The 72,089-nt window shown below is 39.3% G+C and overlaps 1 protein-coding gene across 3 annotated transcripts; it reads left to right on the top strand.

Moving 5' to 3' along the window:
- The first annotated feature begins 18,386 nt into the window (after window positions 1-18,386).
- Window positions 18,387-56,707, top strand: MDM1 (Mdm1 nuclear protein homolog (mouse)). 3 transcript variants are annotated; one of them, XM_011976589.1, is made up of 14 exons: window positions 18,387-18,542; window positions 19,547-19,661; window positions 24,092-24,459; window positions 27,866-28,033; window positions 29,470-29,573; window positions 29,652-29,751; window positions 34,477-34,506; window positions 34,837-35,012; window positions 35,832-36,158; window positions 37,042-37,154; window positions 37,249-37,358; window positions 48,108-48,360; window positions 54,069-54,128; window positions 55,907-56,707. In XM_011976589.1, exons 1-14 carry the CDS (start codon window positions 18,525-18,527, stop codon window positions 56,017-56,019), a joined length of 2,055 nt encoding a protein of 684 aa, XP_011831979.1. In that variant the 5' UTR covers window positions 18,387-18,524; the 3' UTR covers window positions 56,020-56,707. The 3 variants fall into 3 exon arrangements, with proteins under 3 accessions (XP_011831979.1, XP_011831978.1, XP_011831980.1); XM_011976588.1 differs by lacking the exon at window positions 34,477-34,506 and adding an exon at window positions 25,534-25,668; XM_011976590.1 differs by lacking the exons at window positions 27,866-28,033; window positions 29,470-29,573; window positions 29,652-29,751; ... (6 more) ...; window positions 54,069-54,128; window positions 55,907-56,707 and having other exon boundaries at window positions 23,605-26,102.
- Window positions 56,708-72,089: the final 15,382 nt, after the last annotated feature.

The raw sequence follows: 72,089 nt of genomic DNA, 5'->3' as shown, positions 1-72,089 counted from the left end.
AAAACCAAAAAACAACCAAACAAAAAGAAATAGGCACTATTATTTTCCCCATGTTGCAGATGAGGAAACTGAGGCACATGGAGATTAAGTAACTTGCATAAACTCACACAGTTAGTGTAGTAGAGCGAGGATTCAAACCCAGGCAGATTGTGCGTTCTTTAGCACTAAGGCCCATAGTTCGGAAAACGCTATTCTGGCCACAGACTAGGGTGGAGAATGCTGCAAATCTGACTCGTAGTTAAAAAAATGAATAAGTGGCACAACCACCACTGCTTCTTAAAATAGCAGGAATCTACAGGGAAATATAAAGATTTCCTTGCTCTTTGTTTATATTGCGAATGCATTATTACCTTTTGTATATGCCTTGTTCACTCCCTCCAGGTTGTGAACACTCTCAGTGCGACACTGAAGTAGTACAAGTTTAACCTGAAGAAAATACCAGAATAAGCCGGATAAATATCAGTGCCAATGTAGGCCAGATCTGAATGCCCTGAAACGATCCGTTACCTTACAGGTTGCTGCTGCAGTGAAAGGGAAGCTGTTGCTTTCCCCCCCCCCCCACAAAGTTGGTGGGGGGTGGGGGGGGACTTACAGAAACTAAACCACTTTGTGCCACTCTTCCCATCTTTCGACTTGCTACTCTTTGTGAGATAAATTTCAATGAACCAGATGGACTTGCTGAGAGAAGTACCAATCTTCTATTAGCTCAGTCCCTAGGGAAGAGGCAGGTGACAGAAGGAGTTAGGCAGAAAAATAAACCAGAGAACAAAAGATGGTGTCATTGCTTGGAGCTGTGGTGATGTTCAGGTGCCAGGGGCTCAAGTTTCTCAGGCAGCTGAGATGGGAGGATGATTTTGCTTACTCCATCTTAAGAGGTTTCAAACTCTGCAACATGGTTTCTCCACATGCGGGTTGCTTCTGATTTGTTTGGTCTCCCTGAGATATGTCTGGCCGTGTACAAGCTGCTCGTGAACACAACACTAGTACCTAATGGTAATTTAAGGAAATTATACTCTTCCGGAGACAAAATGCTGTTCAGTTGCTATGTATCTGTGCCAACTGGGTAAGAAAGGAAGATGATTCCCAGCCCTGTCAACTGGGACCGGTGAAAGGCTTCATTACACCTTAGTTCCAGGCTGTTTTTTTGGGGCAAATGCTTTGGCATTTGTGGATTCCAGAAGGATTGTAATGATTAGACATGGACCAAGGCTTAACTTGGATGTTAACTTTCTTTTTTTATTTAAATTTTAAAACCTGCACCAAGCTAAATTGGGTATTAACTTTTAGGAGAGAGAACACACAGGTGTTAGATCAGTTGTATAGGGTCTTTCATGTTCTTCAACCAAGGTGGATAAAAGATATGGATTTAACCTTAATACATGAATTGTAACCCCAAATGAATCGATGGCGATGGCTATCTTCATGGCAGCTGGCTAAATGGCAGCTATTGAAATAAAAACAAAAGCAAAATGACAATTCCAGGGCTGAGAGACAGTTAACAAATGGAAAATTCCAATGTGTTAAAATAAGTCATCCTTGTATACAATAGCCACTCCACACATATATTATGGTACAAGCCAAGTGGTAATACAATTCTGACAAGGTTCATTACACTCAGTTTATAAATTAAGCTTCTAGGCTTAAGCCTCAGAGACACTCTTTGTTCTGGGAAGCTGCAAACTATGAGGCACTTGATAAGAAACTGCTAGAAAGAATCCAGCTGTTAGCCATTATCATGTTTCTTTTGAGCCTACTGTACATGGTATGCAGAGGTACAGAGAGAGTATTCGAGGAGATTAAAAACCATGGTTACATTAACGCACACCTATCTCAGGGGAACTGCACTGACTTTTCTCTCACAATGTAAGGATGCTTCCTGCAGTTTCTCTGCTTAATCTGGCAGGCTGCCTTTGGAATCTGTAGTGCCTTGAGTCACTTTCAGCGGGGTTGGAGGATAGAAGCCACTAAAGCATAATAGATGCTAGGGCAAGACAGCTAATAATCCATTTAAATGTCAGTCAAGAATGTGTGCGACAGCTGAAACATCCTCTCACACAAATATTTTGCTGGAGGTAGAATGACATGTAGGTAACTACCATTTCAGAGTCCTGTTAATTATCTTTGATACAGTTAAATCTGAAGTCTTTCACCCATATGGAAATCATCTGAGCTTAGGAAAAATATATGTTTGAATACCAATGAGGTGGCATAAAACATTCGTTATATAACAAGGTTTCTTAATTCCTTTTCATTTTAAAAGTGCCTACTATTGTAGGCAAACATAACCATTTTAATAACTTTTTAGTCAGATTTGCAAAATCTCCATGTGGCAGTCAGAGCAGAAGAGCGGACCTCTCACCGGACAGAGTTTTCTGAGGTAACAGGCCACTGGTTTTCTCTTCTCAAACCAAAAGCCAAGAGGTACAACTTCCTAATTAGGTCACAGGAAAATGACTGATTAGTCCAACTCTGCGACTTGCCACCTCAGTCTGGAGATGGGCTGTAGTCTTTCCTTCACACATGGGAGGTGACGAGTGTTGGGGCAAGAACCCAGCGTTTGGGGCTGTCGCTTTTAGTGTTAGGGTGTTGGCTGCTCAGCCAGACATCAAGGGATCACCCAGTCCCTTCGCACTCCCTTCTGAGGAGGGACAGCACCTGAAGCTCAGGTAGGTAAAGACTAGCTGCTGTTTGGGGGGATATTTGACTGATCTTCAAACAGACGCAAGCTAATATAGCACTACATTATTTGTGAACAGCCAGAACTGTTCCTTTGTAACAAGGCAAAGAAAGTGTGGCTTTCAGAGCACACCACATAACACTTGACCCCTTTCGGGATAGGGCAGTTGGGTAGTTGCCAGTTTACGGGGATACTTATTTCATAACGGACTGATGGTTGGGCCTGAGTGAGCTCTCAAAGCAATCCTGTTGACCTCACCTAAAAATGGGGGACAGGGGGAACAGTATTTTTTAGATTTCTTCTGTGATTCATTTAGAATCAGGTAAATAAAAACTGACAAACTGCATCATAAAAAATGTGACTCCTGGCTGGGCATGGTGGCTTACCCCTGTAATCCCAGCACTTTGGGAGGCTGAGGTGGGCAGATGGCTTGAGGCCAGGAGTTCAAGACCAGCCTGGCCAACATAGAGAAATCCCATCTCTACTAAACACACAAAATTAGCTAGGCATGGTGGTGGGCACCTGTAATCCCAGCTGCTTGGGCATCTGAGGCATGAGAATCATGGACCCGGGAGGTGGAGGTTGCAGTGAACTGAGATCACGCCACTGCACTCCCGCCTGGGCAGCAGAGTGAGACTATCTCAAAAAGATTAAAAAAAAAACAGTGACTCCTACTTATTTGTTCCCTTCACAACTCAGAAGTACAGAAATTTTGTATTACTGAAGTGAGGGTGAGGTTTTGGATTTCGCTTCCTTGGGTCTTCAGTGTATTTTTTACAGTATAATCTTCTTAGATTGTATTTTTGCATTCCTTCATGTATCTCCACATGTGAAGATTACTCTGAGTCAGTGATCAATCATGATCAATCATGGGCAAGTTACTTAGCCTCTCTGTGCCTCAGTTTTCTCAGTTGTAAAATGAGGATAATAATATTTCTACTATTTCTAATATAGAATTATTGTAAGGATTAAACAAATATATGTAAAGCTCCTTGGCATATAGTATAGTGTGTATTATAGTAGTATTTTTATATTTTATCAATTTATGAGTCTTTTCTATGGATTCATGGCTTTTCCAGGTGTGGAGTAGGGAAGGGTGGGGCAGGGACACTGAACTTTAGAAAATGGATTTTGTAATCTAATACACACAAAAAATGACTTACATTTTGAAACCACATGGAATAATATGCCACAATGTGTCATCAGGGTCAAATGTTGGTTTCAGGTGCTGTAGTAATAGTAAGAATGAGGTCAAGTGGGTTTGTGTACCTCAGGGAGGAAGCTGAGATTGAGCCGGACTGAAGAACAAGTAGATTGAGATTGGTAGAGAAGAGCGAGGAGGGAAATTTAGGCGAGAACAAAATGCAAGAAGCAGAGACCAGAAAGAATGTGACGTGGTCTTGGTGCAGTAGGGAGACAGGGCAGGCAAAGTGGAAGGAAATAAGGTTGTACGGAGTGGAGCCATATTGTGGAAGTTCTAGAAAGTGCTCTCTAGCTAAAGGATTCTGCACTTGATGGGAATGGAAACTGGGAATACTGAACATTTCTGAGTGAAGAAAAGAACAATATTTGGGATCTAAAGAAGATTTCCACTATTGGGGCTGCGGAACTGAGTCCATGGAGACTTACGAAGAGGCTGTAGCCCTGGCTGCCTTGGCATGAGGAGCTGGGGCTGGACTGAGGCATAGTAGAGGGCAGAAGAGGAAAGCAAAAGGTTTAAGTGACATATCAAAGGAAAAATTTCTAAGAAAATTAGCAAGACCTGGCCGGGCACGGTGGCTCACGCCTGTAATCCCAGCACTTTGAGTGGCTGCGGCGGGTGGATCATGAAGTCAGGAGTTCGAAACCAGCCTGGCCAATGTGGTGAAACCCTGTCTCTACTAAAGATACAAAAAATTAGCCGGGTGTGGTGGTGTGCACCTGTAATCCCAGCTACTTGGGAGGCTGAAGCAGGAGAATCGTGCCATTGCAGCAGCCTGGGTGACAGGGTGAGACTCCATCTCAAAAAAAAAAAAAAAAAAAAGGAAAGAAAATTAGCAAGATCTGTCTGTCAACTGACTGAATAAAGAAATTGAAGTAAAAGGCAAGTCAGAGATTATTACAAATGTTCTATTATGTGGATCTGAGAAATAGAGACGCCATGGAAAAATAGGAGGACAGTTGATTAAAGGGGGAGAGAAACAAATGAGGAGGGTGGTGTTGTATAAATTGAGTTGGTTGGTGAAAGTGTGATGTTCAATATGATAACTAACCTTTATTATTTACTATGTGCCAGGCACTAGGTGTTTTACACATGTAAACTTATTTTATCCTTTATTTTATCCTCAAGGAAACTGTTTGAGACAGATATTCTTATTATCCCCATTTTATGAAGGATGAGAAGTTAAAGATGACCCCAAGTTTATACAGTTAAATTGGGATTTAAACCCAAGCCATCTGAATCCAGTGCTTATTCTAGACCACCACTTTGCTTAACTACCTCTCAGGAAGTCCAAGCTCTGACAGGAAGTCAAGACTGAACATTATGGTTGAGAGTCATCAGTGCAGAGGTGCTCACTGCAGTTATGGAGATGGATGAGCTTTCTGAGGGAGGAAGCATGCAGATAGGACAGCAGGTGACCAAGGATGAATCCCAGGGGAGGCCTACAATGAGAAGTCAACACAGGGAAGGGTGCAGAGCCGCACCGAGGGTGAAGGAGACTGGAGAACAGCCCAAAGGCTTGGCCTTTAAAGGACTGGTTTGGTGATGGGTTTGAAGATGGAAGTCAGGGTTAAGAAGTGAAAGCTCAGGCTGGGTGCAGTGGCTCATGCCTATAATCCCAGCACTTTGGGAGGCCGAGGGGGGCAGATCACTTGAGGTCAGGAGTTCAAGACCAGCCTGGCCACATAGAGAAACTCTATCTTCACTAAAAATAAAAAAAATTAGCCGGGTGTGGTGGCACGTGCCTGTAATCCCAGCTACCTGGGAGGTTGAGGTGGGAGAATTGCTTGACCCTAGGAGGCAGAGGTTGCCATGAGCTGAGATAGCACCACTGTACTCCAGCCTGTGCAACAGAGTGAGACTCTGTCTCAATATTTAAAAAAAAAAAAAAAAAAAAAAAAAGTGAAAACTCTATCCATGATTGGAGGGGAGAGTGACAAAGTTTAGTTAGGGAAATGAAGAAGAAAGAACAGAATGGCCAAATGAAGGGTTTGCTTGTTTTCCCTCTACCTCCCCTGCAACACACACAAAATAAGAGGAACCTATGCCCCAAGAATATAGAGGAAAGAGGGAGGATGTAATGTGGAAAAGGAAGGGTGAACATATGAAAGAAAAAATCCTGCAGGCACCGTAAAAGGAGAAAATCAACAGCTTTTACTCTAGCTGTGAGAAAAGGAATTCTGCATTGTCAAGATTGGAAATGAGCCTTAAAATCAGGTCACTCATGTGGCCCTTGAGATAGATACACTATATTGAGGAGGATAAACTTGAATATGCAATTTCTCTGCCAATTTATTTATTTAGCAAAGAAATCCATGTGGCATCTCCACTTGTCATTTTGGCATCTCAAAATTAATAAATCCAAAATAACCCTTAACTTCTCACCTTGCAACTGGTTCCTCTGTTTCCCTCTCCATCCTCCTAGTTGTTTAGGTTAAAAACTTTGGCTTCATCCTTAACTTTTCTCTTTCTCTCACACATAACGTTTAATTAATCAGCAAGCCATGTCTATTCTGCTTTAAGATCTATCAATAATAGGATCCCTTCTTCACTGATACTACCTTACTCTTAGCCACTGGTAATATTTGCCTGGACTGGGAGGGTCTTCCTGCTCCCATCCTTGTCTTGTTGCCATCTATTTTCTTCACAGATGCAAGGGTAAGTTTTATAACAATGTAAATTGTATCATGACACTATGATGTTCAGAACTCTGCAATGAATTTCCATGTCTCGTAATAAAATCGAAAGTTCTAGCCACTGCCTCCAAGGTCATCACCTACCATTACCCCCAGAGCTTCCTCTGCTACAGCCATATTAGCTTTCTTGTTTTTGTCTCAGGGTTTTTGCATATGCTTTTCCTTATGCAAGAGCATATGGAACAGATTCATTCATTCAACAAATGTTTGTTGAGTACCAACTAAGCTCCAGGTAGTTGGGATACATCAGTAAACAAGGTGGACAAAGAACCTTGCCCTTGCTGTGCTTACATTTCTAGCATATCTGCATCTCTCACCCCCTCTGCTCAAATGTCGCTTATCAGAGAGATCTTTAACCATACGATCTCAAACAGTGATCCCTCCCCCACACCCCCTCATCGCATATTCCTTTATGCAGGTTTATTTTACTTAATAATTCCTATCACCATCTGACACATGATATAATTCTTTCTTTCTTTCTTACTTGTCTCCCTCCAGTAGAATGCAAGCTCCATAGCAGAGACTTTCCTGTTTTAGTGTCTGCCGTAGTTCCAGAACTGCACGTAGCACATAAAAGGTGCATTCACATATTTACAGAATGAATTAATGCATGTGCAGGGTGAGCACTTTTAATTTGGAAACTTATGTCTTCAATTCTGGGAAGATTTCTTGCATTGTTTCTTTGGTAATTTCCTTCTCTACGTTTTTGGTTTTTTTTTTCTGGTTTTCTCTTTCTTCAAACAGAGGTGTTATGATGTCACATTTTGGGTCTTCCTGATAACTGTTGACTTTTATTGTCTTTTATTTGATGGTTTTCTTTTTGTGCTAGTTTCCAAGAGATTTCCTCAGCTTTATTTTCTAACTCTTATACGCCATTTAAAAATTCTCCTATAATGTTTTTAGTTTCTAAGAATCCTTTTATGTTCTCTCCTTGTTTCTATTACATTGGTATGATCATTTTATTTACAAGTTGGACTGAATAGGGGAAAGACTTTATTATTTCCCATTTCTCCCTGCTAAATCCCATTCCCGGATGCAATCTCGTCTAGGTTCCAAACTTCTTCAGTTACTCCTAGTTAGGAAATAAAAAATCTTTTGGTTACTTTTAGTCAGAAGAACAGCCTCCGTTTCATGATTTTTAAAGTTCTCATACAGCATAAAACTCTGATCTGGTTCCCCTTTCCCTTCTTCCTGTCTTTCTACCTTCCCAACCATGTGTCTGGTTAGGACTTGGATATCTGTGTTCAAAGAGATGCGTACTTGACATTTCTACTTCTCGGCTTCTCCTTCTACTACTCTCTGCTTTCTAGATGCTATTTCTGACATTTTCAGAGCTGGGCTCACAAGGAGAGAGGATTAATGAAAAAAGGCGTTTTGTGGCTTGTGCAGTTTGTAATCCAATGATTTCCTCTGAGGTGGCAGGTGCACAATTGCTGGCTCTTTCCCTTGAGGGATGTTTTCGGAGGCCTACCCAGTGAGGACCTCTGACTGCAGCTCCCTTTTTGTGGGCAGGGCTGCACTTCAGGGACCACACTGACCTCACTTTCAGCACCTGGACTTCTGGCAATCCACAGTTGGGTCACATTTCCCCTCCAGGGAATACTGTTAGGCGGGATTGAACATGACTCCAGGTTGGTCCTCTCCATCTGTCCAGCTTGGCCCATGAGAGCTCATACATTCTTGCCCCTTATGCATATTGTTCCTAATGCACCCTCCTTTCTTCATTCTGCTGTTAAACCAACTCCAGCTGCAAACTTTCCCCATTGCATTTCCCACAATTCGATAATAGCCACTCTATCTCACAAAGTGAGAGGAGCACATGGGAAGTTCTCCAAATGTTCCCCTTAAAGCTGTTTACATTCAATTTGAAGTTAAAGAACACATGCCCTTTCCTCCCTCCAAACGTACATTCAAGGAAGCATTGTGTAGGGCACAGTACTTGGAAAAGACTGGAGAATTGAGGACTGTAGATATTAATTTTTCTTCAACCAGAGGAGGAAAAAGGACTTTCTAATAATGCAGCTCTGTAAGCTGCCTAACAGTTCACCTGCTACTGAGGGCAGCAGAAATGTCCCAGCTTGGGCCCCAAAGTAGGAATGCATCCCTGACACGTTGCTGTAATCCCAAGATCTATATCTTTTATCCACAATGTTTTAGAATAGTCAAAATATATGCCTCTGGTAGTCACAGAGACAGGGACATAATATTAGAAGAAATATTGTGACAATTAATAGTACTCATGTAGATTTTGAAGGACTGTTAGAGAAGAGTTGTTAAGGTAGGATCATGAGCATCAGACCAACCTGGGTTTGACTTTTAGCTCTGTCACTGATTAGCATGTGACCTCAGGCAAGTTATTAAATATCTCATAATTTTATCTGCCAAAAAATATTAACCATGACACCTACATCCTACATAGTAGACTTGTCTGTATGCTGGACAGCCTGTTGGTCACTCCACACCATCAGCGCCATGCTTGTCTAAGGCTGGGAACTACCTTTCCCAGAATCTCCTTTCTCGTGTAATTCCAGGTTGGAGTTAGTGAATGAGACTTTGAGTTTGCAACTTGTGCAAGACTTGGTAGGTAGAAGTGAGGGGAGACCATTGTTCTCAGGGTAAATCTTGCTGAGGTTTATCAGACAGGGTCACAAGATGTGGGAGTCCACAGCCCTTTCTATGAACTCTCACTCTGTAGTGATGGCAGGATTCTCAGTCTTCACCCATCAGCTCCCTACCCATACTCCAGGCTTTAGGCTGAAGTCATCAGCAACTTTTTTTTCCAGTCTTTGGGCCGTCACTGTCTACACTTTCACTACTTTACCTTCTCTCACATCTGGGCAAGCTTGCATTTCTATATGAAGCCGCTTATTTCTGTACAACCTGTAGTGGCTCTGATTTCCTGACTGAAATGTTATGGTACAGCATGGACAATCTAAAGACATGTAGCAAGGACTTAACCAATTGTAGTCAATACTAATAATAATCAGAACAAGTATTGTTTAGAATAATTTGAGACTAAGAGATGATTGAAGTTAAACTATGTGAGTCCCATTGTTTAGGAACAGCAAAGATGAGGAAGGATACAAAAGGAGATATTCTTCATAGCCTAATGACAAGAACTGCTCCCATTTCTGTAACACTTTTCAATTCACAAAATGTTTGCACATTGTCTGTCCCTATAGTTGCAGCGTTTAGCTTTCCAATCAATGAATTGATCACCTACTTTATGACATGTATGGTTGTTACTGTGCTGCATGGTAATTAGGCATAAGTGGTAGTAGCCGGTTTATAAATGACTGCAATTGGAATTAATTTTAGGGAGCCAATTTTTTTTGTTTTGGTTCACAAATGTGGACAATTTTCCTTCATATCATGTTTTGTAGTTTCATAGATAAAAATACAAGTCTGCACAGCTCCTCAGATCCAGTTCCTTTTTTCTTGCTCTCTTCTAGGGCTGGGGTTTCTCTGCTCCTCTCTGTACCCAATTCCCATCCTTCCTTTGGCTATGGACGTCATAAGCAGAATGTCCTGTTTGCTCCTGGATCTGGCTTTCCTCATTGTTTGAATGGCACCAACGCTCCCAGAATGTCTAGAAAAACAAGGCTGTGGATGATCTGCCCCCGGAGCAAAACATAACCACTTTGCCACAAAGCAAGGAAGGGGCGACCAGCCTAGGGAAGGGAAAGGAGGAGATGCAGATCCAGTGTTTTGTCTCAGAGAGTTTTGAACCAGAAGTTGGCTGGAAATCTTATGAAAAAGATAAAGGATTCTTTTTAGGATCCTGGCAATAGGAAGAGTCAGTTCTTTGCTAAGGCAGGAATTGGACAGGATGAGGCAATGTTCCATCTGGGACTCTACACTGTGGCAAAAGGAACTCATGCTGACAGGGACTCTCCTTCACTCCTGAAGGTCTGAAGACTAAGGGTCTAACAGCTGCATTGAAACTAGCTCCCAATAGGACCAGAGTTTTTTTGTGTGTGTAAGCCTTCAAGTATGTACTGCTTGTTAGGAATACTGACTGATTAAACAGGAACATGCTTTCAGTGATGCACTGTCCATATTCCACTTCAAAGAAGGATGTGTTGCTGCTCTTACTCAGAGTGCTTTCTGCTGTCAGCTCCTTTGAGGTTACCTCCATGGCAGATAGCCACTTTTTCCAAGGTTACAGCTTCCTAAGGAGGCTCATTTTGGCCCAAGGCAGGACACCTCTGACAAACCATTTTAGTTCATGATTTCTCATGGGGCTGGCTGAGGCTGTCAGGCCTGCCTTGCAGCTTGACTTCTCCTTCTACCCAGTTCTACTCCGTTGACCTCCCTTCCACAGGTGTTGATCTCAGGAACCCTCATTAACAGACATTCAGCACGTTAAACTTCATCTCCGAGTCTGCTTTCCAGAGAACCCCGTCTGCAACAGACTGCTCTCCATAACTTCAATATTTGTTAATATTTCTATTTTACAGTTGTCCCCTCTGCCATTCTCTTTGACATCACTGGTTTATACCTGTTTTATTCATTTGCTGTCATTTCATGAAGTTTTAAGAGGAAATTGAGATGAATGCATGTCTGCCCTGGCATTCAGTTACTGTCATTTTATGGAGTTTTAAGAGGGAATGAAGATGCACATATGTGTCTGTGCATTGTATTGGTCAGAGTTAAATTGCAGATAATACAATTTATTCTAGCTATTCAAAACAGAAAGGGTATTTTCAGGGTATTCAGTAGTGAGGAAGACCTATTGCAATAGTAGTCTACCAATTCTTCATTCTTCCTTTACAACGTGACTTTGCCACTCCTTCCATGTAGGGGTTGAGTCTATTTCCCTGGCCCTTGAATCTGGGATGGCCTTTTAACCTGCTTTGGCTAACAGAATGTGGTAGAGGTGACGGTATGCTATTTCTAAGCCAAGTCCTCAAGAGGCCTCACATACTTTGAAATCCTTTGGAATCCTCTGTACTTTTGATCCCTTTTGGAATCTTTCCTTTGCCATGAGAACAATCCAGGCTAGCCTGCTAGAAGATGAGAGCCCATGTGGAACCATGAAGAGTTGTCCTAGCTGAAGCCAACTGAGACCAGTCAGTTTCTAGCTAACCCATCAGCTGGCCACAAATCCACAAGCAGGCTTAGTGGGATTAGCCAAGCTCAACCTACATGAGCAGAACTGGCCAACTGACCCAGAGATTCATAAGCAATAATAAATGGTTATTATTTTAAGTTGCTGCATTTGAGAGTGTTTGTTATACAGCATTACTGTGGCAACCGATGATTGATACAAGTGGCTTAAAGAATCATTACGAGAGCTGAAGAAGTAGACTCTAGGGCCACACCACAGAACAGACTCACTAAAGGAGCCTACAGTCAGGAAGTCGTGGAACCAAGAATCTGCCTGCTAAGTTGAGATGCCTTTGCTACAAGCTCCGACTTCACCTCTGCTATGACCAGGAAGCTGCTGTTAGAGCTGCCAATTCCAGAACCATGCTGCTGTTGCTGCTACTGTCAAAAGCAGAGCAAACCTGTGCTCTGCTTTTTTCCCATCTAACTCAGTTTATGCAAGTGCTTCTGATCAGCAGAATGTAAATTATACCCACACTTCAGTTGCAAAGAGGTCTAAGGTCAAAGGGATTTTTAGTTTTCCAGCTTCTGCAGTAGGAGAAGGAGTTTGGCATGAATTTGGAATGACTCAGTCTCAGCGTCACCACAGCATGATTAACTAAAATATGTATGATTCCTGAAACTGATTCCATAGATAGTTCTCAATGATACTAAAACAATATATTTATTTGTGCAGTATTTTACATTTGGACATATCATGCTACACTGTAAACCATCATTAATTCAATTAATAGAAGTTGAGAGGTTGAAGGATGAATTGAATAACGTGGTACTAAGATTTTATGAACTAATTGCTCCAGCAAAATACATCTTTTTTTGAGATGGAGTCTTACTCTGTTGCCCAGGCTGGAGTGCAGTGGTGCAATTTCAGCTCACTGCAATCTCCACCTTCCGGGTTTAAGGAATTCTCCTGCCTCAGCCTCCTGAATAGCTGGGATTACAGGTGTGCACCACTATGCCTGGATAATTTTTGTATTTTTAATAGAGACAGGGTTTCACCATGTTGGCCAGGCTGGTCTCAAACTCCTGACCTCGTGATCTGCCTGCTTTGGCCTCCCAAAGTGCTGGGATTACAGGCGTGAGCCACTGTGCCAGGCCATAAAAATCTTTTAAGGGAATCAACAATTAAAAGCCACAAAGGAGAGGAAACTGACTTTATGTTCTGAAAAATTTGTGGTCTCTTATTGATACTTCAGATACCATTATCAGTAGAAAGACCAGTGATTTCAGAAAGAATAATAAGCAATCTGGGCTTAATCTGCAGTTATTTAATTTATTTATTTATTTGAGATGGAGTCTCGCTCTGTTGCCCAGGCTGGAGTACAATGGCACAATCTTGGCTCATTGCAACCTCTGCATCCCGGGTTCAAGCAATTCTTTTGCCTCAGCCTTCCTGAAACTCATAGGCATGTGCCACCATGCCCGGCTAATTTTTGTATTTTTAGTACAGATGGGGTTTCACCATATTAGCCAGGCTGGTCTCGAACTCCTGACCTCGTGATCTGCCCACCTTGGCCTCCCAAAGTGCTGGGATTATAGGTGCATATACATTATCTGTGATAAAAGAAATATTTCAAAATTTATTTTTGCATAAAGGTAGAGATTTACAAAATTCTTAGAAAGGCTGATCTGACCTTAAGACACAGAATCCGATTTGATGAGATGAGAGAATTCATGCTTTCAAATCAGCAGTTAGCAGTTCTAGAAAATATCTGCATCCCTGTGAGGACTTTTCAAAGAGATGGTGATTTAGGACAATGAATAATCAGTGAAGAAAAGGAAAGGGATTTCCCAGAACAGAATCATACAGTGAAGATATTAAAATGAAAGAAGTTTGGTGCCCCAAATGTATTCCCTAGGCCTTGTTCAACTGCAGCACAACATTATTATTATGGTATGTGAGGCTTGCCAGTGGTTTATGCCTTACTGAGAATTACTTTACTCAGCTGCGGCCTTGTATGGTGAGGAGTCCTTTCGACTCACCAAAAAGAGAGAGAAAAAAAAGTCCTGTTGTCAAGAGAACCTGGAGTCCCTCCAAAAGGTGCCCCACTGATTCAAAAGCCAGACACTCCCTTGTCAACAAAGGCATCTCACGGCTAAAAGTCTGGAGGGCAAATTGCACTTGGCTCATTGCTAAGTCTTAATCATAGACCCTATTTATTCGATTCTTACTGACATTAATGTGAAGTATCAGCAATTTTGCTTCTCAGACAGAATCCATGGATTTAATTTTGTCATTTTTTTTTTAGTTGTGCAATCAGAAATTCATTCATAGGAGGAAAAATCAGTTAATACCTATGGAAAAATGCAAAAGAAAGCCGTTGTCAGCCTGATTGCTTTTTGGCAAAGGCTGAGTTCAAGATTTACCAATGAAAGCCCAATTAAGTGTCACCTGAGAGAATGTTAGCAGAGCTAAAGAGCATTACCAAGCCCAAAGACTGGCATTTCAGTTACCTTGTAAGGTATTTCAGAGAAAATTACATCTACGTAAACACAAGGCTGTGTATCACTACATTGGTAAAACAGTAGTTTCTAAAACAGCTTTACTCTGATTTCTGAAGCCACAAGAAAAAAGAAAAGACAACAGAAAGCAAGTAATTTACCTTTTTAGGAAGTGATCTCGAGCAAATGTTAGTTGAATCTTCTCAAGGAACATCTGGCTTGGATTCAGCTACCCAGGGCAGAACAAAATAAGTGAAAGGCCTTTAGATCAGGTGTTTCCCAGGATGGAATTTAAATTCAGCTTCTTTATCCTGCCTGCTCTTTAATCACCTATCTTAGATCAAACTTTCTGGCTCCAGGTTTAAAAGCATCTTTAGAATACCAAGGTGCTCACATTTAGCCCCTTTCTCACTTTCTCCTTTCTTTTTACTTCCTGTGTTCTTTGTGTATGTATCGGTCCCCCATTAGAAGATTATAATTACATTTGAAGACAGGGGCTATGTCTTATTCATCTTTGTATGTCCCTTCTTCAACCCTCGTCTGATGTGTTTGCTCATATACACTTTTCTTTTGTTAAAGAAAAATAAATATAGTTAGAGGCAAATACAAATTCTCCACTGTTTAACTGCTACTGAGAAAATGATAGGAGATTATTAATTTGTGAAGCAGTCAACTTCCTTTTTTAATAGAATGAGTAGTAGATGAGGATATTTATATTTCAAGTGCAAATAAAATTTGCCTCAAAGGATTTTGATATGTTTTTGTCTCTAAAAGGAGCAACAGCCTTTTTGTGATGTACATGTCAAGATAAATCTAGAAAGGGCCAATGGACTTATTTTATTTAAGGAGAATAGCCTCAGTGGTAACTATCAATACCTTGAAGTTTCTATATCTTACCAGTAAACTGAATAAAATGCTCTTTTCTTTATAGCTGCCGCTAATGGAGTTGGACTCATGAGTGAGGGAGAAAGTGCCTGTGAATGACATCATTATACATCATACGACAGTTTTTTTCTTTCTTTTATTCACTTGTCTTTCTTTTATCTCAACTGATGGTATACCATACACAGTCTTCTAAGCGTTGCTTTTTTTCTTTGACAGTCTTCTATGTTAGTTCATAAAGAGGTGCCTCTTGCTTGTTAGGGGTTATATGGAAATGTGCAAGTTAATAAGCTGTTGCATGTCAGTTCCAGTCTCACCCTTCAGACTCTGCAAATCACATGGCCAGCTCCCTGTTCTGTTTGCCAAGAAAGGAGGCTAGGGAAAGCCTGGGATGCTCTGTTTTGCTTGCTGTTCCTCCCCGCAGCACCTGAACAGTGATCTTCTATCCTACAGTGGCAGTCTCCAGCTTTTCTCTTTTCCATACGTTCCCAGAGGCAGTCTCATTTTGTCCCCTCAGAGGCACTCCATCCGTGGGACAGTGGCCCTGTCTCAGTGGTCTGACCAACTCCAGGAGGACTCTCCTACAAACCTCCTCATTCTAGTAACCTCAACATTTTCCTTTTGTTCTCTCAGTCTTACAGTATGAGCTGCTTCCTGGAGTTCCTCTTCTTTCGCCTTTTGGCTTTAAGTTCTCCAATAACTAATGAACCAATAGCTTATATTAAGTTCTCTTTGTTGAAATGCCTAATGTAGGATCTATTATCCTAGCTGGACCTAACATATCCATGCAGGATCAGAAGGCCCAAAGGAGCAGAACAGTCTGCGCTACTCTTTGGATTTGGATGAACCGTAACCTATTTGACTAGTTCTCTCTAAATTGTAACTTTTGTAACTAGAAACAGTACATTAAACAACCTTAAATGAATACTTTTTTCACATATATGTGAGACTATCTGTAAGAGAAATTTATAGAACAGGGACTCCTGGATCAAATTGCCAAAATGCCCTTCATAGAGGTTGTGCAAATTCAGTCTCTCACAAGCAATAGACAGAAATCTATTCATATGAGAAACAGAGAAATCAACGAAGGGAAGAGTGAGCCAGGTGTCATACCATTGTCCCAGTAAGAGGGCCTCAGCTAGTGGAAAGGAGAAGCACAGCATGAGATCTGTCACTTGAGGAATTACTTTTTGGCTTAGACTCCATGGACTTCATTTTGAGCCCTTTGGCGATGAGAAAGGCTAAAATACAAATGAAAAGAAGGTTCTCTAAGATATAGTGTTACTCACTTCAAAGAGGGTAACACAAAAAGGAGAGGTGCTTTGCCAGAGATTACCACCAATGCCAGGCAATTTGAGGAGTGGCTGCGCCCAGTTGCTATGCCCAGACTCAGTACCAAGCTAAAGTGACTGCGATAGCCAGCAGCAAGAGTGACACCTACAGATGCATGGTTATTGGAACAAGCGGCAGTGCTGCCCAGCATATGCTATGTGGTTGCTGCCAACACATGTGAAACACCTCCTAGGGACTCCCCAAAAAGTGGATGGAACTTTGTAGGGTACTGGGTACTGTTTCCTGTAGTAGCAGACAAGATAAGAGCTGGTAAAATACAGGCTACAAAAGTCATTTACTAAGGTTGTCACTTTTTTTTTTTTCCATTTCTATATGTTTGCCTCTTAAACTTGGGGAGGCTTTTGTTTAACAACACTAAAGTAAAATCTTCTTCCTTAAGTCTTTATGATACTTCTCCAGCAAGCCTGGGATGTGACTGAGTTATTTTTACCATCTGCTGTTTGGTTTTCTGTCATTTACTCCCTGTTCAGCAGAGCTCTTCTGCAGTGATCATTGCCCTTGTTTTGCAGACAGGCTACATTCTACACACTTGCTCTTGCTGATTTCACCTTAGCATTTTGTGGTAACAAAGCTGTGTGCACAACCAGAGTTGTGCCTTTCTTACTCTATAAGATGGGCTGCCTTCCTGCAGATGACTTTTGTTTTATGTTCCACTATGTCTTGTTTGTGCCATTCTTAATTTACACGACAGAGATGTTGTCATCACCAATTAACATTAATCAAGGGCCCCCTGGATGCATGGCTGCATTGGGACTAATTTAATATGCCCTTTGTTCCAGATATCAGGTGGCTTCTTCAAATGCATTTTAAAGTATCTCAGTGATGATGAAGAAGAACGGATACATCAATCAGGATTCAGGAAGACAGCTTTTGCAGAAAATGCTTAAAGGGAAGCATCAAGCATTGGTGTTGATATTTGAAAGTTTAAGAGAGGTATACTTTTATTCAGTCAACACATGACAAATGTAAAAGGCACTCATTTGTTGTTCCTGGAACAAGCTTGGCAGTATTGCATTTAGACATCTGCCCTTTCATCGTCCCACTTTTTACTTATTGCAGTCCTTTCAGTCTGAGTATTTCCTCCTGAGGCATTTTTCTGCCCTCAGAAATGACTCCCTGCTCCCAGTTCCTGTAGCCTTTATCATTCACACCTTTCACTTCGAAATTTAGCATAGGTCACATTACACCATTACTGAATAAATATATATCCTTCCCAAGTGTATCAGAGAACTATCTGGACAATTTGTTTCTTTCCCAATTCTCAGAATCAGCAGTGTTCTGTCAAGAAATATTTATCGACGATGATGGCAATAGTCGATTAAAATCAGATGAAGTTTCATTTTTAAAAAAAGGTTGAGAGGAGAGACAAGACTGAAGGTTTGGAAGTTGAGACTCACAAGCATCTTTAATAAACGTTTTCTCATCTAAGCGCTGTATGTACATCATTTAGGGGAGGGTAGAGACTGAGGGAGGAAGAACATCACTGGAGGAAGAGACAGCAGTTTGTCTTTCGAGTTTCAATAAAGCTTCAAAAATCCTGCCTAAGCTATATTTATTTTTTGGCCTTTCCCCTTTGATGTGACAATAAACTGTAATGCGGCTGTCAGTTGTACGAACCGGAATTCAGCAGAATAGATCCGAACACTTTCCTTTCAGAAAAAGAAGCGTTCGGTTCTGTCATAGATTTTAGAATGAAGAACACACTGGGCCAGCGAGGCTGGCGGCTGGCGAATTCCACCAGCAAGTAGACGCATTGGTGCGCTGGAGCCCGCGAACCAGGGACCGGTCCACCCAACCCAGGAAGGCATCCCCGGGGTCCCGCCCAGCCTGGTTCCGGGAGCCTTATTGGCCGGCCTTCCGCCCGCCATCTCTATCAGCCCCCGGGATTTGGCACAAGCGGTAGGCGGCTCCCTTTCGGTCACTCATTGGTCAAATCCTAATGGCGGTAAGGCACTCTACGAGTTTCTATTGGTCCCTAGGCTCCAAAATGGGCGGGGAAAAACAGAGCGACAGGGCTCTAGGAGGGAAGCGCGGAGTGCGCCGGCGCGTAGTCGGGGACGCCGTGCCGAGGGTTTGCTAGGGAACAGACTGTTATCGCCCCGCCCCCTCGGAGCTTTTTGTCCCGTTAACTGTCGGAGTGGCGGGGGCTCCGGCGCCGGGCGACATGCCGGTGCGCTTCAAGGTGAGGCTGGGGTCCCCGGGCCGGAAGGTGGCTGGGGGGAGCCACGGCGGGGGAGGTGCGGGGCGTCGAGGTCACGCTGTTTTTCAACTCTGCAACCCTCGGCCCGGCAGAAGCTGCCAGCCCCAGGGCCTGCCTGAGGGGCCCCAGAATCTGCCCGCCACCTCTTACCTAGTTCTCTCTCCGCTCACTCACATTTGCAAGTTGCCGTGTGCCGAAGAGTCAGATGATGCGAGACAGATTTACTTAAGGGGACTCGAGAGGAGTGTAGATGGGAGGAGGCCACTTTGCGAAGAGAACTAAAGGCGACTTACGTTTGGGACACCTGTGACCCATTTAGCTTAGCATTTAACCCCCATTACCTTTAAAACTTTAGTGTATGTGGCTTTTAAAGGCTTGAGAAATGGGTTCTTAGTAAAGATAGGGTATAAAGAAATACACATTTTTCATCGTTGTGCATTCTTAGGGTATGTTAAAAGTTCCAGGTAGCTGGTAGCTGTCAGGGACTAGCACCCTGCAACTTAACAGGTGGCCACAGCGTCCCACACCTCCTGACTCATTTATCTTAAAGGCGTGTATTCAGAATGGAAGGGGAGTTTGCCTTTTGTTGACTTTACCAAATAGCAAAAGGTCCTAGGCATAATACATAATATTGTGTACTCGGTGAAAACCTGGGATAAATCTAGTGGAGTGATCAGAATTTAGATTGTCACTAGTTGTCCGACAAGAACTCATGCTTTGGAATCAGATAATCAGTGAAAGGGTAACCTCTGAGCCTGGTATTCCTGGTAGCATCTGCCTCAAGTGGTGTTGAGACTTAAAGGATGTAACTCGTGTGAACTGCTTAGCACAGGGCTGGGTGAATATTAGCTCTTATTAAGGAGCTTGTCTGTGTTTAATTTTCAGTCTTAAGTCTCTTTGGAGGTTCAGAAATTATTTTTCACTGATGTCTGCTTTAAAACATCATTCATTAATTGCCCTGTACTCAAAGTGTACTTTCTTTACAGGGGCTGAGTGAATACCAGAGGAACTTCCTGTGGAAAAAGTCTTATTTGTCAGAGTCTTGTAATTCCTCCGTGGTGCGAAAGTACCCATGGGCTGGACTTAGATCAGATCAATTAGGTAAGTTGAGAAAGCTAATAGCCATTCTAACCTGGGCTAAATTTATAACTTGGGCTAAGCCATTATCACTTGGGCTAAGTAAACCTTGGGCTAAGTTTGCCAAATGATATATTAAAAGTTCAGTTGGCCTGGTTGATTTATTCATTTATTAATCAAATATTTATTGAAGGTTTACTATGAGCCAGGACTATTCCCAGCAGCTAGTGTGGCCGGCCAGGTTTCACTAATGGAGGCCTCCATCACAACTGTTTCAGTACTGACTGAGTGGTAAAGTTAAATATTAAAAGCTAAGAAAAGCCAGTGCCCCTTACACAGAGGCTAGGGTGTAACAAAAGCCCATCAAGAGTTTTGCCTAGGCCTTTCCTGGGCCGTAAAGCATGACAAAATAAGGAATTCTTAACAGGATCCATTTAGGATTAAACAAGTTTTAATGGGGATCTGTAGAAATTCCCCAGGCCTCCACAAACAAATTTATTGGCGGTCTGAAGGAACTCCTCAAACCTCCGTGATTCAGCAGGAGACAAGATAAGGGTAATCAGCCCAGCACCTAGACGCATTTAGATAAAGTAAGTTTACTGATGCTCCAGAAGAAGGTCTTCAGGACTCAGACCTTACTTATAGATTGAAAGAAGTTAATCACTTACATCCTTAGATGAATGCACACTTACACGTAGACTTATAGCTTAGAAGGTATATAAGCTCTGAAAAACTTTGTAATTTGGGGTTGGTCTGGTGATAATTTCCAGGCCTTCTCCCCGTAACTGGTTATAGAAATAAAAACTTTCTTTCTCCCTAGTTCATCTGCATCTCATTATTGGCGGAGAGAAATAGCAGGTCGACCCTCAGTTTGGTCTGGGAACACTAGGGATATAGCCCTGAACCAAAGTACCTTAACTGTGGAGAGAAACAGTGAGCAAGTCACTCAATAAATAAGGGAATTTCAGGTTTTTATGTAAAATTGTAGGGAAGTGTGATAGATAACATGCAGGAGGGGTAGACTGGAGGGAAAACGCTTTAGATTAGATGGTTGGGAAAGGCTCATTTTGAGGAGGTGATATTTGAGCTGAGACCTGAAAGCTGAGGGGAAAGTGCTGGGGAAGAGTGCTCCCAAGGTCTTGAGAAATGGAAGCTTAGGGAGATTAGGTCGCTGCCCCAGCTTTACAGCTAGTAAGTGGCAGAACCATGATTTGAAATCAAGTCTGTTTTGTGCAAAGCACGCGATTTCAGAGGTCATGTTCTTGTTATCACACATGCCTCCTCCCTGTGTCCCGGGGAAGTCAGGTTCCTGGGCCAGGGTTTCCCAGAGGGTGACAGAACAGAAAGGAGACAGACTGACTTCATTATACCTGCTTGTTTAATTCTTCCTTACTAGTATATTAGATCTCTGAGAGTAGGGCTCTGTCTTATCCACCACCTTGTTCCTACGCAGTACCTAATACAGGCCTTGGAACAATCTATTGCTTCTTGAAACTAATTTTTGAATGAATGAATAAGCCGAAATTTGAATCCACAATAGCTGTTGGGCAAATTGAGCTAGTTTCACCAAGTGAGATTTTAGGAAGCCTGTTACATAGGATTGCTGGGAGGGTTTAAATGAGATGTTGCCTATTAAGGGCCTGGTTCATGTACACAGATCAGTGCTTGGTGCTCCACATGTGATGTGTGCGAGCATGGCAGATAAGTCACATAAATGTTAGATGTTTGAAGCCAGGAAAAGACTTATGGGTAGGGTACCAAGCCTGGGAAGTTAGTAAGATGAGGAGGTATTTTCAGAATTAGGTTTGGAGTACAAAGGGAAGAGTGGGCAAGAGTGGGTGTCTCTTTTAGGGTTCCTCTGAAGCATCATGATCTGACCCAGTGCCAAACTTCAGAGACTGGGTGTCCCTGCTTCTCTGGCAGGGTGCTAGGAAAATCCCTCTGCTCATAATCCTCTTTTTACAAATGACTAGAAATTCCACATATTTGAGCCTCCATTAGATTAAGAATCCAAATAAATCTCTGTTTAAGCATAGATATCCCACCCTGCTGAGCGCCTACAAGGCTATTATGACACTGGAAAATTCATTAAACTGGGTAGTTGTCCAATAACATTTCAGCTTAGATCAGCTGCATTTGAGGGGAAGGTGATGAAATGAGACCATGAGAGCAAAGCCACCTTAGAGCATAGTATATAATGAAGGAAGGAGTGGACTAGGGGAGGAATGTTAGTGGGGAATTTTAGGTCATGGGGAGGGACTGAGCAAGAACTCCAGAATGCTCAGAACGGGAGGTGGGAGGTTAGCAAAAAACAACAGCAGTGTTACCCAGGATGGCTGTCCCTTCTTTTAGAGTAGTGTATTTTTATCCTGGGGATTTGCTGGTGCTGAGAGGCAACAGCAGACCACTTGAGAATTTTCTTTCATTTTGCTCTTCTACCAAAAACCTGCCTCTGTGTTAAAGCAGAGAGGAGTCTAATTGGTGATCTTCAAGCTTTTTAGCTTTTATACTTCTAGAAAAATTTAGAAAAACATTGTGCCTCATCACAATGTTGTGCTTCATCACAATGTTTTTCTAAATTGCTGTTTTTTATCATAAATTTTTATGAATAGTTTTGAATAATAGAATTTCTGGTATATTGCATAGTGCTTATATGTTTTACATATATTTTGTAAAAACTGTGGAACTGCCAGTTTAGCCCATTCAATTTATGGAAAATGTTTATCATGCAACTGGCAAAGTCAGTATTCATTGGCAAACTAACCGGCCAAATTAGAATTATTTTCTGTGAGAAAAAAGTCTATTTATCTTTAATTAAGGTAAATATGTTAATATGCATATATACATTTCACATGATATCCCTCTCATACCTGAATTTTAATACTAAGAAGGAGATGGAAAATCCATGGAGCTATATGAAATAAGATACTGTTCCTTTGTTATTTCTAATCTCTGTCTGCTTTGCTTTGCTGTCAAATATTCTCCCTCAGGGATATGCTTTCTTGAATTGTCCCTTTGTTTGGCTTCCTACCCCTGAGGTTTTGTTCTACCTTGAGGGGATGCGCTGGAGTAAGTTTCAGGCAGGTTAAGAGGTGTGTCTGTCTTCTGTAAAGTGGGAAAAGGGAGATTATGAAAGGGGCGGTGGGAGATGGAACTGCAGATGGCAGATGCAGCTCTCAGGCAGACAGATCAGCGTCAGGCAAGAGAGCACACACATATGGAGTTGAGGATCTGGAAAATGATTCCCTTAAGCCGCCCACTTCTGTTTACCCTCCACATCTTTGTGTGCCTCCAGACAGATACCCAGCCAGTGTGAAGACCTGTGGTCTAGGGAAGCCTTTTAAAAGGGTGGGGACCCAGGGTGACATGGCCAGCACATCTACAACAGAGGCTAAGGAGTCCTGGGTTCTACCTCATGCCCAATTTTCTTTCCACCTTCCTTTTCCGTTCTGGTCTTAATCTTCCTTCTCCACCCTGCAGCCGTCTTAAAGATGGCCCTAAACTAGGGCAGTCTCTCAGTGGCTGTCGTTCTGCAGAGCTGCTCTTACCTCCATAGAAGGTTAAGTTTTTGGACCTTTGCTTTCCATACAGAAATATAGAGAAATTGTATCTTAGCTGTTGTTAAAAAAGCTTATTCTTTTTTTTTTTTTTTTTTTGAGACAGTGTCTTGCTCTGTCGCCCAGGCTGGAGTGCAGTGGCACAGTCTCGGCTCACTGCAAGCTCTGCCTCCTCGGTTCACGCCACTCTCCTGCCTCAGCCACCCGAGTAGCTGGGACTACGCGCCCGCCACCATGCCTGGCTTTTTTTTTTTTTTTTTTTTGTACTTTTTAGAAGAGATGGGGTTTCACTGTGTTAGCCAGGATGGTCTCGATCTCTTGACCTCGTGATCTGCCTGCCTCGGCCTCTCAAAGTGCTGGAATTACAGGCATGAGCCACTGCGCCCGGCCTATTCTTTTTTAATTCTCAGGAAATCAAGGCAGATGTAGAACCAAGATCCAGCACAATGACATCTCATCCCTTCTCATCTTGGTCTGCTCCACTTAAGAGAAGCTTTGTGAAAAGTTCCAAATTTTGACAGTATCAGGGTCCATTGTTCTGTTAAGTAGCACAGGAAAGTAATTAGAAACGAGGCAGCATGTACTGCCTGGCTTGCCAGGTCTATCATGTTGCAATTCTAGTGACTTTTGTTAGGATAACTGGAACATTGTGACCCACTGATTTTTAATTTTTTGTTATGGTTAAATTTTTAATGCTTTTAAAAGCAAAATTAAATATTTTATGTTGAAAAGTTGTACTTTTAAAATCCTGTATTCTGAAGGATATTGTGTGTATATATAGGTACATATATCTGAACTAAATTTTAAATTTCATTTCTCCTTCACAAGTGTTCTTAAAAGTTGTCTTTGTAACTTTTTGCTTTGGTAGCTACTAGTTTTGTATACCGTATTTTGTAGGGATCACGAAGGAGCCAAGTTTTATTTCAAAAAGAAGAGTCCCTTACCATGACCCACAGATTTCAAAATCTCTGGAGTGGAATGGAGCTATCTCAGAGAACAATGTGGTTGCATTGCCAGAACCAGAAGCCCCGGAAACACCAAAATCACAAGAAGCAGAACAAAAGGATGTTACTCAAGAAAGAGTTGACTCACTAGAAGCTTCCAGGGTTCCCAAAAGAACCAGATCTCACTCTGCAGACTCCAGAGCTGAAAGGGCTTCAGATGTTGTGGAAAATAATGAGGGTGTAACAAACCATATACCAGTTAATGAAAATGTGGAACTGGAACATTCTACCAAGGTTCTTTCAGAAAATGTAGATACTGGGGTAGGCATATTCACTGCATTTCTTTTCAAAAACATAGAATTCTTTGTTGGTTTCATCGTCATTTCTGTAATGTTACATTTTGTGTTTCAGAATTTTCTGTTGTTGTTTTCTTGTCTAATGTCTGTAAGAATAGTTGATAACAGGCTGTTGACTTTAGTTGTTGTGAATTAGTTCTATTCTTACTACTCGCTATTTTGTAGTAGTTATGCTATGATATCCCTTTATTGGATGGACCTCCTATGTCTGGATTTTATTCATCATGTATTAGCACCTGAGTCCCAAGGGAGAGATCAAGTTGAGACAGAGAAGGGAAGTAGGCCCTTACTTCTGGCAGGGTGCTGAGCTGACTTCTATCCAGCCCCTTTTCAGTTTCTTATCTGTACAAGAAGACAGACAGAAACTCAATTGATGAAATGCAAAAGGAAGGAGAGCTCTGGCTGTCTCTCAGAGATCTTGCATTTTTGCTCTCTTATGTCACAGCTGGCCTGCAGCAGGTCCTTGTGAGCACATAAGCAGAGGCTACTGGAACTTGCATGGGGATCTCAATGCCTTCCACGTTTCTTTCTCCATTCTGTTCCACTGCTCTTCTCTGGTTCATGTCCACCACTGACTGGGACCCTGAAGAGGCATTTCAGAGTGTTGGAGAAGAATCCATAGCTTGTTGAAAAAGCTGGGGGTAAAAGGGAACAAGGAAGGTGATGTGTGTCTGGCAGGCAGGAGAAGGGGTGTTCACAGAAGCAGTGTGCAGATGAGGCAAAGTGCTGGGACTTTTTGGTAATAGATTTAATTATGAATGATTAATAGGAAAGGACTGAGAGTATTATGTTTTTCCTGGAATGCCTAATAGTCCTTTGATAGAAAGGAATTTTAAATGGTTTGACACTTGAAAAAAGATACTATTTATAAGTTAAAGTTTGCTGTACCACAATGTGCATGTAGTTTACAATTTTGTACTGTAGACTGAACATTTTGTTAAGAGGATAGATTTTTGTGTTATGCATTTTTTTACCACAATTTTAAAAAAGTTTGAATAGAAATTTTTAATGTCTTTGAGTGGATTTTTGTTTTGAACAGTTGGATAGACTTCTGCGTAAGAAAGCTGGATTGACTGTTGTTCCTTCATGTAATGCCTTGAGAAATTCTGAATATCAAAGGCAGTTTGTTTGGAAGACTTCTAAAGAAACTGCTCCAGCTTTTGCAGCCAATCAGGTAGTTTAATGGATGTAATACATTTCTGAGTACCATTATCTTATCTAGTAATGTAGATTTACATAGAATTAAGAGTTGCAAGAAATTAGGTACTTAAGTAGCCTGGAGGTAGGTTCTAGAAAACCAAAGTGAGAATTTTGCTAAAATCGTCCTGTTACTTATGATTTATGGTAGTAATATTATACTGTCCTAGGCTACTGATGATCATTGTTGCCAGATGCAGCACATATACTAAATATGAGACAGGGTAATGAAAACTTGGGGAACTGGTAAGTTTTTGCATGCTATAAGATTTTTTTACTTAATAAAAAATTATTAAATTGATTCTATTCTAAAATGTGTTTTGTTGACTAATATATTGCATGTTTTGTGTATTCTAAGAAAAGCATAACTGCTTTGAATATTTATTTTAATAAATACAAAATATGTTGACAATAACACAAGATACGTAATTTTGTCCTTATATCAGACAAATAGTAATAGGCATTGTCGGTATAACTATATTTGTAAAATTCAGAAGCTGTAATGATGTGGTTTTAGATTTCATTGTAGTCCTGCACAGTTTTAGTGTTGAGATACCATTACTAATAAATAGTCTGTTGTTTTACTACCTTCATCCTTTAGGCAGTTCTTAGGCTTTAAACTCTCATTTATGTTCTTAACAGTACTTCTAGGCAGAGACAGGAAATACCTCCACTTGTAATATCCCCAGAGACCCATAATGGCTTAGTCTGTTTTTTCTTCTGGTCTTTGTGTTTTTCTTTATAAATATACACACTTTCACACACCCTTACATTCATTTTCTCCTGTACGTCAGCATTCACTTATGTATTGTGTATAGCCCTAAGAACTGACGGGATAATTAGATTCAGCAAGACAATAACATCTAGTCATCTTACATTAAGATGAAAAAAACACCAGTGATCCTATAAATCGTGGCAGCTTTGGGCTTATTCAATTTTTAAAATACCTTTGAAATTTATGTAACATTTTAAGAAGCTATGAAGTAACAAAATGATAAGTACCCGTTATTAACCTAGTGAATAGGATCAGTACTTCTTTTGCTTACCTACAGGGTTTTTTGGAGATTAAGTGTATCTCAAACATTATTTACAACATAAAAATTGTAATTATTCAGTTTTTTATAGAGTGTTTGACCTTGAAGATAGAGCTGATTCAAATCAAATCATATCGTCAACAAATAGGGCTTTTACATGTCAGTGAAAGCGTTGTGTAGAAATGTTACTTTTATGAGAGAAATCACTAGCGATATATTCATTGGTAGTTTTATTGCTTTCTTTAATGTGTTTCACAAGCTTTTTTTTTTTTAGAAGGAATTGCTCATTGTTCAAAGCATGTTGAATTTAGAGTCTATGGATTGAAGAGCTTTGAGACAGCTTTCAATGCTTGTTGATAGGAAACCTCTAAAAAGGTTGTTCATTTCTATTTTGTCAGACACCTGCTTTCTGAAAGGATGTCTTATATTAATATGTAAAGGAGTCAGAACAGTTTTTGGCAGGAGAGTCCTTGAGGTTATACTGTACTAAAATAGATAAACTGTTTAGATCTGATCTGTATGAAGATACCCTATTCAGCATTACAAAGCAGTAATATAACTTGTTTGAGTTCCCTGTCTTTTCCATTTGCTTTCCTTGTAATCAGTGGTAATATGCTGTGAAATAGAAACCATACTGTGAAATAGGATAAAAGGAAACATTTAACAATACAAGTGTAGTAATTGCTCAGAACATCTTCTTTGCCTTAATAAAATGTGCTGAAAATAAGCCAAGGGAAGAAAAGCTAAACAAATTCAATATATTGGGTGTTCGAAAATGTCAAGAACTTTCTATTAAGGCAGGAATTTAAAAAATCATGTCAGGGAGGAAGAAAAAAACCTGTAGAACTGACAACAGAGTTGCCTTAAAGCTACTGTCTGTGTCATATGAAAATATGCCAATATTTATTTTGGTTATAAGCTCTATTTTGATTATAAAACTATTATTCAAAACATGGTAATGAGTATATAAAGTTGACCTTTGGATGTTAATAATATATGTGAAATGAAATTAAAATCATATATAACTTTGCTATTTTTTTTGTCCTGTAATTCAACTTTATGTATGTTTTGTTAAGTAATTGAAGACCGAAGTTCTGCATATTTAATGAACAAAACTAAACTAATAATTTTTGTTTTAAGGTTTTCCACAATAAAAGCCAGTTTACTCCACCATTCAAAGGTAACTCAGTCATCCATGAAACTGAATACAAAAGAAATTTCAAGGGTTTATCTCCAGTGAAAGAACCAAAATTAAGAAATGATTTGAGAGAAAACAGAAATCTTGAAACAGTATCTCCTGAAAAGAAGGTATTCATCAACTTTTAACCTTACCAAACAAAATCTCCATTATTTTAGATTCTCCACATTTTCTTTTGCTTACTACCACCTGGGAGTTTTTAGTTTTCACTAGTTCATTAATTCATTTGTTCATCAAATGTTCATTGAGCCAGCTACTAGGAGCAGACGTGGGTTGGTACTGAGAATACAAGGCTGGCAAATAGCCCCAAGCAGCTCTTGGGCTAGTGGGGAGACAGACATAAATAAAAATGATACAGCATGTTGAGTACTTAACAGTGTAGGAGGTAAGTCTAATACGGTTAATATCAAAGTCTAGTAAGTTTAATATCAAATGACTGGATTTATAGTAACTTCCTGGGGTAACAGTAGTGCTAGAAATACTTGTTTTAAGTTATGGAAATTAAACACATACATACTCACATGTATTTTATTTTTATTTATTTTTTCAAGACGGAGTCTCGCTCTGTCACCCAGGCTGGAATGCGGTGGCATGATCTTGGCCCACTGCAACCTCTGCCTCTCAGGTTCAAGCAATTCTCCTGCCTCAGCCTCCTGAGTACCTGGGACTACAGGTGCATGCCACCATGCCTGGCTAATTTTTGTATTTTTAGTAGAATCGGGGTTTCACTATGTTGGCCAGGCTGGTCTCGAACTGCTAGCCTCAGGTGATCCGCCCACCTTGGCCTCCCAAAGTGCTGGGATTACAGGCGTGAGCTGCCACACCTGGCCATCACAAGTAGTTTAAACCAAAGTGTTAGCATGCCAGATTATAGCCAGTATAATTCATATGATCTACCTCAGAATATACAAACAACAGCTTCTGTGTGATATTACAGCCATTTAAGCTGCAGAATCAGGCTAACATGATTATAAATTACAGGTAATTGGGGTATAAATACTATTTTTTAATCTCCTGGAATGTTGATACCTGATATTTTATGGGTCCTAAAAATAGTATAAAGTTATAAGTAAATATGACTAAAAGTAAAATGATTTATATATACACATATATTAGACCTATGATATTATCGGAGAAAAAAACAGAATTGTTATTCAGTAAAGCGATTTGGTAACTAATTCATCAGGATCCTATGTTTAATTACTGTAATGCAATTGTAAATTTAGAATATCAAGTTCAGTGTATGGTAACATTATTTAGATATGTATTTGTTAACTTAAACATTTTCTTCCTTAGCCAAAGATCTAAAATCTTTATTGTTAGAAAATGAAGCTATATCCTCAGCTAAACTTCAAAAATAACTAACCAAATATAATAAAAATTTCAAAACTTGTTTGTTGATTTCTTATTTTTGTTTTCTTCAGTATCTAAAGCTTCTAAAAATAGAAATGTCATTAAATATTCAAGTCTAACTTTATAACATCCATGTTTTCACTTTAATGTGTAACATTTTAAGCATAAAAAGCTTAAATTATTTCCATTTCAGAGTAATGAAATAGACGATCCTTTAAAATTGGAAGCAGAGATGGAATTAAAAGACTTACACCAGCCTAAAAAGAAGCTTACTCCTTGGAAACATCAAAGACTTGGGTATGTATTTTAATAGGAAAATACAGTATTTCAGTGATCAACATAGTGAAATATTTACTTTCATTTCATTCCTATTAGGAAGGTGAATTCCGAATATAGAGCAAAATTTCTGAGCCCAGCTCAGTATTTATATAAAGCTGGGGCTTGGACACGTGTGAAGGGAAACATGCCAAATCAGGTGAGTGTACGTGAGCTCAGTAAGCCCACATGTTCTTTCAGCCTCTATTAACACTTTAATTTCACAATGAGTTCCATTTGGTAATAGAGACCACAATTTAAAGAAGTATGATATAATAATAGCACTAATAGTATCAGGAACTTATGTATTAGGATGTAAATTATCAGTGTTTTTTTTTTTTAATGCCACTGGCTCTTCAGCAATTACTATTCATTGAGGTCTTTTAAGTTAACGCTTTTTACCATCAAACATTTGATTGTGTTAATAGATTGAATTTATAGAATTGTATCATTATAGATTCGATTATTTCATAACTTTCAGACCTCCACTCTCTCAACTGAAGATTAAATAATTTGTCTGATAGTGATGCCCATTGTCAGTGTGTACTCTTACAGTTTGTAGGCAAAAGAAAGGTACAGCTTATGTGGTTAGAGGTGTGAGCTACAGGTTGGGGTACTCTAATGTGGGAGAAACTGGGGATCTGAAGATAGGTTTGAGGGGAAGGGTAATTCTAGAGTTGAGAAGTGCTACTTTAGTACTAGCTTCTTATACTCAAAGGATAGAGAATGGAACATTTTTATTATTGTATTAGCATCTTTCAAATCGTATCTTGACTTTTTTTAACTTTTCTGAGAGAACAAGCTACATTAAAATGTTTCTGTTTAGATTAGACATTAGTAAACATCCCACTTCCCCCTGTCATTGTAAACAGAAGGATAATTTGGATGGGGAATGGGTCTTTTATTTAGCTCATTACTTAAAACCATGGCCCACAATTATGTGTAATCAGCCTCTGGGGGAAAGGGCTGGTGCTCGGTGCTCGGTGCTCAGTGCTCTGAGCTGCTGGTTCTTTGAACTGCAACTCCCAGACACATGTCCTAGTGACTGTCATGCTGTCTGCATATTGTTTCAGGAGGTCACTTGATTCCTTCCACCGTGGCCACTCTTTTGCTTTCTACTTCTCTATTTGAGCATATCTTGAAGACAGCACAGGCAAGTAAAAGACAAAGCTCAAAGCTGTCCCAGATATTATCTGGGGCAATGTCCATATAGTCCCCTTAGTGAAATCAAGTTAAAACTAGGAGCGTCGAAAGCACCCATGATGGAAGAAAGGCAGTGAGTCAGCTAAACTCTTGAGCAGTTTGTGACCATCCCAAGTCTTGGCAAAGATCTCCCTGACTGAGGAATCTGACAGTGGGAGTGAGGAAAAGCAGGACAGAGGCAGAACAGTGTGTGGCCAGTAAATCGGTGTCAGCTGCTGGCCTGTTGTGTTTAGGCATGACACTAGGTTGAGGTTATGAGAAACTCTTTGTTTTGGAAGACTGTGTTTTCTCTGAGATTTCTACACTCGATCTTGGCCAAAAGACCAAGAAGCAATTTCTTTAAGATGAGTTTAGGCGTCAGAACTAAACATCTAATTGAGAAGATTTGTTAAAACTGAAGTAATAGTAAGATGAGATTCCTTATCCTGCCTTGATGGACAAGAACATTGTTGTTGTCAATAGACTTTTCAAGGTTTCCTATTATGATATCTTGGTAATGTTGCTTTTTTTGCTTATTAAAGACTATATTGGTGGTTGTAAATATTTAACTTAGTGGTATAATTTGCCTTAATTTCTTTGAGAAAAATAATTCAGAAAGTAAATTGAAGTTAGAAAAGAATAAGAATTTTTAGCTAAGAAGTCAGTGATCATTGATGATAACAGTTTTAGTTGACCAGGTTATAGGCATTTAATATGGGCCATGTTTTACTTAGATCTCTCGGAAGTCATTTACTATAGGCAGCTGATTATGAGGTTCCTAAATATAAGGTACAGTACTCCTTCATTTTCCCACTCCTAACATTCCAACACTTACGACTAACAAAGTCATAAGTGACTTCGTTGTTGGAATATTAACTCACTTTTTGAGTCACATTAGTTTTTGAGTCCATATATCATCTTCATTTCTTTCTATGTTTGAGATGTACTTTTTGAATATGTTAATAGTCTATAGTCACTGGAAATTCTATGCTAAGTCCCAGTTACCTCTCATAGAGCATTAGGGTGGTTGGTTTTATTTGCCCAGTGGTTGTGTATTGGTCATCTCCATTACAATAACCACTTGACCATTGCTTTTTAAAATGCTCACTTAAGGGATTGTTTCTTAATAGTCAGCAATTACAATTTTTTAGGTTCTATCCTCAGAATAACTACTTAATCTATGTTAAATTTTTTTTTTTCTTAATTGTTAGGTAATCTTTTCATCATCGATTGGTTGAGGTGGTTTTATTCTAATGTGTCTTCCACAAATAGGACTGTGTTTCAAGATAAAGTCCTGCATTTGAGAGCTGTCCTATAAGTTGATAGACATTGTAAAGACTAGGTATAAAGTGACCCCTCATTTTGGGGGGATGATTTTTGAGTAAAAAGAGTTTTTATCCCCTGTTTCTTGAGTTTGAATTTTCTGCATATGTTTTAAATAATTTAATTGAACTCTTAATTTGCACAAAGAAATTCAGAAAAGAAAACATTTTTACTTATAATTATATCATATCGTATAATATGACGACATTACTTGACCCAGAAAGGTGCGTGTATGTTGTTTTGAGATGGGAATGGTTTATTTCTATCCTTTTTAGTGGCTCTGGTTGTTGGCTGTAGGGATTGTTCTATTTAACATTGAGTTCATGCCATTCATTTTTTTCCTCTTCTTTTTAGTAGAACATACTACCTTGGAAAATGTCAGCCTTCTAATTTTTCATCTTAGTTTAGGGTTATAGATATTTAAAATCATATATTTGTAAAATATAATAGCACTAAGATTATTAATAAAGATTATTGATATAGTAAATTTAAAGCATTTAGTTTTAAATGTCAGTAACAGAACTGAATAAATCAAAGTTCTACAGAAGTTTTATGAAGTATCCTCTCCCCCTCCTTTCTAAATAAAGTTGATGTCAAATAAAACTGGATGACTGTGTACATGGAGAGTATTCATCCATTCTTTCATTCATCATGCATGGATAGGAGCAGCTGCCTCTGCTGCCCCCTCCACCTACACAGTCCCGCCACTCTACCCAACACAGTGCAGGACCAATTGGTCCCCCTTTTGAAGCACTCCTTCAATTTACATTTCATTTGTTTATTATGGCATAGACCCCCATCAATATTATGATAATTTATGTACAGGTTGACCTCCTGTCTCAGACTGTGAGCTCACTGAGGGCAGGGAGTTTCTTGCTTATCTTTGGCTGCCATGGTTAGCTCAGGCATACCACTAAGTCTGCACTCAGGACAGGTTGTGGACTCAGTGCTTAAGTGCTACATTTTACCTCACCTCAAGAAGTTCATAGGTTGATGGACGAGGAGGACATGTGCAATTAATTCCAGTAAAATTGAATATGTATTAATGGGAATGTGCACAAAGAATTCTGAGAACACAGAGGAGGAAGTGATGCTAAAGCACGTAGGTGATGGAGTGGCTATGAAACATTTGAAACATGGGGGCACTTATTGGCAATAAAATCTGGAGTATATGGAGGCACTTTATAACAAGGTTCCTGTGCATTCAGAATACCCTGGTTAGAAGTTCAGTAGAGTTAATTCATGTACCTCACTTCTACCTGTTAAATGCAAAAACCACTGCTAGAAATTTTCTTTAAAATTATAGGAGTTGATAGAAATGATAGATGAACAAAGGTTTTTTTTGTTGTTGTTGTTGGCAGTGAAGAAAATATTTCAAATTATCCTTTAGGATTTTTTTTTTCAGGTATGGTTCACTAGAGTAGGACTCTGTTGGCATTATATGGTTTCTTATGCCATGTAGGTGCTGTCTTTTGCTTTTGCCAATTCCCTAGAGTTGTAACACTTTCATCTCTGCATTCAAAATCGTACCTTGTTAAGGAGCTGAGAATATGTTTCTACAATTACTTTTACGTTGCTGTTTCATTGTTTGCTTTTTTTGCCCTGAAAGAAAAGCAGTTCTAGAATAAAGATTTTCTGTCTTGATGATAAAAAAAATTAGTGTTTTTCGAGAATAAATAAAGCTATTGAACAGAATTTTAAGGGTAAAACTTCAACTTAATTTTTTTTACATTGTGGAATTGTACTTGGAGAAGCCAGCAGGTGGCAGTATGATGTATAAAGTGAAAGGTTTCAAATGGGTATAAAGGCTCCTTTTCATCAGAAAATGTTACTTGCATATTAAAGAATTCATATCACTTTATTATTCATCAGAACTTTTTTTATACTGTCACTTTGTTGAACATATTTCTATTATGATTTTATGGGCTATTATTTTAAATTATATATTTAGTACTTTTTTTTTTTTAAAGTAGAGATTTTGCTGATTCCAAGGGAACATTGAGGAGTTTGGAGAGGGAAGCCTCATAACCAGTGAGGGCTTCTGTAGCAGTAGTAGCTGTATGCAAAGCCATGAAATAAAGCTGGGTTAGGGATTTCTGGCGTGTAAGCACCCTTCCAGAGGTGGGGAAATAGGAATAATAATTAGATTGCCTAATTTATCTGTCATCAGCAGCATCCTAGCCATGCAAGAATGTGGCTCGTTTTCAAGATAATAATAAGCTATCTTGGTTACTGAACTAATTACTTAATATACTAAGAAATATTGACTGACAAGTTTGGTAGATATCTAGAAGGGAGAATAATGTGTTTCATTGGTTCCATTAATATTCAGTTATGGCATTAACCTATCATTAAGTGTGTTTCTGTATTCCTTCTCTAGGGTTCTCTAAATGCCATGTGGTATGCCGAGGTTGGTTGCTTTTGAGTTTTTAAAAACTATAATGCATAGATTACTTGTGTAATTTCAGTTGGAATAAAAAGTAGATGTCAATATTTTTCTTAGCTGCTGTAAATTTCTCCCTGCCTGCTGGTCTGAAATAAAACAGCTGCATCGTGCTTTAGCTTGATTGTTTTCGTTTTTGCTTAAATGCACAAAGTCTGATGACTGTATGTGGCTAATTTTGCCTTCCTTTGTCCTTGGTCCCTGGCTGTATTTGTTCAATGTCTTTGATATGCTACTTGGTGCTATTTGTAAAGAAGCATTTACAATAGTATATGATGTCTGAACTCTCCTGTATAGGTTAAAGAACTCCGAGAAAAGGCTGAGTTTTATAGGAAGCGAGTTCAGGGGACACATTTTTCTCGGGACCACCTGAATCAGATTCTGTCTGATAGCAACTGCTGTTGGGATGTCTCCTCAACTACAAGCTCAGAAGGAACCATTAGTAGCAACATCAGAGCATTAGATCTTGCTGGGTAAGATATTCTTTGTGGATGGCAAAAAAAGTTTGTTGACACTTATATAGATCATAGAATGTCATAGGAAAATGACCTGACTACTCAAAATTTGTCTCCAGTCAAATGGAAATGTGGCAGCCATTTATTTCATTTTTATTCTCTGTGAAAAATAAAGCAATATAGATTGCTTTATTTGTGTATAAATACCACATAATGTAAATCTGGAAGGCTAGATTTTTATAATATTTTTTTTGACACTTAATAGCAGAGTAGGGATGATTATATGGTAGATGTAAAAAGACCTTTAGAAGGTGAAAAGAAAGTCAACAACAATAAAAACGTAGAGACTGTAAGCTATTAATACATACCTATTATCATTCATTGATGGATTTTGTGGCTGATTCAGAACTTGACTGCTGATTTTATGGAAGAGCGCTTTGCTGTTTTGGGTTTAAATGAACATGATGTAACTATTTGTAAGCAAAAGTAATTGAAGAACTTAGACCATGGGATCCTAGTTTATGTGTGTAAATGCCAGTTTAGGGCTAGGTATGACTTGTGTCAGCAGATTAGATGTACACAAGCATATGTGAAGGTAGGAGTAAAAGAAGATAAATGCATTTTGGAATATTTTAATAGAAACTCCAGATTATAACTTTGATTTATTTTACTATAAAACAAATTAGATTTCCTTCTTCAATACCTGAGCAAGGCAATATCTATGGAAAACGTGTAGTTGTGAACAGAAGAAGGAAACGATGGACTCATTAAAATTGGTGTAGGTTAGGAAAGTGCAGACTATTCACATTTAAAATAAAACTGATTTTGTTAACACAGAGATACTACAAGCCATAAGACTTTGCAGAAATGTCCTTCTACAGAACTAGAAGAAAAAAGAAAGATCGTGGAAGAACAGCCCCAGAAAAATACCACGGAGAAATTGGGCGTGTCAGCTCCCACTCTACCTGTTAGAAGGCGTCTGGCTTGGGATACAGAGAACACTAGTGAAGACATACAGAAACAGCCCAAGGAGAAGGAGGAGGAGGAGGAGGAGGATGACAACGAGGAGAAAGGGGACAGGAAAACGGGCAAGCAGGCTTTTATGGGAGAGCAAGAGAAGTTGGATGTACATGAGAAATCTAAGGCAGACAAGATGAAAGAAGGGTAAGAGTTTTAAATTACTCAGTATGGAGAAGCATTATTTACATAGTCGATATGTACTTTGTTTTGTCACTAAATATAGTGGTTTACACTTTTGATTTTATGACTAATAAAGTGCAGATTTTATTTCAACGTCACAAAGGCACTGCTATGTGGTGAATAATTTGATTCAGGTATTTAAGTCACTACTGATTGGTAATTGAATACTTGAATTCTAGGCTACTTTGGGAGGAAGTAGTTAGGATTATTTTCATTTATGTCCTATAATTTATGGTGTGCCAGATTTGCAAATGTGTCTGGAAGAATGACTTTAAAGAAAAAAGCTGGTGCTCTTTAATATCAGATGATTCTACCAAAAAAGGTAATGTTTTATGATATTTTTAAAAAAGTGATTTCTGAAAATAGCTAATTCCTGTTGTTTTATGTGTAAATTGCTGTGGGGAGTTGCTCTTCTCCACCTATGATAATAGTGCCTTTTGTCTATAATGTAACCCTTATTCTTTCATGGATGTTATGGAACTTGAGCCTTGATGTAAGGAAGGATTCTCTGCTGTGCTGGTGCTGACTTGCAGTGATTTTACCCCTTATCCAGTATTCAGTCACTTTTTTCTTTGTGGGTTGTTTTTATTCAATTGATATAGTCCATATAGCTTATAGTATTTTTTCAGTGTTCAGTTTTATTTTTGATCTTGTGCTTAGTTCTATTCATTATTGAAAATTTTAGTCTCTTTTAACTGCATGTGGATTTGGTGGTGATTTTTTCAGAAACAAAATGGCATTCTCTTACAAGTTTTATATTTTATTGCACAATGATGACAAAGTATTTTTTTAATCATATTTTCTGGAGGAAATGCTGTATAGATTCATAGGTTGTTTCAATTTATAGGTCGGATTCTTCTTCTGTATCCTCAGAAAAAGGAGGCCGGCTTCCTACTCCCAAGCTGAGAGAACTTGGTGGAATCCAGAGGACTCATCATGATCTCACTACTCCAGCTGTTGGTAATCAGCAAACACCGTGCAGTTCTTATTTAACCTGCTTTTTCTACATGATAATTTAGTGTAATTGAAACTATCATCGTCTTTATTTTTCCAGGTGGTGCTGTTTTAGTGTCTCCATCTAAGATGAAGCCTCCAGCCCCAGAACAGAGGAAAAGAATGACCTCTCAGGATTGTTTAGAAACTTCAAAGAATGATTTTACTAAGGTAAATATATTTTGGGGAAAAAAATTCATCTCATATGTGACTAATTATTGTAGACATGTAATAAATGAATGATAGGTTAAGAATTTAGAGAATCGTGGCTATCATACGAGGGGATGATACTGTTAACCTGCTTTTAGTAAGGCAAAAGTCTTGACTTTTTTCTGTTAGAAGCATTGCGTTTCTGTTGATACATTTTCAACTTTGTCAGTAGTGACTCAACAGGAAGAGAAAGAAAACAATACTTTTATTGAGCATCTCCTGTGTGGCAGTTGTATTCCAGCTATGTTACAGGCATTGTTTTAGTGCTGGGGATATAGCAGAGAACAAACAGACAAAAATCATGGTCGTCATTGAACTTATGTTCTAGTGGAGGAGAGAGACAAACAAAATAACCAGGTAAAATACACAGTATTTTAGATATTGATTAGTACTAAGGAGAAAAATAAAGCCGCTGAAGTGAACAGGAAGTGGCCAGGGAAGTCCTCAGTGCGAGAGTGGCATTTAAGCAGGATCTGATAAAGGTAAGGGATTGACCTGTATGCGGATCTGGGAAGGTCTAGGTGACAAGAACAGCAAGTGCAGATCCCTCAGGTGAAGGGGGTATCTGCCTGTCTGAGGAACAGCTAGGAGATCACTGTAGCTGGAAGAGAGAGAATGAGAGGGATAGCAGTGTTGATAATGGGTTCAGAGACATAATGGGGTGCTAAATTGTGCAGGGCTTTGTAAATCATAGCAAAGATACTGAATTTTTTTCTGTATGCAGTGGGAAGCTATTGGAAAGGCAGAGGAGTGACATAATTTTACTTAGTTTTTTCCCAAGGTCTTTCTGGCAGCTGTGTTGAGAATAGATAGTAGTAGAGCAAGAGCTGGTGCATAAAAACATTTGGGAGTCACTTACTCTATCCAGGCAAGAGGTGATGGTTGGTTGGACCTTGGTGGTGGCAGTCAAGGTCATATGATAAAGTTCAATTCTGGATATACATGGAAGGTACAGCCAACAAGATTTGCTGATGGGTAAGATCTGGGGTGGGAGAAAGAGAAAAATCAAGGGTGACTCAAGATTTTTGGCCTTAGCAATAAGAATGGAGTTACCATTTAACTGAGTTGGGGAAGATCAAGAATTCCATTCTGGACACACTAAATTTGAGAAGCTTATTAGACGTACAAGTAGACATGTTGAATAGGGAACTGACTATATAGGTTTGGAGTGTAGAGGAGAAGTTGGGCTATTGGTACAGATTTGAGGCTCTTTACAGCTTAGGTGAGTCAGGTATTTGAAGTATTGAGACTGGAGGAAATCATCAAGGGGGTGGGTGTAGACAGAGAAGAATAGTTGCAGACAGGTCTAAGCCCCAGTTTTTTGATATTGGGAAGTTGAGGACTAGTCAGCAAAGGAGACTGAAGGAGAGCAGCCAGTGAGGTGGTGACAAACAGGAGACTGGTATCCTGGAGGTGTCAAGGGGGAGGGAGAGTCAGTGCTACAGATAGGTCAGTAAGATAGGACAGTTGCTTATTGGATTTAGCAATACGGAGGTCATTGGTGACCTTGATAAAGGGCAGTTTTGGTGGAAGGGAGGAACAAAAGCCTAAGCGCAAGTGAATTCAAGAGGAAAAAGAGGAGAAGAATTGGAGAAAGCTGCCACAGATAATTCTTTGAAGTGTTTCTTTTCCAAGAGGGGAAGCAGAGTAATGCAGGAGTAGTTGGGAGAAGTGAGATCAAGATGGAAGACATAACAGCATGTTTGTATGTGGACAAGAATAATTTCGGAGAGAGAAAAGTTGATGATGCAGGAGTGAGGGGAAAGTTGTTGGAAAGATGCTCTTGAGTAGGAGAAAGGGCTTAGGATCTGGCGGAGATATGGAAGGGTTGGCTTTAGACACTGACTGTTTATTTTTACAAGAGGGAAAGCTGAACTCATGGGCACTGCTGATGAATGTAGGAAGATGCGATGGCAGCTTTTGTAAAACCTCTTCTTATTGCTTCTTGGTGACGTGTGAAGAAAAATCCTTGCTGAGAATAAGGCTGGGGAAGATGTTGGAGATTTGAGGAAAGTGAAGGCATGGAGTAGTCTTCTCAGAGAGTGGGAGAGTGAGTGGGCCAGGGGAATATGGGATATTTTAGGCCAGTGTTAAGGGGCCATTTTAGGTTGGTGGTCACAAAGTTGACGGAAGACCAGTCAGGAAGGGTTGTGTGCCTTTCTCCAGCAATGTTTGGCTGCAGAGGTACAGCATACTTTTATCAAATAGAGAGTTGGATTTACCTAGGGTTTTGAACTTGATAGAGTCAGAGTGTTGCATTTACCTAGGGTTTTCAACTTGTCATGAGAATAAGACAAAGTGAGAAAAAGGGGAATGGAGTTAAGGTATATATGAAGAAGGGATTATAATGAGTTGGTGAGGGAAGGACACTGGGACTTGAGAACAGTGCAGAGGTGATAGGATCGGTGGATGGATGGTCTAGGTAAAATAAAAGACTTGTTGGAATTGGGGCACCCTTGGGGATTAGTCTTAAAGTTAGGAAATTGTGGTCAGAAATTTAGATTATGGAGAGGTTGCATTTACCAGTAATGACAAGGCTTAACATATAATCATAGGTGTAAGTGGTTGGAGTAGAATAGAGAACATTCAGAGAAAAGGTTGAAAATCTATAGGGAATGTTGCTGATGGCTGTTTGTGAATTTGAGTACAAAGTAGGAGTTTTCAGGGTTTGGGAACAGGTGGGAGATGGGATCAGAGTACCCTCTACCTCTTAATCCCCAGTGCTTAGAACAGAGCCCAGCTCATAACACGTAACAGATGGAATGAATGTTATTGGAGTGACAGAATATCTAAACTGTTTTCTGTTGCTTCTGTATACATTGGTTTATTAAAGGAAATGTGACATTAGGAATACAGTCAGAGGACTCATGAGAATCAGATCTTAGTGGACTGTTATACTCCTCCTGAGAAATCCAGGCTGCCATCTGGAAGGTGTGAGCTTTTAGGCAACTGTATACACACAGCTGATTCAGCCAAAATGAGTGACTAATCCATATTTGCAACTGGGTTTATATGTATTACTTTCACTTACTGTGGAATTAATTTATTGAGTAATCTAAGTAGAATAATATCATTCCTCAGAATGTTAATGCCAATCTCTGTCTCACTGTGCGTACTGTACACTTTTAACATTTTAATTACCAACTCCTCTAAAATAAGCAAGTTTCTGGCCTGGCACGGTAGCTCATGCTTGTAATCCCAGCACTTTGGGAGGCCGAGGTGGGCGGATCACATGAAGCCAGGAGTTCAAGACCAGCCTGGCCAACATGGGGAAACCTTGTCCTTACTAAAAATACAAAAATTAGCTGGGTATGGTGGCAGACGCCTGTAATCCCAGCCACTTGGGAGACTGAGGCACAAGAATCACTTCAACCCGGGAGGCGGAGGTTGGAGTGAGCTGAGATCACACCACTGCACTCCAGCCTGGGAGACAGAGTGAGACTGTCTCCAAACCAATAAATACATACATATGTACATATGTACACAAGTTTATTATCGACAACTTGATTGGATATCCTTCCATGTGAATTTTCCGCGACCAGCACTACCAGGGACTATACCTGGAGCTAGCTAGATTTGGTTATTTCCCAGTGTCTACCCCTTAGTTACTGGTAGGCAGAGGAGTCACTAAACTTTGATATATACCATCAGTTTTTCCCCTTATATTCTCTTATAGAAGCATTGATAAGAAATTACATTATTATATATAAAATTAAACCTGTAGGTCATTCAATTTCCAATAAATTATCAGTATGTACCAAAACTTTAGGGTAGAATTCTCATATTGGTTTGATCATCAGGAAGCATTTTCAAATCTTAAAATTATATTAAAAACCCAAGTGTGGATTTGCTCACTTCATTCATTTAGCAGATTTACCCATATGCTGTGGCAATGATAATGGATAGAAACAGACATGGTACATACTCTTAGGAAGCCTACAGTCTGGTAACGGAGATACATATTAATCACACACAAAAAAAGTGAAATTAAAACTAATAAGAGTTTCAGAATAAAAGTATTTAGCGCTATTCTGGAAGGAATTGGCCTAATCATGGAGATGAGAAACCACCTTGGAAGTCAATGATGCTTCTTTGAAAAAGTCTTTACTGAGCTAAGATAAAGAAGAGGAAGCATTAACCAGGAAAAAAGTATGGGGAGCATAGCATATGCCAAGATCTCGTGGAGAGAAAGAAGGCAGAGTTTGAGGAAACAAAGACCAATACAGTGTGTGGCAGGGAGTCTGGTGCAACATGAGGCTGGAAAACATAGCACCATAGGGATTTCTGTCATTATCTCAAGAGCAATGAGAAGCCATTGAAATATTTTAAGTATGGGAATTGTGATGGATATATGTTTTCAAAATCTGTCTGGCTGCCATAGGAGGCAAGAGTAGACTGAATGCCCTTAAAAGGCCATTGTAGTAGTCCACGTAGGAGGTGTTGGTAGCTTGGATGAAGGAGGGGAGAAATAGAAGTGGATGAAACTGCACAATTGTGTAAGGGGAACAATGTTAAGGCTTGATGCTGGGTTGGATAATGGGGAATGAGAGACAGGGATGCCTGCTAAGTTTCTGGCTTGCCCAACAAGATTGATGGAGGTACCATGCACTGAGCAAGAGAACTCTGGACAAAGAACCTCTTTGGAGGGGAGTTTTATTTTCATTCATTCAATTCAATATTTAATAGGCTCTTAACAAGTGCCAGGCACTGTTCTAGGATCTGGGGATTCATTAATAAGTCAAAATCCCTGCCTTCATGAAGCTTACATTTTCATTGGGAGGAATAGACAATTTTTAAAGAAAATAATTTCACATAGTAGTAAGCACTGTGAATTAAATGAAACTACAGATCTCTAAGGGATGGGTAAGACAGCTTTAGTTTGGGCCATCAGGACAGGCACCTCTAAGGAGATGACATTTTAACTGAGACCTGACTGATGAGGAAGGTGCCCATGCAGATACCTGGGGCAGAGAATGTTTTCCAGTTAGAAAGAACAGGGGCCGGGTGCAGTGGCTCACGCCTGTAATCCCAGCACTTTAGGAGGCCAAGGCAGGAGGATCACTTGAGGTCAGGAGTTCGACATCAGCCTGGCCAACATAGTGAAACCCTGTCTCTACTAAAATTACAAAAATTAGCTGGACATGGTGGCGCGTGCCTGTAGTCCCAGCTACTTGGGAGGCTGAGGCATGAGAATTACCTGAACCTGGGAGGCCGAGGTTGTAGTGAGCCGAGATCACGCCACTGCAGTCCAGCCTGGGCGACAGAGTGAGACTCTGTTTCAAAAAAAAAGAAAGAAAGAAAGAACAGGAAGTGCAAGTGTTCTTCCCTAGGGCAAGAACCCAGAGAGATTAAGAATGTGGCTGGAGCCTGGAGAGGGAAGGGGAGAGGGCAAGAAATGAGATTAGAAAGGGAGGCCAAGTAAGGATCTTAGTAGTTCTTCTTCTTATTATTTTTTTTAAGTTTAATTTTATATTCACTTTTTTTCTTTTTTTTTTTTTTGGAAACAGGGTCTCGCTCTGTTGACCAGGCTGGAGTATAGTGGCGTGATCTTGGCTCATTGCAACCTCTGCTTTCCAGGCTCCAGCAGTTCTCATGCCTCAGCCTCCCAAGTAGCTGGGACTGCAGGCACCTGCTGCCACATCTGACTAATTTTTGTGTTTTTAGTAGAGATGTGGTTTTGCCATGTTGGCCAGGCTGGTCTTGAACTCCTGGCCTCAAGTGATCCACCTGCCTTGGCCTCCCAGAATGCTGGGATTACAGGTTACAGCCACCAACATCTGGCCCATTTTTTGCTTTTGGAGACAAGGTCTTGCTGTGTTGCCCAGGCCGGAGTGCAGTGGTGCGATCATTGCTCATTGTAGCCTCAACTTCCTGGGCTTAGGCAATCCTCCCACCTCAGACTCCTGAGTAGCTGGGACCACAGATATGTGCCACCATGCCTGGCTAATTTTTGAAAAAAATTTTTTGTAGACTGGGGGTCTTACAGTGTTGTCACACTGTTCTCAAACTCCTGGGCTCAAGCAGTCCTCCCTTCTTGGCCTCCCAAAGTGGTAGGATTACAGGCTTGAGCCACTGTGCCCAGCCTGAATTTTATTTTAGATTCAGAGGATTCATGTGCAGGTTTGTTACATTGATATATTGTATAATGCTGGGGTTTGGGCTGTATTGAACCCATCACCCAAATAGTGAACATTGTACCCAATAGGTAGGTTTTCAACCCTTGCACCCTTCCCTCTCCTCCCGCTTTTGTAGTTCCTAGTGTCTGTTTCCATCTTTATGTTGTGTGTACCTATTGTTTAGCTCCCACTTATAAATTAGAATATTTAGTATTTGACTTTATGTTTCTGTGTTAATCCACTTAGAATAATGGCCTCCAGCTGCATCCATGTTGTTGCAGTGGACATGATTTCATTCTTTTTTATAGCTGCACAGTATTCTATGGTGTGTATGTGTACCACATTTTCTTTACCCAATCCACTGTTGATGGGCACCTAGGCTGATTCCATGAGTTTGCTAATGTGAATAGTGCTGGAATAAACCTGTAAGTGCAGATCTTTTTCACAGAATGATTTCCTTTGGGTAGATACCCAGTAGTGAGATTGCTGGGTTGAATGGTAGTTCTAGTTTTAGTTGTTTGAGAAATTTTCATATTGCTTTCCACAGGGGTTGCATTTCCTTTTCTCTGCAGCCTTGCCAACATCTGTTGTTTTTTGACTTTTTGATAATAACCATTCTGACTGGTGTGAGGTGATATCTCATTATGGTTTTGATTTACAACTCTCTGGTGATTAGTGGTGTTGAGCATTTTTTCATGTTTGTTGGCTGCTTTGTCTTAAGAAGTGTCTGTTCATGTCCTTTGCCCACTTTTTAATGGAGTTGTTTTTTTCTTGTTAAATTCCTTATAGATTCTGGATATTAGTCCTTTGTCAGATATGTAGTTTGCACATATTTTCTCCCATTCTGTAAGATGTCTGTTTACTCTGTTGATAGTTTCTTTTGCTGTGCAAATGCTCTGTAGTTTAATTAAGTCCCAATTGCCAATTTGTTTTTGTTACATTTGTTTTTGAGTACTTAGTCATAAATTCCTTGCCTTAGCCAATGTCCAGAAGAGATTTTTCTAGGGTTTCTTCTAGGATTTTTGTACTTTGAGGTCTTACATTTAAGTCTTTAATCCATCTTGAGTTAATTTTTATATATGGTGAGAGGTAGGGGTCCAATTTAATTCTTCTACATACGGCCAGCCAGTTTTCCCAGCACCATTTATTGAATAGGGTGTCCTTTTTCCATTGTTCATTTTTTTGGTCATCTTTGTTAAAGATCAGATAACTGTAGGTGTATAGCTTTATTTCTGAGTTCTCTTTTCTGTTCCATTAGTCTATGTGTCTGTTTGTTTACCAGTACCGTGATGTTTTGGTTACTGTAACCTTATAGTATAGTTTGAAGTCAAGTAATGTAATGCCTCCAGCCTTGTTTTTTTTTTTTGTTTTTGTTTTTTTTTTTCCTTAGGATTGCTTTAGGCCCTTTTTTTTTGCTTCCATATGAATTTTAGAACTGCTTTCTCTAATTCTGTGAAAAATGACATTGGTAATTTGATAGGAATTGCATTGAATCTGTAAGTTACTTTGGGACAGTGTGGCAATTTTAACAATATCGATTCCTCCGATCCATGAGCATGGAATGCTTATCCATTTGTTTATGTCATCTATAATTTCATTCTGCAATGTTTTGTAGTTCATGTGGAGATGAACTCAAGGAGATAACCTCCTTGGTTAGCTGTGTTCCTAGGTACTTTATTTTTGGGGGGCCATTGTAGCAGGACTGTATCCTTGATTTTGTTCTCAGCTTGAATTATTGGTGTGTAGAAATGCTACTGATTTTTGCACGTTAATTTTTGTATCCTGAAACTTTACTGAAGTCATTTATCAGGTCTTTTGGAGGGATTGTTAGGGTTTTTTTAGGTTTAGAATCATATCGTGAGTGAACAGAGATAATTTGACTTCCTCTTTTTCTATTTAGATGCCTTTTGTTTCTTTTTATTGCCCGATTGCTCTGGGTAGGACTTTCAGTACTATGTTGAATAGAGGTGGTGAGAGTGGGCATCCTTGTCTTGTTCTTAGGGGGGATGCTTCCAGCTTTTGCCTATTTAGTATGATACTGGCTGTGGGTTTGTCATAGATGGCTCTTATTATTTTGAGAGGTATGTTCCTTCATTGCCTAGTTTGTTGAGGATTTTTATCATGAAGGGATATTGGACTTTGTCAAATGCTTTTTCCACATGTATTGAGATGATCATATGGTTTTTGTTTTTAATTCTGTTTATGTGCTAAAACTATTCCCCAAAATCAAGGAGAAAGGATTTCTCCTTAACACATTCTGTGAAACCAGTATCATCTTGATAACAAAATCTGGCAAGGCCACAACAACAACAAAAAAAGAAAACTGTAGACCAATATTCCTGATGAACGTAGACACAAAAATCCTCAACAAAATCCAATCAAACTGAATCCAGCAGCACATCAAAAAGATAATTCATCACTGTCAAGTGGGGTTTATTCTCTTGGATGTTACACTAATGTCACTGGGAAACCTCTGGAATATCAGAAGCAACAAAGCAAATAGGATATGCTTCACAGGGTAAATCCAATCACTGTGGCTCCTCAGTGGAGAACTGCCGTACACAGGGCTGAGTACAGCCGTGAGACCTATTGGCCTTTTGAGGCTTTAGGCTCAAAAACAGATCACAGAATCAGTTATGTTAAACCTGGGAACCCCATGTCTTTTATTTTACAGGTTTCTTTCAGGTATTTTCAGCAATCGTAAAACCAATTTGACAAAGATCACAAATTTTGTTCATATATATAGAAAAAGGAAAAAAAAAAAGAACAATTTCTCTTTGGAATTATTTGTATTGTCCTAAGTGATACTTGTTTGAAAAAGAAAGCAAGTGGAAGATTTGTGGTTTTATCCTAGATATTGATTTGAAATATGTTTATTAGTTGAGACCAGCAGCCCTAGGCCACTTTGAAGCAATAAGCTCTACAATCACAGACAATGATATCTAAGTTTAGAAAGCAATGTTTTGAATGTTACATTGATAGAATCAAAGATAATAAGTGAAGGCAACAATTACAAGAAATAATCAGGAAAGTTTGGAACTGTATTTGATTTTACTGGTTTGCCTTCTTTTGCTTTTAATTTAATTTATTTATTTATTTATTTATTTTTAAATAAATAGAGATGGGGTCTTGCTATGTTAACCAGGCTTGTCTTAAACTCCTGGCCTAAAGTGATCCTCCCATCTCGGCCTCCCAAAGTGCTAGGATTACAGGCATGAGCCACTGCATCTGGACTATTTTTATTTTTATTTTTTGAGACAGTCTCTCTCTGTTTAATACAGTGATGCGATCATGGCTCACTGCAATCTCTGCTTCCCCAGCTCAAGCAATTCTTATGCCTCAGCCACCCAAGTATCTGGGATTACAGGTGTGCGCCACCACACCTGGATAATTTTTGTATTCTTAGTAGAGATGGGTTTCACCCTGTTGGCCAGGCTGATCTTGAACTCCTGGCCTGAAATAATCCTCCCACCTTGGCCTCCCAAATTGCTAGGATTACAGGTGTGAGCCATTGTGTCCAGCTAGCTGCCTTTTTAAAAAAAGTAAAATTGTTAGTGACTTTTAGGACAGTGATACATAGTCATTGTGGAAAACAGCAAATACTGACCAAACTAAAAAAGTAGGTAAGTATCTCAATGTACTGTTCAGGGACATCCACTGTTAAATTTTTGAGGTATTTAGGTATATATGTGTTAGAATATTTGGTTATTTATTTATCATACTGTAGAAAGGTTTTATAATCTATTTTTAGTGCTGTTGTGAACATATTTTCACATCATGAAATACTCATAATCTTATTTTTATGGAGATGTGCAATCTATAGTTACACCATAGTTTTTAAAAACCGGATGCTTATTGTTAAAATCTAATTTTTATTCAGATTTCTATTGTTATTTCTTAATCTGTTTGAAGAAATACTGTAAAGAAATCCATCCATAGCTACATTTTTCTTTATATTATTTTGTGTTTGTGACTACTCCCCAAGTATTACTGTGTAGTCAAAGAACACAAAATTGTAAGGCTTCTGCTGTTTTGCCAGTCCCCCCAGAAAGATTGTACTCCCAGTAGCAGTCTATGAGATTGCCAATTTCTCTACATCCTTGTCAGCTTTGGTATCATTGTTCTTTTAAAAATTAATTTTTGAAATTTGGTACGTGAAAAATTAATATCTCAATGCTTTCATTTCATAGTTGATATTTAGTAAGGTAGAATACGTTTGCTGTTTGTGATTTGTGTGTACAGTATATGAATTGCTTATTCATACCCTTTTTCTACTTTTAATTGGGTTTATATTTTTCTTACTGCTTTTAAGGAAATACTTATGTAGCAATGATAATTCATTGTCAGTCATAAAAGTTGTATATTTTTCCAAGTTCTGCGTTTTTCTTTTAATTTATAAAACGTCTACGTATTTTGTTTATATAGCCAAGTCTGTTCGTCTGTATCATATTTTCCCCATATAGAGGTTGCATAAATTCTCTCATATTTTTCCTTCTGCTTTTTGGTTATTTTTTTTGCATTTAAATGTTTGGCTTATTTATTTACATATCTACACTTAGGCATCTTTTTTTTTTTTTTCTTTTTTGTTGTTTAGAAAGAAAGTCGCGCTGTATCCCTACTGACTTCTCCAGCTGCTGGTATAAAAACAGTTGATCCTCTGCCTTTGCGGGAAGATTCTGAAGACAATATCCCCAGATTTACTGAGGCAACTCTTCCAGTTTCAAAAATTCCAGAATACCCAACAAATCCCCCTGGACAGTCGCCTTCTCCACCGCATGTTCCATCCTACTGGCATCCCTCTCGTCGAATTCAGGGCTCTCTTAAAGATCCAGAGTTTCAGCACAATGGTAATTATTTTGGTTTCAATTTTTTGTCTTTTAAAATAAAATGTTATACTGATAGGTACAAAGGCTAAGAATGTACTTTATATTAATAAATCAGTTATTTAGTATTTTTGGTTAATGTATTAATAAGATTTCTTTAAAAAGGAAAAATCCCTCTTTGGGACCAATTGTGCTGCACCTAAGTTCACTTTTTGCTGTTGTATATGCGTGAGATATCTCTCAAGTTCTTATTCATACACAGAGGGAATCCACTAGATAGATGCCAGTAGCACCTCTTCTCTGGATGTGACAACCAAAAATGTCTCCAGACATTGCCAAATGTTGCCTGGGTGTAGAATTCACGGTCAGAAATGACTTTCCTTCAGTTTTAGTAGGCATTGCTCAGCTCTTTTCTAGCTGTCATCGTTAATGTTAAGAAGTCAGATGCTGCTTTTATTCCAGATCTTCTATATGTGGTGTTTTCTTTCTGGCAGCTTTTGAGATCTTCTCTTCATATCTAATGTTCTGAAATTTTGTGATGTGCCTCTGAGAGAGTATTTTTTTAAAATCATTTTTCTGGTACTCCATAGACCTTTCAATCTGGAAAATTCTTACTTCTGGAACATTTTCTTGAATTATCAGTCAAAAATTTCCTCTCCTGGCCAGACACAGTGGCTAACATTTGTAATCCCAGCACTTTGGGAAGCCAAGGCAGGCGGATCACTTGAGGCCAGGAATTTGAGACCAGCCTGGGCCACATGATGAAACCCTGTCTCTACTACAAAAAAATTAGCTGGGTGTGATGCTGCATGCCTGTAATTCCAGCTCCTTGGGAGGCTGAGGCATGAGAATTGCTTAAGTCTGGGAGGCAAAAAAAAAAAAAAAAAAATTCTCTCCTGTCTCTGTTTCCTCTTTCTAGGGCTCCTATTCAGATATTGGACATGATTTTATTTTTTATCTTACCTCTCCTATTTTCCATCTCTGTCTTTAAATTTGAAAGGTTACTAATTTTTATCTTCTATCTTTTCTGCTTTAAAAAATTTTTATTTCAATTGCTTTTGGGGTACAGGTAGTTTTGGTTACATGGATGTATTCTGTAGTGGTGAATTCTGGATTTTAATGCAACTGTTACCCAAGCAGTGTACACTGTACCCAATATGTAGACTTTTATCCCTCCCCCCACCCCAAGTCCCCACAGTCTGTTATATCACTTTCTATGTCTTTGTGTCCTTATAGCTTAGCTCCCACTCATAAGTGAGAACATGCAGTATTTAGTTTTTCATTCCTGAGTTACTTCATTTAGAATAATGACCTCCACCTCCATCTTAATTGCTGCAAAAGACATTATTCCATTCCTTTTAATGGTGGATTAGTATTTCATGGTGTTTGTTCCTGTTTCTCTAGTTCCTTGAGGTGTGATACTAGGTTGTCAGTTTGTGCTCTTTCAGACTTTTTAAGGTAGGCATTTAATGCTATAAACTTTCCACTTAGCATTGCTTTTGCTGTATCCCAGAGGTTTTGATAACTTGTGTCACTGTTATTCATTTCAAAGAATTTTTGAATTTCCATCTTGATTTCATTGTTAACCCCCAAATCATTCAAGAGCAGATTATTTAATTTCCATGTATTTGTATAGTTTTGAGGGTTCCTTTTGGAGTTGATTTCTAGTTTCATTCCACTATGGTCTGAGAAGATAGTTGGTATGATTTTCTTAAATTTATTGAGACTTGTTTTGTGGCCTGTCATGTGGTCTATTTTGGAAAATGTTCCATGTGAAATGATAAGAATGTATATTCTACAATTGTTGGGTAGAATGTTTTGTAAATATCTGTTAAGTCCATTTGTTCTACACTATTGTTTAAGTCCATTGTTTCTTTGTTGACTTTCTGTCTTAATGATCTGTCTAGTGCTGTCAGTGGAGTATTGAAGTCCCTCTCTATTATTATGTTGCTGTCTACTTCATTTCTTAGGTCTGGTAGTAATTGTTCTATGAATGTGGGAACTTCAGTGTTAGTTGCATATAAATTTAGGACTGACTGTAATATCTTCTTATAGGATTGACCTTTTTATCGTTATATGATGACCTTTGTCTTTTTTTTAGATAGTTGTTGCTTTAAACTCTGTTTTGCCTGATAGAAGACTCCTGCTTGCTTTTGGTTTCCATTTGCATGGAATATCTTTTCCTACCCCTTTACCTTGAGTTTATATGAATCTTTGTGCGTTAGATATTTGGTTTGTGGTTTTTAATCCATTCTGCCATTCCATATCTTTTAAGTGGAGCATTTAGGCCATTTACGTTCATGTTAATACTGAGATGTGAGGTACTGTTCTATTCACTATGTTAGTTGTTACTTAGATACTTTGTTTTTTCCATTGTATTGTTTTATAGGCCCTGCGAGTTTTAAGCTTTCAGGAGGTTCTGTTTTGTTGCATGTCAAGCTTTTGTTTCAAAATTTAGAACTCCTGCTTAGCATTTCTTGTAGTGCTGGTCTGGTAGTGACAAATTCCTCAGCATTTGTTTGTCTGAAAAATACTTTATTTCTCCTTCATTTATGAGACTTAGTTTTGCTAAACTAACAAAATTCTTGACCGATAGGTATTCTGTTTAAGGAGGCTAAAGATAGGACCCCAATGCCTTCTGCCTTGTAAGGTTTCTGCTGAGAAGTCTGTTGTTAGTCTGATAGTTTTTCTTTTGTAAGTTGCCTGATGCTTTTTGCCTCACAACTGTTAGAATTCTTTCCTTCATGTTGACTTTAGATAACCTGATAAATATGTCCCCTTGGTGGTGATCTTTTTGCAGTGAAGTTCCTGAGAGTTCATTGAGCTTCTTGTATTTGGATATTTAAATCTCTAGCAAGACCAGGGAAGTTGTCCTCAATTATTCTCTCAAATGAATTTTCCAAACTTTTAGCCTTTTCTTCTCCCTCAGTATCACCATTTATTCTTAAGTTTGATTGTTTACATAATCCCATATTTCTTGGAGACTTTGTTCATTTCATTTGATTCTTTTTTCTTTATTTTTGTTTGATTGGGTTAATTTGAAAGCCCTGTCTTTGAGCTCTGAAATTATTTTTTCTGCTTTTTTTCCCCCTTGGACCTGGCCTGTAGCTATCTTCTACTTGTTCTAGTCTATTTTTGAAACTTTCCACTGCATTTTGTATTTCTCTAAGTGTGTTTTTTATTTTCAGATGTTCTGATTGGGTTTTCTTTATGATATCTCTCTGGAAAATTTTTCATTCATATCCTGACTTTTTAAAAATGTATTTATGTTGATTTTCACCTTTCTCTGGTAGCTCCTTGGGTAGCTTAATAATCAGCCTTCTGAATTTGTTATCTGGTATTTCAAAGATTTCATCTTGGTTTGAATCAATTACTGGAGAGCGAGTGTAATCTTTTGAGGGTACTACAGAACCCTGTTTTGTCATATTACTAGAATTATTTTCTGGTTCCTTTTTTGGGTGCACTATTCTAATTGTCCTCAAATTTATTTTTTATTTGGCTATGTGTGTTTTTAAAAAAATTTTTTCCCCTCTTAAGAATGTGACTTTAATGATTATAATTTGTTATAGTTTAATTTGGTTCTTGGTGCTTTTATGGGTGAAGAGTCTTTATAAGTTCTTTGGTTATAGAGAGTCTTTGTATGATGGCTTCCTCAGATGCTGGTTGTAGTAGCTGTGTACTCAATGTGTGGGCAAGTTCACTGTCTCCTGTGGGGCTGGAATGGCAGAGATCTCTTGAAGCTTATCTCATTCCCCTGTTGTTTGTACTTCTTTATTTATTTAATTTTTCTCCAGTATTTTCTTTACTGAGTTGATAGTTCAGGCTTCAGGCCATTAGGGGAGGTGTCCCTGGGTAGGAACTTATTGTAGCTAAGGCAGGTGGGTGAATGCAATACCCACTGGTGGGCACAGGTCCCAGCCTTGACGAAGGTGGCTGGTGGAGCACTCAGATGCAAGGAGGTCTTATCAGGGTGAAGGGTGAGAGCCACCTCAGCTTCCCTGCCAGGCCAGCAGGAAAGCTATCCACCTCGTAGCCTCACTCATGTCCCAGTGTCCCAGCTATTCAGATCAGACAGGCACCTCTTTTTGTCTGTAGGAATGTTGATGTTCCAAGTGGATAGGAATTGTGACTCTGCCTCTCATGCAAACCTGCATCTGGGGAGTGCTTCTCCTATAGGCGAGCAGTCACCCTAAAGTGTTCCAGGAAGGCTGTCTATAGGCACACCCAATACCGAGTCCTGTGGGAGAAGCCCCAGCTGTGTCTGCAGTGGTGGACAAGGGGAAAGAAGACCCCTTCTCCAAGACCCTTCATGAGCACTAAGGCTGCCTGACTGTTGGGGTGATGGGGTAGACTCCCTACTGAGCCTAGCAGTGTAGTTGTGTCTCTGCTGAAAGAAACTTCCCACCAGTGGAAAGATCTGGAACTCCTGAGATTCCTTGGTTGTAGATAGGCTTAGGGTGCTGGCTTTCTTGCATGTTGGTTATAATAGTAGTGAACTTGTCATGTAGACAGATTCAGGACCACTGGTTAGGGTGTTGCAGGCAGTGGTGATAGCTGAGGTCAGGCCCTGGTTTTCTCCATTCTGGGCACAGCATTATTCTACCTAGAGATGGTATAATGGACTGTGGCAGTTGGCCTCTAAACAGGAGGTGCTGCTTGCGAAAGAGCACCAGCTGCAGTAGTAGCAGTGGTATTTGAGCTTGCCTTATGTTGCCCAGGGGAGGTATTCTGGCTTCTCACACCTGGGCAGGGTTATAAAACTCCCCAAAGTTTATGTCCTTTGTGTTAAGCTGTGGAGGGGTACAGCCAGGCAGGGGATGGGTTAACTGGGTCTGCTCTTTGACTCTCCACGTGCCATCTGTTAGTTTTTTAAAAAGATTTTTACTTTTTTTAATTTCTAAGAATTTTTTAAACATTGCATATTCCTTTTATACAGCATCCCATTCTTATTTCATGAATGGAATGTTTTATCTCTTTGAAGAGGTAAATGATATATATAATGCCTGTTTTGACTATAGTACCCCTGCCCACAGTTGAACCTGGTATCCTTCAGTCAAAGTAGCTCTGGTAAACTTTTAGAGACGAATCTTCCATGTCTCTTTTGGGAAAGAGGGAACTACCCAGCTGTGCAAGTTTAAAGGAGGACCTAGCATATTAACTATTTTTGTAAAAGGATTTTTAGTCAGTTTCCTAGTTCAGTCTTCCCTTCACTCCAACTTTCAGTGGTACTCAATACTCCCAAACGCAGAGCCATCGGGAACAAGTTGGTTGTTGCTTGGTTTCACTCTTCTGCTGGCTTAAAATTCCACTTACTTGGGTATAGTTAGACATACACTCACTGCCCTTCCATTTGCTTTCCGTGTTCCAAAAAGTTTCTTGGTGTCTTATTTGCTCCCATTCTCTTTGTCCTATGAGTTTGTTGTTCTTGTAAATGTGTGTATTTAATTTACCATCTCTAATCAGAAGCCTACTACATTTCTTTTAAGTTAGAATAGATCAATATTATCATTGGAAAGGATATTAGGAAGTTATCCATAGTTTGTTTACATGCTTGCTAAGTGCATTATGAATTATGAATGGCCCTTTTATGGTAATTTCTTCAGCCTTTACTCACATGTAGGTTTGAAAATAAAATTTCTGACAGCCTACTTTTGCTAACAGTGTAGAATATAATTGAGATAAGCTGTTTAGTGGCTTTTGAAGGATAATTTCTTCTGCCTTTTTTTTTTAAGTGGGAAAAGCAAGGATGAACAATTCGCAGTTACCTCAGCATGAAGCCTTTAATGATGAAGGTATTTCAATAGTCACATAACATAAAAGTTTGAGTTCTAGTCTGTGATACAGCTTATGAAGTACTTCCACAGATTTTTCCTTAGATCCTTGAAACCCTGTGCGGGGGAGGGGGTGAAATTACTCCCATTTACAAATGAATAAGCTGAGAGTAAACTGGTAAAATATTGTTCCAGGGCAAACATAATAAGAGATTGTGCCCAGCGTCACAGCTGAGGTCAGTGTTCTTTCTCTTTTTCCACCTTGTCTAGCTGGGGGCTCAGGAATTTGGCGTAGCATTACATCCATCTTTTAAAAAAATGCCTTGGGAGGCCGAGGCGGGTAGATCACGAGGTCAGGAGATCAAGACCATCCTGGCTAACATGGTGAAACCCTGTCTCTACCAAAAAATACAAAAAAATTAGCCGGGCGTGGTGGCGGGCGCCTGTAGTCCCAGCTACTTGGGAGGCTGAGGCAGGAGAATGGTGTGAACCCGGGAGGCGGAGCTTGCGATAAGCCGAGATCGCGCCCTGCACTCCAGCCTGGGCGACAGAGCAAGACTCCATCTCAAAAAAAAAAAAAAGCTTATATATTTTTGTCAATTTTCAATGGTCAAACAAATACATGATTAGAGAAAATTGACATTTTTCTTCTTTGTAGTTTTGTTTTGTTTTTTTTTTGAGACAGAGTCTCGCTCTGTTGCCAGGCTGGAGTGCGTGGCGCGATCTCGGCTCACTCCGCCTCCCAGGTTCAAGCAATTCTCCTGCCTTAGCCTTCCCAAGTAGCTGGGATTACAGGCACCTGTCACCACATGCGGCTAATTTTTGTATTTTTACTAGAGATGGGATTTCACCATGTTGGCCAGGATGGTCTCAAACTCCTGACCTCGTGATCACCTGCCTTGGCCTCCCAAAGTGCTGGGATTACAGACATGAGCCACCACGCTTGGCCTTTTGTAGTTTTTATTCTGACATTTATTTGCTTATAATAGTGGCAGGAGGAACTTGAATTCAATATGAATAATTGAATCACGATTTTAATTCATCCTAAGTAGTATGGAATTATTGAACTTATAAATTTTGAATTGGAAGTAAATTTAAATTTCATACTCTGTGTCATATATTAAAGACTTTGCGTTTAGCAGGTTTAGGACTTTTTGTTATAATTCATTGTGCTAGAAATCAAGTTGTATGTTTTGAAATGCAAATGTCTGGCAACTTTGAATCCAGTCCTGTTTTCTTTCTAATGGAAGAATAGTGTCTATATATAACCTTATAAAACACTTGCTTACTCAGAATGAGGAATTTCAGTACTAATGAAGGGTAGCATATTAAAGTGAAACATTATTTCTACATTTAGTGAGATTATGTTAGAAATGTGATGTAAATACCATGTTAAAGTATGGCATTTTGTTTTTAAAAAGTTTAGAAAAACTTTTTGCTCTGAATAGCTGTGCTTTTTAAAGTAGGATAAAACGATATTATGATGAATTATTTTCAAGTAATACTGAAATCATAGGCCATGTGCTTTGTTAATGACAGGATTTCAGGAAGGAAAAAAATTTAACGTTAAATTTTAACATTAAAAGGTTTGATTTCTATTCATTATAAACCTGTAAAACTACTGTCAGGTATCATGAGAATATTAATATCTTACATTTCAGTAGATTGCTTTTTTTTTCCTGACTGACTTGACATTGATACACAGTTTGATGCTTTTAGTTTTCTGTTATATAAAACATAATATTTATTTAATAGATATTTTTGACACTGAATATAATCTTGGGATTTTTTCATTGCAGATGAGGACAGATTGTCTGAGATTTCTGCTCGCTCTGCAGCTTCTAGTCTCCGGGCTTTTCAGACTCTGGCACGAGCTAAGAAAAGGAAGGAGGATTTCTGGGGTAAAACATAAACCTAGTTGAGTTGCCTTTATCTAAGGAAACATTGGCATAATTTTTCTTTATTGCTTACTGTGTTAAAACTTTTGAGTGTTTGAAATTTTTCCTAACATTTTCTAGTTTGAAATATTTAATTTCCAATAGAACGGTTTACTTGGAAATTTTTAACATAGGCTTATACAAATTTAACTTTTAATGAATTCTTTTTACATCTATCCCAGAGTACAAAGACATAGATTATTGAATTCTTTACATGTTGTAACTTTTGTAATAGGTGTCATGGATAGATTTTTACCTATCCAGAGAATATTCTAAAAAGATAAACAAAGTGAAGTAAAAGTTAAGATCCCAGTGTGAAGTATGTATTTCCCTAAGATTTGATATATATATCTTTATAATTGATGATGTTGTAAAATGAATTTGTTGTTCCTTTAACCTTTGCTGTAGTGTTTCTTTTTATTTTAGTTCCTTCTATACGTGTTTGCAGTGTTAAGATAATTGTACTTTGAAAACACCAGCTGTATATATTTTTCTTATGTAACAAAGTTGGCTGAAAGATATGTATATTTTTGATCTTTGAGTGTATTCTATTTGTGTAAGGACTTTGGCTTACATTTGAATAATGTCTAGATTTTGAAAAATTACCTGTATAATGGAGAATTAAAACTCGGTAGACATTTTGAAATAAAAATTGATCAAGTGTGTTTGGCTTCTCCAGAAAGTTATTACATGGAACAAATAATTATCTTTTAGAAGAATTCTACTCATAACAGGTTAATGAAAAGATACACTTGTTTTGCAGCTGTCAGAATGGAATGGAGCCAAGTCTATGATATTTTCACACAAACGTAGGACAGAGAATTTCCAAGGCAGACTCATTTACAGAAATTTAACACAAAACTTTTTTACTGTATTTCTTCACTCACAGGACATGTTCTGTTGTCATACTGTTTATCTTGCAAATCATGATAAATTTAAGTTTCTAAAAATACGGATTTTACAACTACGTTACGTAAAATCTTTACATAATACATAGAAAGTACTGAAGCTAAAATATACAGAATATTCATGCTTATTGATTAGAAAACAAGTGAACAATCTGTTCTAAAGTGATAATTTGGTCAAAAGTGCATTTGCAAATCATTGGTGCACAATAAGTTTGTTAAAGATCCTACATTATCATGAGGTTTTAAAGAACTGTAGGCGTACAAATATTTGCCTGTCGTCCACTGACCTTTAAACTAGTTTGTTCATTAAAGGCTACTAAGGCATTAAATATGAAAATAAAAGTTTGAAATTAGAGTATAACTGGACTTTAGAACACAAATTGACTTCTATACATATGTGCACTGAGGCATGTTAATTGTAAAATAGGTTTGGAACTTATCTCTCTAGACAATAGATACATCATTGTCCTCTTCCTCAAAGGTTGATTAGTCTAGTTGGTTAGGACAGAATTTTCAATGGCTGACCACTGATGTATGGTAAAGAAGTTCGAAGTTAGAGCTAGCTTGCAGGCGATTTTGCATAACTCAGTCTATTTTATCTAAGCTATAGACGTAAAATCTGGGTACACCCATTAGAGTGATCAAACCACATGAACTTGATCTATCAGGTGTTAGATGGATTAGGATATAGTTCTCATGGGGACAAGGTCATGACCCGAGTCTCCATGCAACAATTTAGCTCTGCAGTTATTGATTGCTTCTGTTAAAAACCCTATTCAGTGGCCCAGGGGAGAGAACAGTGTTGAGGGCCCAGTAGAGTTTTATTGCTCACACTAAGGGCAACTCAGAAGACATGCATTTGAGTTGGTGAGTAGTCTTTGTTACATGATAACTGCCTCTTGAGATTTGCTAGTATTCAGGAGCTGGGATTGCTAATTCCAATTTTTATTAGTTTTATTAAGGCATACTTTATAATAAACTGCAATTGTTAAAAATTAGAGCTTAATGAGTTTGAATAGATGTACACATCTGTGAAACTAACACCACAATCATGATACATTATATTTCCATCACCCCAAAAGTTTCTTCATGTTCTTTTGCAGTCAGTCTGTCCTTCCACCCCTGGTCCCCAAGGCAACCAATAATCTGCTTTCCGTTGGTATAAATTAGTTTACAGGAATTTTATATAAATGGAGCCATCCTTTATGCCTGACTTTTATTCAGCATAATATTTTTGAGAGTCATCCATGTTTTGGTGTGCATGTTGCCTCTTAATTTATTCACTTGCTGGTGGACTTTGGGGTTGTTTTCAGTTTGGGATTGTAATGAATAAAACTGCTATCAGTATTGGTGTGCAAATCTTTGTGTAGATATGTACTTTTATTTCTCTGCAGAATATCCAGGTAATTCAATTTTTATTCACCTTGAATATAACTGCTGCTTTGAGTATACAGTATATACCCAAATAAATATAAACTGGTAGCTTGATCTTTTTGTCTAAATTAATATCTCACAAGCCACACTGGGGAGCCAACCGCAGAACTGCAATGGGAAGTTTTTCTAAAGTGCATACACCTACCTGCTCTTTTCCCTGCGCCTCCCGGTCTTCACCCCAGGTGTTGAGATTCTCAGTGTATCCATGTTTGAGAGCCCTTGTAAAAATGCACCAAAACACATACATGGGAGGTTTCGCACGTTAACTTCTGGTCTCATCTCTAGATCCCCATGGAATTCTGAACTTCAAGTTAACCCTTGAAGGATGGTTTTGACGATTAAGGATAAATAACATGATAAATATGCTTGGTACATAGGAGGAAATGTTGCCAAGAGATTTAGTATAAATATCCTCATTTTACAGATGGGAAAACAGACTTAGCTGAAATAACTGGCCCAAGATCTCAAGGCTGGTGAATTAAATCTAGGTCTCCTTACTCGAAATCCACCCACACTAACTCCTTTGAAGTGTGTATGCTAAAATTGCAAGTCCCTCTGTGATTCAATTCTCTCTCTGGTTGATTCATTTGCGAGTTAATTTTCCACTTTGCCTTCTTGGAAGATAAATGTCTACCTTTTCTAGTCAGGAAAGAGAGTATGTGAGCATTGAATTGTACAAATGGATTCAACCAGAATGAAAGCAAATTAATATGCAAAACAAGCTTGTTCTTACGTAGAGCAGCGGTGAGGTTGGCTACTTAGGGAGCTCAAGGATGGATTATATATTTTTGTTATAATTGTGCATGCACATATCAGACATCCAGAAAATATCCTGACTTCTAGAAGTTTACCAAAGGAACAAATAATGTAAAGTGGTAGATGATCCCAGAATTATTTCTGTTTGGTTTTGGAATATGTTTTTGGTACTTTTACATCTGATGGTGGTAGTCATGTTAGGGTGCTCAGAGCCCAGTCTGTCAGACCACCATCACTCAGTTTCCCAAGGTGATTCTGCTGACAGAGACTACTCCAGGCCAAACAACAGTCTGTGTCATTGGACTAGCTAGGGTTGTGCACCAATGGGTCTGGTCACACGGGGTCTCTGAGAAGCCAACTTGCCCCATGAGCTTAACTCATGGACTAAAAGCAGGCTACTGATCTCTTCAGCCCCGTGCTGATGAACTTTCTTGCTAATGTTGACTCTGCAATCTAACCATATGTGTCTTTCTACCATGGCAAGTGGAGGCACAGAAAGACCCAGCCCTTTGCTCTCAGGCTTAGAGCCAAGCTTCTTTAAATCCTATGTCATGTTTCATTCCCACCCTACAGCTCTCATACAGGAGGCAGCTCCCCATCCTGCGACTCCTGCCACGTGGCAGGTAAGAGCAAAGGAACAGTCATCTTAAAGATGGCATCCATTTCTCTTCTACGAAGTGCTCTACCCGCTAGTCTCCATCTGTGGTTTCATTCTGCCCTATATCCATATAAAGCATATCTGGAAATTGAGAAATGAGGACTTGGGGGACACTAAGCCACCTTTGGAAATCAGAGCATGAGGCCAACAGGTAGGGTAATGTTTGGGGAGTTTACACCAATTCAAACCACATAATGGACAATTTAGATAATGCTGGGAAATTGTTCAGTTTCTCCCCTTTACAGTCTACATGCCAGTATTATGCTGGAGCTGACTCATGGCCAATCATTAAATATTCAAGAATGTTGTGAGCAAGTTGTTAAAGTTATCACTAGTTTGAAATTGGCCATGGTGGGAGCATTTACACCACTGAAATCAACCGATGCCGTGAATTAGGGCTTCTCCCATTTACTGCGAGGTGGTTTACAAGCCCACCACTAGTTACTACCTTAGTCTTTTCTATTCTTTCCATATCACTTGCCTGACAGAGAAAACAATCTACTTCAGAAAAACAGCTCAAGATAAACGGCTTTAATATTTATTATACCACTTACACATTCCTTGGCTTATAAAAATGGTTTGGTTTAGTTTCTTTCCTTGGCTGAAGTCCATCTAGAAAATAAAAACGAGCCACAAATAACAATAGACTTACAGAGGGAGACTATGCAGAGACGGCCTAGGAATCTATATGTGTCATCTTCCAGACGATTCTCATAGGTAGTTTGGGAACAACTGGCTTTGGGGTTATAGTAGCCTATGTTCTAATCCTAACTCCACCTTGAGCAAGCCAATTGAATTTTGAGCTTGTATTCCTCATCTTGCAGATGGGGATAACTCACCAATTTAGTTTTCAGATTAAATGGCATAAGATCTGTAAAGTTTTCATATATGCTATTTAAACGTTACTTCAAAATGTTTAGTTTTATTATGTTGGCAAATTTTCATTAAAACAACAAGAAAAAAAGCCTTGTTTTAGAGAGGCTAAGGTTAAATCTAACAAGCAGGTGACAGAGTACCCTGAAATCGTGGCCTCTCATCAGAGACCTATCAGTTGTGACCTACATTCAGCTTACCCAGAGGCAGTTTCAGGTAGGGGTGCTGAAATGATTTGTCTATTTCCGTTATGTGGTAAAGCGAAAAAAGTCTGACTACAGTATTGTGACTCAGCGACTCTAGAAGGTGGAACTAATTACCTGATATTTGCAGACGATATTAGCGTAACCATGAATTGGAGATGTTATCAGGTTTGAGTCAGGAAATGCAGAGATAAAGTACCCACGATGATTACTGATGAAAGGAAAGATAGTCAAGGTTGGTCGCTGAATGAATGCGTGCCCAATATCAAAGATTTCCTACGTTTGCTGCCAGTTTTTTTTGAATAAGATGAATTAAATAAAACTCAGTTTTGTAATTTTAAGAAGAAAATATAAACTAACCCAAATGCCACACATTATGGGAAGATGTAGGCGCTTTACACTCATAACTTCAACAATAGTCAGTTTGGGCATCCCAGGAAAATTTTGCCCACAGTGAATACCTTAGTATTCATGTTACTGTCAAAAAATTACTCAGGTCAAAACAGTTAAGGTTCTGGGGAAACCGAAAGAAAATTGAAAATAGGTTGTATGGCAATACTAAATTTTGGTTCTACAAGGAACGAGTAATATTATAAAATTTAACTTGTAATTTTGCAAAGATGAAACATCCGAAGTGCTTTACTAATTTGAAAACATATACCTGGCACTAACAAATACCCTAGCATGATCATTTATATCAATTACTGGCCAGATGCGGTGGCTCACACCTGTAATCCCAGCACTTTGGGAGGCCTAGGTGGGTGGATCACGAGATCAGGAGTTCGAGACCAGCCTGGCCAACATGATGAAACCCCATCTCTACTAAACATACAAAAATTAGCTGGGTGTGGTGGTGGGGACCTGTAATCCCAGCTACTCGAGAGGCTGAGGCAGGAGAATTGTTTGAACCTGGGAGGCGGAGGTTGCAGTGAGCCGAGATAGCACCACTGTACTCCAGCCTGGGCGACAGGGCAAGACTCCATCTCAAAAATAAATAAAGTAAGTAAGTAAATAATAAATAAAATAGATAAATTACCATGAATTGTTGTTGCCAAGACTTTAAAAACATTATGGATCAATACACTAAACATGTCAGTTTCTTTTGTCAGAATCAAAATGTGGGGACCCAAAAAATTGTATTCAATTTATTTTAATAATTGAAGACATATAAAAATACAGAATAGTAGAGACATAGATCAATATATATAGTTCTTCAGTCACTACTTAATAAAAATAAAACTTGGAAATGGTGAATATTTTTTATTAGAGAGTCTTCTAGAAAAATAACTGATGACCCTCCTTATTATACAGATTTAGTGGTTATTTTCATTCACTAATTAAAACTGCCTGCAAAAATTCCAGACATTTTCTGCTATGTACAACACATTAATCTTAGTATCTAAATAGAAATCTGTTTAATCTTAAAAAGTCACAGTCACAAATTACAAAATAATTTACTAGACAACCAGTTTTTTCTTTTTTATTTAATTCCATATAAGGAGAAGGATTAGCTTCTATTGATACTTCAGGAAATTTTAGATTTTCTGTGACAAGTAATTTCCATTTCCTCTTCTCTCTGAACAACAGCATAGCCAGCGAGTCTTACTTTTTCCCATGCTAGGTTCCCTTCGGTAAACTCTATTTCCTAGTTGCTAATAAAAAGAAAAGCCCATCTAAGCCACAGTAAAATATATGAGTTGTGTGGCTTCCGTGTGTGCATGAGTACATGTTCCCATGTGTGTTAATGACAACACCAACACACTACCATTGTGTCATTTACCGCTGTTCCTTTGTGTGCACTAAAAGATAAAAACGTAACGAATTTTTCCTTCTGCCAAACCAACCTGCTTTAAAGAATATTTGCCTTGTCTTTGCCCTTCCGGTTTTCCATAACAAGCATGGCGCACATTCCCTTTTGTGTCTAAGGCACTGGTTACTTTAGGACTCCAGAATTCACCTTTTCCTTGGCTTTTGTAGGGCATCTCAAATCTAGACATGGCATGACACCAACTCAGATGTGTTTAGAATATATTCACTCACCATATTTTTCTGAGTAAATGATTCAATCTCCACAAGTCTCTGTACAATAGATTTTCGTTAATAATCTTAACAAGACCATCAAGGAGCTAGAAAAAAGAATCAGCCACAAATGTTAATTTTTTTTTTTTTTTTGGACGGAGTCTTGCTCTGTCACCCAGGCTGGAGTGCAGTGCTGCTATCTTGGCTCACTGAAACCTCTGCCTCCCGAGTTCAAGTGACTCTTTTGCCTCACAGTCACCCAAGTAGCTGGGATTACAGGGGTGTGGCACCAAGCCAGGCTAGTTTTTGTATTTTTTTTAGTAGAGATGGGGTTTCGTCATGTTGGCCAGGCTGAACTGCCTCAGGTGATCTGCCCACCTAAGCCTCCCAAAGTGGTGGGATTACAGGTGTGAACCACCACACCTGGCCCACAAATGTTACTTTTAAATGAAGCTTATACTATTGGGTTAGACAAGAGCATGTTCTGTCACTCGTTAGCTATGTGATCCTGGGCAAGTTGCCAAACTCTGAGCTCCAGTTGCTGAGTTAAAAGGAATAATAATTATACATTTTCTGAAATGATTTTTGTGAGAATAAATCATCTTATGCATTGAAGTACATAACACTGGCATGTAGTTAGAGCTCAATAATTGCTAACTATGATTGCTCTTTCCTATCTTATTTCCTACACATAGCTCTATTTTGTGGGAGGTGAGAGATCTGCAAGGGATAGAAATTATTTCAACTTGGTGTTTAAAAAAATGTAACTAGCAAGTGAAACACGGGTAGTTAGGGCAGTGGCCTAAGGGCCAGGAGGGTCAACCCGAACAGGCACTACAGTACGTTCGTATCTTTTGGTCTGAGCCCTCCACCCACTCTTGAGGCATTCACTGAAGCACATGGGGAGTCTTCACCTCCTAAGGAATTGGGCGAGGACTGGAAACAAGTGGTCTAATCCTTGGCCAACAGTACTGGCAGGGGCTTTGGGAGATGGGAGAGGGAGTGAATTCTCTGTAATGTAGTGAGATACTATTTTGATGTAGTGAATATAGATTCTTCCCACCTCTTTTTCCCAAATCTGATATTTTCTGTTAAACTATTTTTTCTCTCTCAGTTCAGCACTAGGCAAGAAGCCATGATTGTCTATTATAGCACATAAGTCATTACAACCAGACGGTTGTCACTGCATAAAGGGAGAAGTAGAGCCTGGCTTTTGGTTTTGTTTTTGAAAGATAAAAATTGAATGACAATGTGGGCAGGCAAAGCCAATGTTTCCAGCTTCCAGCTGGGAAGGAAAATGGGAAAGAGAAGGGATAAATATTGGTGTGTTCCTAAGGAAGGCCTATTCCCTGAGACTCTCCTAAATGGAGCCCTGGGTTGGCTGAGTGAGGACTGTAGACATTTTGGTTCGTTTGGGGCAACGGTGTGTTGGAGACAGCTTCACCCTCAGGACTCACTGGGGCATTTCTTTCCAGCTCCTCATTTGGTGCTCTCATGTTGCTTGCTTGAAATTGGCCATGGTGGGAATATTTACACTGCAGAAATTGGCAACTGCTACAAATCAGAACTTTTCTCTTTGGAGAGCTGATTGTTAAGCATTTGCCCCTCACACCACTGGTTTGGGTCCTCTGTCTTACTTCCCTGGTGCAGTCCAGAAAGATGGCAAACTTTTGGAAATCTGCCTCCTCCTTGCCCTATGTCTGGCAAAAAGTAGAAATGGCCGTGTGGCCTGTGACCTATCTTGGCAGAAAGGTTGTATGACGCATCCAGAATTTCCCATGGCCGTAGAGGGTTATGGGAGACCACTCCAATTTGTTCTGTACTTTGGAGAGAGGCTCAAAAGTGATGAAAATGGAGCCATGCCTGTGTGCATGGACAGTCAAAGATCATTCAGGAAGGTGCACATCTCAGTGGATGAGAGAATGAACAGGTGGGGCTAGGGGCTGTGGCTCATGCCTGTAATCCCAGCATTTTGAGAGGTCGATGTGGATGGATCTCTTGAGCCCAGGAGTTCACAACCAGCCCGGGCAACATGGTGAAACATCGTCTCTACAAAAAAAATATAAATTTAAATTTTAAAGAACTATAATGTTGGCATAGAATAAGATATAAAGACTGAAAAACACCCCATGCTGTTGCCTTCTCCTTTCATTGTAACATGTAAATCACATCCTCAGGTAAGGATTTGCCCAAGCCTTGCAGAACTATGCTTTCCTAGGGACGTTTATTGAGCTGCTCTTTTTCCCGCTGAAGGAAGGTTTATTACATGACAGATGGACAGGAGCCTCTACTTGCAGAATGGCTCAGGAATAGGAGCTCTACCTGCTCAGACACGGGAATGAGATCACAGGCAGACTTCATATTTGAAGGGAAGGCAGGACATGAGAGCACTGGCATGTGGTTGAAGATAAGCAGTCATTATAATCCCTTACCTAAGACAGAGAATCTAGAATATACTGTGCCCACTCCAGTGGGCAGAAAAGTAGTGGCAGCCATAGAGATAATGCAAAAGTTAGAAAGATTCTTGATTACAAATGCCTGAAGTTGGCCCCATTCTACCACCCACCTAAATGAGACTTTGAAGAGAAGTTAAGTATTATAGTGAAAAATAAATAAAACTGTGTTTCTGGTACACCCGAGCTTGTAGTCTGCACTTTGTGGGCACTGCTTTAGCTCTTCAGAAAGTTGTAATACCATCTGGGGTGTCTCTGCAAGAACCAGTTCTCCAAGCCCCTTGGTTGTACAAGTTCTATATATTTGATAAGTGAAAATACAAAGTGTTCATCAGCTTGTGATTTTTTTCAGAAAAGCATCTCTATGGGAAGTGCAGTGATTAAACACACGGGCTGTGGGCTTTGACTGGGTTCAGATCTCTGCTTTGACAGGTACTATGTCATCTTAGGCAAGTTACTGGGCTTTTCTAAGCCTGTGTTGAGTTCCTCACATAAGAATTAAACAAGCAGGTCCACATAGGATTCTTACATAGGCACCTGTACACAGCAAACACTCACTACACATTAGCTATTACTAGAAGGGAGGTAATAGTCATCAGTGATAAGCAGATGAGGGGCACCTCCAGCTTCCTCTCAAATCAGTGACCAACTGAGAGTGAGTTAGATGCCAAAGTTCGACTGAAAACAAGAGATTCTGACTCTCGATCCATGAAGAGTCTACATTATTTAATTCAAGCTTTTGAATGATCTTGTGAGTACTCTCTTTCTTCTGCCAGTAAGGAAGTTGAGGCTAAGCTGAAATCCAAACTCAGGTCTTTTGCCTTCAAAGCCACATTACGTTCACCTCTACTGCTTTGGAGAGGTGAATAAGGGGACACCTCCAGCTTCCTCTGAAATAGTAGCCAGCTGAGAGTCACATGCCAAAGTTCAACTGACAGTGAGAGATTCTGACTCTAGATCTATGAGGAGCCTCATACAATTTTTTTGACATTTGAGGTATAAGTGAAAAATGAAAAGGTTTTCATTAGAGAAGAATAAAGAATGTCAAGTTTATTCTAAACACGCAAAGACAGCCATTCAACTATGTCAGTATAAGAATGGTGTCACAGTGGACTCACGTGTTTATTTTTATTTATAAAAAATCCCTTAGTCTAAATTGCATATTACTTTGCTTTTACTAAGCAATTAGAGTTTGGTAAAAATAATTGCACTAGATAGTTAATGAAGCTGTATTTTGGGCATGCCTGGGAGAGCTCAGCTGGCCGTCCCACGGAACCTGAGGCTGGGGCACCACCATGCACCTGGTGGCAGCTACGTAATGTCAAAAGTGGTGACCTAAGACCAAATGCGGTGGCTCACACCTGTGATTCTGGGACTTTGGGAGGCCAAGGTGGAAGAACTGCTTGAAGCCCAGGAGTTCAAGACCAGCCTGGGCAATATCTGGAGACCCCATCTCTACAAATAATGAAAAAAATTAGCTGTCCATGGTGGCATGTACTTGTAGTTCCAACTACTCTATCTACTAGGGAGGCTGAGGTAGGAGGATCACTTGAGCCCAAGAGGTCAAGGCTACAGTGAGCTGTGATGGCGCTCCACTACACTCTAGTCTGGGCAACAGAGTGAGATCCTGACTTGAAAAAGAAAAAAAAAAAAAAAAAAGTGGTGACCTAGATGAAAATACCCAGTCTAAGGGGCTAGTCCTTAAAAGTACGACCTTAAGATGTCACATATGAAATTAAGTTGTACTAAGAAAAGTTGCACTTGCTTCTTTGAGACAGCAGGTTTAAATTAAATGAACATTAAATGCAATTATTAAATTGAACCATAAGAAATTGCCATTTTTGGCTGGGTGTAGTGGCTCACACCTGTAATCCCAGTACTTTGAGAGGCCAAGGTGGGCGGACACTTGAGGTCAGGAGTTCGAGAACAGCCTGGCCAACATGGTGAAACCTCATCTTTACTAAAAATACAAAAGTTAGCTGGAAGTGATGGCTCACGCCTGTAATCCCAGCTACTCAGGAGGCTGAGGCACAAGAATCATTTGAAACTGGGAGGTGGAGGTTGCAGTGAGCCGAGATCAAGCCACTGTAGTCCAGCCTGGGTGACAGAGCAAGACTGTCTCAAAAAAAAAAAAAAAAGAAAGAAATTGCTAGGTTTTTGCAAGTAAAAAGTGGTAAAATATCAGCAATTGAGGTGGCTCAAGCTATTGATTAAATTAAAACTTCAATTCCAGGCTAATTTTTCTTCTTTCCTAAAGAAGTACTGGATAATAATTATAGTAATAAGAGGAGGAGGATTCTTTGTTATCATACTCCTTACACTTACTTAGCTCTTATGAATATCTCACTTCTAGTCTGTTTGTATACATTAACTCAGTACCACAATAACCACAGGAAATAAAACAATTATTATTTCTATTTAACACATTTATCAGGCTACATGTGGCAGCTTTATAAATAATATCTGTAGTTTTGGGTGCTCATAATATATTAAGTGTTGTACTAAATGCCCTTCATAAATGATCTCTTTACCTCTGAGATGCACAAATGACCTCATTACTTCTCATTACTACGATTTTCCTTATCCTTCAGAGCAGGACCCTGAGGTGAGAAGTCCAGAAATTTTCTGAGGTTCACAAAATTAGTAGGGGGCAGAGGAGAAATTTAAAATGAGATTCATCTACTTCTGGGCCTCAGTGTGTAACTATGAAGCTACTCTATTTCAGTCTATGCTTTTTCCATCTGGCCTTTCCAAGTCTTAGCAGCCTCCCCCATCTTCTCTCATAATTTAGCGAGTTTCACTAAGTACTTAATAAATATCCTTGCATGCACACTGATTTCACATGCGGCTGATTTTTGAGAATGTAACATTGCCAAGGTGCTTGTGAAACTAGGCCAATCAAATGTATTGATTCCAATAAAGTTCTTACTAAATTTGATTCCTCCTTGTAAAATTGTGAAATGGTCATAGAAACACCACTAGAGTTAAGTATGCGCAATTTCCTTAAATTGGATTCTCAGATAAGCATCAGCCTCTTAGAGCTTACGATATCTGAGAAAATAACAGCTAAACACCCCGGCACTGATGTGGCAGTGAAATGATTTCTCTGGTAGTGGCTCATTTCTTAGTCACCAAGTAAAGTATTTACGAAATCTTCCCTCAGGTATAGATATTACTGTTATCACGAACAATGAGATGAGAAAATTGAGGAACCAAGGTGATTACAAAACAGCTAAAGGCAAACTGGCTATTTGGCACCCACATTGAAAAGATTTTCTGAAGTCTGATGATTTAACTGGTTGTAAAGGATGTGCTGAGTTCAATCAAAGATGTCCAACCTTAGTTTACATTTTCTCCCACCCGGGATTAAATTGCTGTAAGTGGCCTGTTTCCTGCTGTGCAGGGTCCCCCTCCAGGTTTGCATAGGAAGAGTAGATTCCCTTGGGAGACTAGCCTCACTCACATGCACACCTTCACTTACATGGCTCCATCAGGAGCTGTGAAAATGTGGGTTTTACTCTTTAACTTAAAATATGAGTTGAAATGGAAAATAAAATAAGAGGTAGATAGTGCAAGTATCTGAGATCCCTCCTTCAAAATGCAACAGGACGCCAAGGCAAGAGGATTGCTTGAGCCCAGGAGTTTGAGACCAGCCTGGGCAAGATGGTGAGGCCCCATATCAAACAAACAAACAAACAATAACAAAACCTTGCAGTGATGTGCAGCCTTGATGAGATAAAGAACAGGCCCCCTTTAGTACAGGACAAATCACATGAATGGTTTCTATTTACTAGGCACTTACTGTGTGTCAGACATTGTACCAAATGCCTGAATGTGGATAATCTTATGTAATTTTGCCTATTATTATCTGTATTTTACAGTTGAGGAAACTGAGGTTTACAGAAACTGAGTAACTTCACCAAGTCCGCATCCTTCATAAATGATGTAGTTGGGGCTACAAGCCATGCCTAACTGACCTTGGAGACCAGGTGTATTGCTGGTCTTGAGCACCGTGGTATATTGCTTCTCATAGAAAACGTAGCCCATACGCAGGCAGACTGAATCTGCAAGCTTCAGTCCCTTGACTATAGAGTCCTGCTTTCTTCAGCTCTCCTGCACAGTATATTCTAGATTCTCTGTCTTGGGTAAGGGATTATAATGACTGTTTATCTCCTACCACATGCCAGTGCTCTCATGTCCTGCCTTCCCTTCAAATATGAAGTCTGCCTGTGATCTCATTCCCGTGTCTGAGCAGGTAGAGCTCCTATTCCTGAGCCATTCTGCAAGTAGAGGCTCCTGTCCATCTGTCATGTAATAAACCTTCCTTCAGCGGGAAAAAGAGCAGCTCAATAAACGTCCCTAGGAAAGCATAGTTCTGCAAGGCTTGGACAAATCCTTACCTGAGGATGTGATTTACATGTTACAATGAAAGGAGAAGGCAACAGCATGGGGTGTTTTTCAGTCTTTATATCTTATTTTAATGCCAACATTACAGTTCTTTAAAATTTAAATTCATTCATTCAATAAATAATATATACATATATAGTTCAAAATCAAAACAATATAAAGCAATTACATATAAAAACATATTTTATTTCTACTCTTGTCCCCATTCACCCTGATTCTCCCTCTAAATTAGTAAGAATTTTTATTAGTTTCTTGCTTAGTCATCTCATCCTTTTTAAATGTAAATATAAATACATGCTTATTCTTTTTTTTTTACACAAAAGCTGCACTCTGTCCTCACCTTTTTCACTCTAAGTATTTTAACAATACATAGAGAACATGCACTTTTTACTCTTTACATCTGCATAGTATTCCTTATGTACCTGTCCCACAGTGTATCTAACCAGCCTCCATGAATGGGCATTTTGGTTTTTTGCAGTCTTGTAATTACCAAAAACATTGCAATGAATTTGTTTATGCAGTGGTATCTGTAGGATCAACTCCCAGAAGTTTATCCAGCTTCTGGGTAGGATAAGCTGGGTCGAAGAGTAAGTGTGCTTTAGATGGTTATTGCCAAATTGTCCTTCACAGGACTCTGCCACTAGCATTAGATAAGAGAGTCTCCTTCACTGCCCTGACAATAGAGTGTGTTGTCACACTGGATTTTTGCCAATCTGATAGGCAAGAAATGGTTTCCTAGAGCAGTTCTGACTTAATAGTTGGTTTTTTTTTTTTATGACTGAGGTTGAGAATATTTTCATTTGCTTAAGGGTATATTTCCTTTCTGTAAAAAATATGTGCAGAGGAGTCTATGCCTGAGATGAGTTACAAATATTTTTGCGGGTTTGCCACTTATCTTTTGACTTTGCCTTGCCGTGTTATTATTATTACTACTCTTTTGCCTTCAGAGGGCTTTTGTTTGTTTATGTAGTTAAGCATCATTACTCTCTCATGATCTCTGGATTTTCAGCCATAGTTAGAAAGGCCTTCCCTACACTGATGTTACAAAGGGATTTGTCTGCGTTTTATCATATTTTGACAATTCCTTTCCCCCTCATGTTTAAATCTTTGAATTATTTGGAGTTTATTCTGATGAGTATTATGTTAGTTATGGATCTAACTTTGTCCTTTTGCCCCTGACTACCCAATCGCCCCCCCGACTGTTTTATTTAAAAATCATCTTGACTGATTTGAGATGCTGCCTTTATCATATACCAAATCCCCAGAGGCATTTGCTTATCATTCTGACTCTGCATCTTTTCCATTGGTCTATTTGTGAATTCATTTAGCAGTAACACTCTGCTTTAATTATTAAGTCTTTATAGCCTCAATACTATTTGGGGCCTTGTGATATTTCTTTTAGGGAAGAGAGAAAATCCTTTAGTGCTTTCAATGAGAAAGAAAGTGGCCCCTGCCAATGATCTTGAATAGAACAGTTTCACATTTTTACAAATCAATATATAGTAGGACTAGGTATCTCTACCATGAATCACTTTGCAAGGGAAGCAGCAGTGGGCCCTTACGAGCTTGGAGCTGGATGATACACGATGCTCATTTTCACCCCCGAATTTGCCAGGAGGCATGAAGAGAGTGTGAGTTTGGGAGTGAGAGGGGTGGACGCCTTCTCTTCTACTTGGATGCTTGAAATGATCCCAGGGAAGGAGCCTCGTTGGAGGAGCACTGAGAAACCAATGCTGGGAATGTCTAATTGCTACCAAATGGTATCTAAATTGAAAGCGTTATGCTCGATGCCTATCTTGGAGTTCTAAACTTTTTGCTCACTGACTTTAAAAAAGATACTATGAATTTAGAGCTCTGACTTTGGCTAACAAGCCCCTAAACCATCTTTTATCCCCCTAAACTGTGTTCTCAAAAAACATAACCACCGTGTGAGAAGCTCTCTGGATTGTCTTCAAGCGGGACAATTGTACACTCAATGATCTGCACTTCCAATAACGCTATAGAACAATGTTTAATTAAAAGAAAATGTATATGTAGCATAAAATAATTCTGTGACTTTCCCCAAGGTGTATACAAACTGAGGTTACCTTTTCACTCAACTATCGTGATAGTAACTTATTATGAGCCTGCTGCTGGCTTAACTATTTCCGTGAATCCTCAAACAGCCCTGATGGAGTCGGCTCTGAGGCTTTAATACCTTGCAAACTGCACACAGGAGCATGGCAGAGCTGTGCGTGCGTGCTTGGGTGACTGTGAGCTGGGCAAGGAGGTGGGAGTAGGAGTGGGCAGGAAACCCTCTATTCTTGATACTACAAATCTCTGAGTCATTTTCTT

This window comes from Mandrillus leucophaeus, unplaced genomic scaffold, assembly GCF_000951045.1.
Source record: "Mandrillus leucophaeus isolate KB7577 unplaced genomic scaffold, Mleu.le_1.0 Scaffold169, whole genome shotgun sequence".
NCBI lineage: Eukaryota > Metazoa > Chordata > Mammalia > Primates > Cercopithecidae > Mandrillus > Mandrillus leucophaeus.
The sequence above is the reverse complement of the archived record's forward strand: the minus strand, read 5'-3'. Positions and strand labels throughout refer to the sequence as shown.

What these genes read in the sequence shown, in the direction of transcription:
- MDM1 (XM_011976588.1), top strand. An exon ending in TGGAAACATCAAAGACTTGG is followed by an intron (nt 29,574 to 29,651) that starts GTATGTATTTTA and finishes CATTCCTATTAG; the next exon opens with GAAGGTGAATTCCGAATATA. An exon ending in TCCAGAGTTTCAGCACAATG is followed by an intron (nt 48,361 to 54,068) that starts GTAATTATTTTG and finishes TTTTTTTTTAAG; the next exon opens with TGGGAAAAGCAAGGATGAAC.